Source organism: Meles meles, chromosome 16, assembly GCF_922984935.1.
Source record: "Meles meles chromosome 16, mMelMel3.1 paternal haplotype, whole genome shotgun sequence".
In the NCBI taxonomy this organism is placed as follows: domain Eukaryota; kingdom Metazoa; phylum Chordata; class Mammalia; order Carnivora; family Mustelidae; genus Meles; species Meles meles.
In genome coordinates, this window is record NC_060081.1 from 62,308,284 (window position 1) to 62,378,935 (window position 70,652).

At 47.9% G+C, this 70,652-nt stretch overlaps 2 protein-coding genes across 2 annotated transcripts; both read left to right on the forward strand.

Moving 5' to 3' along the window:
- Positions 1–6,338: 6,338 nt before the first annotated feature.
- Positions 6,339–12,419, forward strand: SLC32A1 (solute carrier family 32 member 1). Its single transcript, XM_045981198.1, has 2 exons — positions 6,339–8,278; positions 10,512–12,419. Exons 1-2 carry the CDS (start codon positions 7,886–7,888, stop codon positions 11,697–11,699), a joined length of 1,581 nt encoding a protein of 526 aa, XP_045837154.1. The 5' UTR covers positions 6,339–7,885; the 3' UTR covers positions 11,700–12,419.
- A 7,253-nt stretch (positions 12,420–19,672) lies between these two features.
- ACTR5 (actin related protein 5) lies at positions 19,673–46,110 on the forward strand. Its single transcript, XM_045981758.1, has 9 exons — positions 19,673–20,227; positions 21,377–21,606; positions 24,085–24,254; positions 29,280–29,497; positions 30,207–30,389; positions 38,082–38,198; positions 38,965–39,104; positions 40,730–40,862; positions 45,311–46,110. Exons 1-9 carry the CDS (start codon positions 19,829–19,831, stop codon positions 45,566–45,568), a joined length of 1,848 nt encoding a protein of 615 aa, XP_045837714.1. The 5' UTR covers positions 19,673–19,828; the 3' UTR covers positions 45,569–46,110.
- Positions 46,111–70,652: the final 24,542 nt, after the last annotated feature.

Here is a 70,652-nt window from a genome sequence, read left to right on the forward strand (position 1 = left end):
AAATCACAGCCCCTTCCCAACAATTGATGAGTTATCTTTATTACAATTTTACTGAAATGTGTACAAACATAAAGGTAGGTAGAAATCCTTATCCTTTTAGCTCTGTACAACAAGAAAAGCTAAGACAATGTGCCAGTGGGATACAAACAAAGCTACCAAATAAAAAGACTCAAAATAACACTATTTAATGTGATGGATGATGTATGCTGAAATTAAATTGCCATTTGCACAATGAGTATGGTTCGGTATGCTTCAGCATTTAGCCCCCCTCTGGTCTTTTGTCATGAGGCCTATGACAATTACAGCAGTTTGGTCATCCAGGAGACTCAGAATCTGCTGGTAGATTTTTTAGATATAAAATAATATAATATAGGGGCAGCTGGCTGGCTCGGTGGGTAGAGTGTGGGACTCTTGATCTTAAGGTGGTAGCTGGAGCTCCATGTTGGGTGTAGAGATTATTTAAAAGTAAAATCTTGGGGCACCTGGTTGGCTCAGTCAATGGGCATCTGCCTTCCTCTCAGGTCATGATCCCAGGGTCCTGGGATGGAGCCCCACATCCGGCTCTGCTCAGCGGGACCTGCTTCTCCCTCTCCCTGCTGCTCTCCCTGCTTGTACTCTCTCTCTCTCTCTCTCTGTCAAATAAATAAAATCTTTAAAAATAAAAGTAACATCTTTAAAAAAATAATAATATAACATAAAACAAACCAATTCTGGGTGAGAGCTCACACATCCCAAGTTAGGAAACAACTGATGTCCCAGAAGACATTATCAACTGTGCTGGGCTAAGGCATCCTGTGGGGGTAACAGTCATGTTCTCCTGAGGCTGGAAAGCCCAGAACACACAGAGTGCAGCCCTATGAGGCCAGAGAGTATCCAGATGTTAATGAAACTCACAAGTTCTTCTGAGCACCCACTATGTGCCTGCTGTGTGCCTCCCCATCTCCCTGTCCCAGAGGAATTGCCTGTATAATTGGGAGGAAGAAGACGGTGGCCAGAGTAGACATATATACCAGTCAATGCCTGGAGAGCTATCCGGCCAGTGGGAGCCAGATCTAGACTGTAGCCCATTCCCAGAGCCCAGGGTCCAAGCCCTACCATGAGGACTCACCTAGAGAGCTGACGGTTTAAGGACAGCTCTGAACCTGGGTTTGAATCCTGGATCCACCACAACCTAGCTGTGAGACCTGGGGCAAGTTATTTAGCTTCTTTGTACTCCGCTGTCCTCATCTTATAAATGGACATGAAACCAATCCAAGCTCACATGGACGCTGTAAAGCAATCACGAAAGAACATGCACGGAATAAACACTTGTTAATAGTAACGTGGACATTTCACCCAGCTCTGACTCTCAGCGCAACCGGAAGCGAGAGAAATTTACAGGTTGGGCTCTTAACTTGGAGACCACGGAGACATCTTGGGCAGGCTATAGAGGATTTGAAACTGTGTGACATGTGTATGCATCTGGAAAGAGGACCTTCAGCTTTCTCAAATGTCCAAAGGCATTGTGACTTAGAGAAACCTTTGCCCACTATCCTAGTGCTGGGAGGGGCTGGCAGAGACACTCAGTGTCTTAGTCAGTTGGAGCGCCTTAACAAAACACCACAGACTGGGTGTTTTTTGGGACATCCACTGTCTCGGAGTTCTAGGGGCTCATTCCAAGGGACATTCACTGTCTCGGAGTTCCAGGGGCTCAAGTCCCAGATCAAGGTCTGGCAGGGTCGGTTTCTGGGGAGCACTCTTCCTGGCCTGCAGATGGTCATCTTGTCACTGTGCTCTCATACAGCAGAGAGAACAAGCTTTGAACTCAAACAAGGTTTGAGTGTCCAGGAGGCCTGATGGCCCCCCAGCCCCTTTGCACCCCTGGAGCCCAGGGTTGTCGACGCAGGGCTCACCCGTCAGAGCCTCCCCTACCGTTATCTCTCCCAGTCGCTAGAACCAGGGACCCACAGATTCCTAAGGGTGCTAAGTGCTCTCAAAAGGAGTCCCTGAATCTGACCGTGCACCCCAAGCCCATTCTGAACAAAGATCACATCTTGCATGTGTACGTATGACTGACTACCTTTTAACCTGGCAGGTGATGTGGTATAAAAGACAAACCTGTTTAGAGAGGCAACAGACTCAAAATTCAGAGCTGGATTTTGCTCATTGTGTATGTGTGTTTCCTCAGCCAGTTATACTAAAAGTTCGGGGAGGGGGGGCAAATGGTTTTGTGATATTGATTTTTTAATTTTTTTAGATTTTGTTTATTTATTTGACTGAGAGACAGTGAGAGAGGGAATGCAACCAGGGTGAGTGGGAGAGGGAGAAGCAGGCTTCCCGTGGAGCAGGGAGCCCAATGCTCGGCTGGATCCCAGGACTCTGGGATCATGACCTGAGTCGAAGGCAGACACTTTAACGACTGAGCCACCCAGGCACGCAGTGTGATAGCGATTTAATTCAACCCCACCCATGTTTTTTTTCGAGTCTACCGTGTGCCAGGGACCCAGTGGGGAGTGAGGTCGCTGTGCCCCCCACCTCCCAGAATAACAGGAGACTGTTCTCAGAAAGGGGTAGAAACTATTGCTCTAACCCACCAAGTCGGTTCCAGCATGTCTTCATCAGTTGTAGGCAGCGTTTTCTGGTTTCCAAGGCTGCTGAGGGCCAGGCCCGGGTCCCTACGTCCCCTGCTCCCTGGCCTTTTCTCAGAGCCATCTGCATAGAAGGCTTGAATCTAGAAGTCCAGAAATTATGAAACGCAGCCGTCTGTACCCTGAGACAGGACTGCCCTGGACATTGTCCCTGATAGACATCCAGCCTCTGCCTGCTTACCTCCAGAGATGGGAGGCTAATTTAGCAAGGAAAGCCACTCCTATTGAGTCATTAATGTATTTTAATGTGGTATACCCTGAGCTATTGGAGGCAGCACGCGCCCCCTCAACCCCCCCCCCCATTTGTAACACCAAAGGAGGGAAGACTCAAGGTCTTTGTTCCAGGCATGGGCTGCCCACTTGGAACCCTCTGCCCTGCTGCCCCCTCTCCTCCCTTGTGCCCACAGATATGGTATCTGGAAATTGAGTTCTGGTTTGGGGCAAGGTAGGCATGGCTTCTTCCAGCTGCAGGACAAACCTCACCATTGCCCCAGCTTGATGGAGGGAGGATGAGGTGTAGAGCCAGCTCTGTCCCCTCAGCAGGAAAAGGCTCACTGACAGAACTTGCTCTGGAAAAGGAAGGGGAGGGGGTCTGTCTGTGATCATTCAGCCCCAAAATGATGCTCATGATGTTGCCTTTCCAGGCCATTAATTCAAGGGCTCCCTGCCCCATCCCCCACGTTGCTGCCTGCTCTGGGAGATAAGCCCAGTTCTATTTAACCCTATTTATTCTCCCCAAAAGTGGCCTCCATCTCCGTTGGCCAGGCGTTTAACCCCTTGGATACTGAAAGCATCAAAACCAGAAAGCAATCTCATGTTGCGAGAGGAGTGCTCATTCCAGCTGGTCCCAGATTGCAGGATTGATCCAGAATACTGTCCTCGTCCTCGCTTCACTTGGCAGGATTCCTGGGATTCCCCCAAACCCCTCAAGACTGTGGGACCTTGTGTGGTCCTGAGAGGAGAGCCCCCCACCCCAGACTCCCAGGGTGGGCAGCAGGGATGGCTCCTGCTTCCTCCCCACACACCCTCCCAAGCTCCCATTTTCTTGGTCCCAGGGCTGGGTTCTGGCATGGGCCAAGAAGAAGGCCGTGGAACCTCTCTCTCTTTCATGCCCTGCAGGCTGGTGCCTCTGCCAGGCATGTCCTTCTCTGGCTTCCTCTTCCCTCTTCTAGCATGTTTCTTTTTATGTTTCCTCTGCCCCTTTTCCTCCCTTTGTTCTCCCCTCTTTTCCCCTTCAGTAATCCTATAGGGGTATTCTTGCACTCCGGGTTGCCTGACTATGGGTCTGGGTGGGAATGTGTATGTGTGGTCCGTGTCGGGGTGTCTGTCAGTGCGTGTACAACTCTCCATGTACATGCCTGTCCTGTGCTGCTGGGTGTCTGTCATCTGGGTGACGGTACCCTGTAACCACGGGGCTCAGTCTAGAGGTTGTCTGTGTGTCGGCCAGTCTCAGTTCAGATCTTCTGTATGTCCATGTGCTGGCCCGTCCTTGACCTGTGTGCACTGCCCAGTGTAAACCTGCCAATGTCCTTGAATCTGGGCGCCAGCCCTCGCTTCTTTGTCCACCTGCCAGTTATCTTGTCATTCACTGTTTGTGTGTGCACATGTGTTTGTGTGCGGTGTGTTTCAGCGCAGGGGGCCATGCTGCTGCAAATTCCTCTCGAGAGGGTGCCCCTAGAGGAGCTTATCAGGAGAATCTGGAGGCTGATGGCTCCTCTAGAGCACGCCCAGCTCATTACCAGCTAAGCGGGTTGTCCTGTTTGCCTCCTGGGGCTGCCTGCCAGGTCCCCTGCCCTCTGCCCAATTCCTGACCTCCATTCCTTTCCCTGGAAGGGGTGAGGAGGGGAGGCGAGGCAAAGACAGAAGAGCGCACATACCAACTCACCCTGGCTTTCACATACATCACGGGCTTTTTCTTGCACACTCACTTTCCCTGAACAATGAGACATGGCCATTCGATATGGCAGCAGCAACAATGACAGAATAATTGCTACAATGTACCAGGCACTGAGCATTCCCCGGTAGGCATTTTACATACAAGACTCACCGATCCTTCCAAGAACCGAACAAGGCTGTTATTATTATTATTACTTTCATGTTTCAGTGATGAGGAAGTAGAAGCTAAGAGAAGTTAAATAAGTAGTCCAATGTCACACAGCTGGTACATGAGGGAGCAGAATTTTCCAGTAAGGGAAGGCTGCTTGGGAGCTTGCCACCCTGGCCTGGGAAGAGGTATTTGTGGCAATTAGCAGGAAAAGAGCGATACAGAGGCTTTTCTCCTCCAACTGCTGACATCTGATGACTGCTAGAGGGATGCGTGTCTGTTTCAAATGTCATCTCTTGACAGTGTGGTGACCAAACCCTGAACAGCCAGGGAGAGGAGATGAAAGGACAGACAAGGTCATGGAAGGGAAGGCGCAGGAGGAGCATCAGGATTCCTGGGGCCTATCCTGGCTCTACCCTGGACTCTGGGTGACCTTGAGCAGGACATCTCACTGGGTGTGCTTATCTGTGAAAGAAGGGGTGTTTCAGGGATGGCTTAAGCATTGCAGAAACGATGATTGGACTGAATGCTCTCCAATGTCCCCAAGGACCCAAGAATTGTGGTGGGTGACCTAGACAAGGACCATCCTCACATTGTCCTGGTGGTTCTCACAATAGTGGGAAGACAGTCATGTGCACGGTAGGGCAGGGAAAAGTTTTGCTGAATGAATGAATGAATGAATGACCCCATTTCTCACTAACGAAAGACCTTCACAGCCCCCCCCCCTTGGGTCTTAAACAGCAGCAAACATCATAAGGGGAAAGGAAAGAGAGGGTAAGCATTTTGGACCCTTATAAAATCCACACATAAATCAACAATGACCAACTGATACATATACAGCATTGTTTCACTTGTCAAAGAAGGCATCAGTGTCTGTCTTCAGGTCTGGGTGTGTATGGGCTGGAGGTAGGCAATAGGGACCCCTAGTTTCTGCCCAGATCACCTAGTGTGGAACTAAAGAATTCTGCCAGGAACAGAAAAGGTGGCTTGAGACAAAGGTAGAGAACTTTGTCTGTAGGAGTCTAGGGAAAGGGATCTCTCCCCCATCCTCTGGGGATGGGGATGGAGGAGGGTCTCTGTATAGGGCAAATCTCTGGGATGGGAGATCAGTTCTATTTCAAGCCTCTCTAGAGGAGACAATCTGTGTTGGGGGAGGAAGGTTTTCCATTCTCTTTGTTCTGAGTCCTCTCACGACTTGCAGGGTCTGTGTTTGGGGTCAGGCTCTATGGAAAGGTTTTCTTGTCATAGCAGCTGGCATAGGGGGATGGATTCTTCGGGTTATTTACAGGGGTGGGTTTCTACCTTGGTTTCTGGCAAGCAGGCTCTTGGAATTTAAGGGGGTACCTAGGGAGAGATCAACAGCATCTCAGCCCAATGTGGCTGAGGTTTCCTATCTGGAGAAGAGCTTGCGGATGACTGTGAGGCGCTGAGAGGGGGTGGGGGGACAAGAAACAGGGGCCGGTCCTGGCAGCTCCAACTGGCTGGTCAAAGCCCTCAGGCCGCCCTACTTGTGCGCTGACGTGAACTAATCTAAAAATATTACAGGGGAGGGGGAGACTAGGGTTCTCACAGAGACAGAGCCTTGAGAGAGGGAGATAGGGGACCCCTTTCTTTTCGTTTACTTCAATTTCTCCCTACTCCCACGCCCACCCTAGTCACAGTCGCCAGTCCTCCTCCATCTAGGCCAGGTCGCAAAGCTCCTGTTAACTGCTCAGGTTCAAGAGGAGTGCCTGCGGGAGCCCAGCTGGGAACAGTCAGGGACCCATACCGATCGGTGGACCCTCAGAGAGACACAACCACAAAAGGGCTTACACAGGCAAAAGCGCAAGCAACCCATACGGGAACACTTATCCACACAATCCAACACACACAAGCTCGGCGCACGCACAGGCTAAAACGCGCACGAAACCACACATTTACAGAATAAACACGGTTACCAAATCTCACCCTCCGAGTCCACTCAGATTCGGCCCGTAGCCGTATCTGATACAATATCGGTCTTTGTCTCGGGCTCGCTCTTACTAGGCGCGCACACACGCACCCCACTCAACAGAAAGGTCTAGGTTTTCACCACCGCGGCGAGCGCACCGCGCACCTCCGCGTCCGGGGCTGGTGGCGAGCCCGGCTTTTCCCCGGGCGGGACTCCGGGTGCGCCCCTCTGCTGCGTGGACATTCGCAGACCCTCCACGAAGCTGTCGAGAGATGCCCGCACGAAGTCCTGCCTCCTTCCAGACTCCCAAACGAAAAGAAAGTGAAAGGCCAACCTTTCGTCTCCATTCTGCACACGTTTGGAGAGCGGTCGGTGGCGAGCGAGCCGCAGAATCGCTTCCATCGCGGCGTCCCTGGACGAGTTGAGACAGCCCAATGACCGAGGCCGGGCTGAGCATTCTTGAGAGAGGTCCAGGACGGACACTTCTGCCTCCGAGGGCCAGGTCTCAGTGTGAGTAATGGGTACAGATCGACGCCCAGACGGCCCGCGCCACCTGAAACAGGTAACTGTCCTGCTGCCTTTCCGGACGTCCAGACCAGTCCTTGGCCAGAGGCTCCTGGACCGGAAGGCTCCCGGCCTCTGGAGGGGGTAGTCTCGGACGCCAGACCGCGACAATCTGCAGGCTCCGGCCCCCTCCCTCCCTGTGGCGTCGAGGTGGGAAGGGCTAGGATCAGAGCTTAGCGCCTCCCCCAGAAATGCAGCACTGCAGCCCCCACGGCGCCCTCCGAGCCCCCTCCCGTGTGCGCTCCCTCTCGGTGCCATCCGGCAGGCGCCTTTCCCCGGCCCCCATCTCAATTCTCCCGAGTCCCTTCGCGCCTCCGGTCTCTTCTCGCTGCCCTCCTCCCCCTAGCCCCCTCCGCCTCCGGGTGTTTCCCCTTCCCCAACGCCCGCCCCCCGCCTGATTTCGAGGGGCGGGAGCGCCTCGCGTAGCAGCTCTGACGCCGCCGCCGCCGCCGCCGCCCTCCGCAGCCCAGCGCGCGCCCCGCGGCAGCTCCGCAGTGCACTCGCAGCCGCCGCTCCGCCAGCCCCGCTGCCCGCCCGCAGGGTGGGCTCTGAGCGAGTCTCAGACGCCAGCCGAGGGGGTCATGAGCCAGAGCGCCCTGGGGAGCCGCGGGGAAAGCGAGCGAAGATAGCGGCCTCGCGCCCCCCTGGCCCTCGCCGCCTTGCCGCGCGTCCCCCGCGTCCCCAGCCCCTTCTGTCCTTTCCACGGACCCCGCCGCCGCCATGGCCACCCTTCTTCGCAGCAAGCTGTCCAACGTGGCCACATCCGTGTCCAACAAGTCCCAGGCCAAGGTGAGCGGCATGTTCGCCAGGATGGGTTTTCAAGCGGCCACCGACGAGGAAGCAGTGGGATTTGCTCACTGTGACGACCTCGACTTTGAGCACCGTCAGGGCCTGCAGATGGACATCCTGAAAACCGAGGGTGAGCCCTGCGGGGACGAGGGCGCAGAACCGCCCGTCGAGGGAGACATCCATTACCAGCGCGGCGGTGGCGCGCCCCTGCCGCCCTCCGGCTCCAAAGACCAGAATCTGGGGGCTGGTGGAGAATTCGGGGGCCACGACAAACCCAAGATCACCGCGTGGGAGGCGGGCTGGAACGTGACCAACGCTATCCAGGTGAGCTCGGGATTCCCTGCTCTGTCTGCCCCCCCCCCCCCCCCCCCCCCGGGCATCAGGCTCTACCCCCGTCTAGGCCCCCCCCCCCCCCGCTATCTCTGCTGAGAGATCCCCTCCCGTACCCAGGATCTCACCTTCCCCCATCCCTCCCAGCCCTGCAGAAGGGTGTTGGGGGGAGGGGGGCGGGCGTCTACAACACTACAAGCAGTGTCTCCCGCCCTGATCTGTACTCCCTCCAGCGGCCCTAGGCGCAGGACTGCTAGGCTGAGGTTTGGTCCCGGGCACTTGCCCTAAGACCCTGCAAACGGGAGGGAACCGGAAGGAGGGGAGCGGGGAGGGGAGAGGGAGAAAGAAAATCAGGATTGGAGGGAGCGATGTCTCCTGGGACTCCGGAATGGATTTACAGCTGCATGTTCAGGAGGAAGGGAGAGAGGGAAATTGCTGAGCTGGGAGTCCTCTCCCTTGACACAGGCACAGACGCACTTGCTCATACCCCCCGCCCCACCAACAAATGCCCGTCCAGGTGCACACGACGTGCATCTATATACAGACCACAGGATTATCCTCAAGCGTACCTTCACACCCCCACACACAAGCGCATACCTGTACATACCAGACACACACACGAACCTTGAACATACAGCTGCACACAAGCACAGATTCATGCAAACAGGATCTGGCCCACATTCCCAAGTGCAGCCCTACTAGAGACATGCAGGTGTACGCAAACATAAGCACATACGTATGTACCAATTACCACAAATAGTTTGTGGTGCCTCCGTGCTCCCTGTGCACAGACTCACCCCTTTCGCCCGAAATCCCGGCTACGCCGCAAAGAGGCGACCGGCTTCTCCGCGTGTGACCCTGGAGAAGCCGCTCCCGGTTGCTCGGAACAGCCCCTGGTCTCCAGGCCAGCCACCCCTTCACCCTACTCGCCACGCCCCACTCCCCACCAGGCGGCGCCGGACTCCGCCGGGAGCGGGTTTGGAGTCTGCACAACGACCTCAGGAGCCGGCGAAGGCGGGCAGGCGGCGACAAGAGGGGAGGAGGAGAACCCAGCTCAAGGAGCCCCCGGGCCCTCTGGCTTGGTCCCTCAGGCGTTCCCGGAGCGCACCGTCGTTGGGGCGCACAACAGGAATCTCCCGGGAGCGGAAGGCCTAGGAGGGTTTGCTTTGGGGACCCAGGCCGCGCACGGCACTGCGCACTAAGGAATCCGACCCGAGGCGCCTCCTGCTCCCGGGCCCTGCGAGGCGGCTGTGCGGAACCACGGGCAAGTGACCGCGGCCACCTCCTTGCCACCCGCTCCTTCGCCAGGGGCGTCTTTGAAGACCCCCGTTCCGTAGGCCCAGAGGGAGGTCAGGGAGGGAACCTGGAGGCCTGGAGGCCGCGGGAACCCTGGATTTCGTTAGCTTTTCTTCCCTTTGTAGAGTCTAAACCCTCCTTCCACCGTCCGCCCGCCGGAGTCGGCAGCTTGACTCCTTGATTTCGATTCTCAGAGACTTGTGTCTCCCCCCCGCCCACCCCGGGGCCCCTTATCCTGCTTGACTCTACCACTCTCAGCCCCTTCCTTAGGCCCCAGGCTCTCCCACCCTACCGAGGTCTCGCCCTAGGACTCCCACTCCGAAGCCTTGGGGAGCATCCTCACAAGCATCCTTACATACCCGCCGCTCTTGCCTCCCTCTGCTTCTCGTTCGCGCACCCCCAACCCCTCTTCCGTCCTACCCTAGCTCTCTCCCCTCCCACTGCCGCTTTCGTGTTCCCTTCTCCAGTCGGCCACAGGCCCTCATTAGCTTCCCCGCACCTCATTCCATCCCCACCTTAAATCCCGTGCCCCTTCTTTCTAATGGCTCAGGCCCAGCTCTCTACCTTCCTCGGTGCCCTTTTCTGACCACGACCACTCTAGCCCCTTCTCCATATACCAGGCCCTCTTTGTGGCTTGACCCCACTCTCAGCCTCCTCCGCACCTCCCAGCCGCAGGCGCCCCTTTCCTTTTCAGTTGAACTGAACTGAACACCTCCCTCTCCATCTCTGACTCGACTCCCAAAGCCTCTCCTATTAGGCCTCGGTGTACCCCCATTCCAGCCTACTCTTAACCTCTCCCCGCGGCTTAAGCCCAGATGTCGCTCCCCTTAGCGCCCCCTTGCGGCTACAGACTTAAGCCACGCCCCCAGGTCCCCTCCGGCGAGGCTGCGGTCGCTGAGCACCCCGGTTTCGCCGCCTTTTCGCTCCGCAGGGCATGTTCGTGCTGGGCCTGCCCTACGCCATCCTGCACGGCGGCTACCTGGGGTTGTTCCTCATCATCTTCGCCGCCGTGGTGTGCTGCTACACCGGCAAGATCCTCATCGCCTGCCTGTACGAGGAGAACGAGGACGGCGAGGTGGTGCGGGTGCGGGACTCGTACGTAGCCATAGCCAACGCGTGCTGCGCCCCGCGCTTCCCCACGCTGGGGGGCCGCGTGGTGAACGTAGCGCAGATCATCGAGCTGGTGATGACTTGCATCCTGTACGTTGTGGTCAGCGGCAACCTCATGTACAACAGCTTCCCAGGGTTGCCCGTGTCGCAGAAGTCCTGGTCCATCATCGCCACCGCCGTGCTGCTGCCCTGCGCCTTCCTTAAGAACCTCAAGGCGGTGTCCAAGTTCAGCCTGCTGTGCACGTTGGCTCACTTCGTCATCAACATCCTGGTCATCGCCTACTGCCTCTCGCGGGCACGCGACTGGGCCTGGGAGAAGGTCAAATTCTACATCGATGTCAAGAAGTTTCCCATCTCCATCGGCATCATCGTGTTCAGCTACACGTCCCAGATCTTCCTGCCTTCGCTGGAGGGCAACATGCAGCAGCCCAGCGAGTTCCACTGCATGATGAACTGGACGCACATCGCCGCCTGCGTGCTCAAAGGCCTCTTCGCGCTGGTCGCCTACCTCACCTGGGCCGACGAGACCAAGGAAGTCATCACGGATAACCTGCCTGGCTCCATCCGTGCCGTGGTAAACATCTTCCTGGTGGCCAAAGCGCTGTTGTCCTACCCGCTGCCCTTCTTCGCTGCTGTCGAGGTGCTGGAGAAGTCGCTCTTCCAGGAAGGCAGCCGAGCCTTCTTCCCCGCCTGCTACGGCGGCGACGGGCGCCTCAAATCATGGGGGCTGACGCTGCGCTGTGCGCTCGTCGTCTTCACGCTGCTCATGGCCATCTACGTGCCGCACTTCGCGCTGCTCATGGGCCTCACCGGCAGTCTCACGGGCGCCGGGCTCTGCTTCCTGCTGCCCAGCCTCTTCCACCTGCGCCTGCTCTGGCGCAAGCTGCTGTGGCACCAAGTCTTCTTCGATGTCGCCATCTTCGTCATCGGTGGCATCTGCAGTGTGTCCGGCTTCGTGCACTCGCTGGAGGGCCTCATCGAGGCCTACCGAACCAACGCGGAGGACTAGGGCTCCGGGCTCCGGTTCTCCCGCGCTCTTCCCATCCTCCCCTCCCACCCCCACCAGCCCTGTGCGCCCTGCCGCCGCGCTTGGGAAGCCGAGCTTTAAACATCTCTGGTTCCTAGTTTCTGATTATCGGGGATGGGGGGTGGGTGGGAGGGGATAGGAATCCACAACCCATCGCGTCTGCGTTTCTGTTCTCCTTTCCTTTCCACAACACCCTAGTTTCTGGGGGAGGCCGGGGCGAATTTGTGGGCCAGGCTCTCTGTCCTTCCCGCAGGGACCCCGACTCTTCGGTCCCAGACACCGAAGTGGGTAGGGAGGGGAGAGAGAGGGGTCGCAGCTCGCAGGCGCAGAAACTTGACCTTGGGGGGACATTTCACAGCCATCCAGTGCTCGGAATCTGCAGCGTCCAGCCATTTCCAGCAAGAGCGCTTCCCATTCCAGAGACATTTCAACCGTGCGGAGGGAAAGGCTGGCCGGGAAATCCATTTCGGGTGGGCAATTTCCTTCTGCGAAGCAGGGAGGCGAGAAGCCGAGGCAGGGCCGGCTTGCCTGCTGGTTTTCAGGAATCCAAACTCATCTTGTGCAATTTATCAGGTTGTGGAACTGTTCTACTGTGCGTGTGGTGTGCTCGTGGTGAATAAGATGAAATGTATATCAGAAAAAAAAATCTATCTCTAATTTAGAGTGCGGTACATAATTATATCCGCGAATAAAGAAGAAACAAAGGCGCTCCTGCGTTGCGTCCATTCTGCATTTTTGCCCTGCGGGAGATCGCAAAGCCCTGGACTGCAGGGGAACTGGTTCTAGCCAGGCTGGGTGAAGCTGGTGTGGGTGGAGGAGCACCTGTCATTAAAGGGTTCTGGGAGAGCCTGGCGGAGTGAGGAGGATGGTCTTCACTAAGAGGAAGCTCCCCAGGTGTTTGTGGGAGGCAAGGGAAGGAGCATAAGGTGCTCCCAGCGGTTTCAGTGTGGTCTCAGCGGTGCAGCCACCAGCACAAGATTTGTTCTGAATCCCTCCTGGGGGTTGGATCTGTCTGAGAATTCAGGGGACTCTCTCAACCTCCAATCCCTGGGGTGGGGGAAGAGACAATTAACAAGGGCATGCGGAAATCTACACTTGGCTGTGGACTTTAAAGAGAACTATAAGGGAAATCAGCAGCAGATTGTGTATTTCCTTGGGCTCCCAGGGCCAGGGGCCAACCTGGCCTCCCAGGCATCTCTCACCCGGGAGAACCCTGCTCAAGTCCAACCAAGCTGAGGTTTACACGGCCACAGTGAAGAAATCTGGCTGTTTAGCATCAACAGTCTGAGTAGTTTGGGTCCCAATCTTCCCTCTTCTTGAGCAGCCTGTTTGAGATTTTTTTTTTTTAAACTACCTAGAGAATCCAGTCCTTTTTTTGGTCCCGATCCTGACTTCAGGGCGTCAGTCCCAGACCCATTGGAGAGGGTCATAGTTAGACTTAATAGATGGGGTCAAGGGGGTGCCTAAGCAGCTCAGTGGGTTAAGCCTCTGCCTTCAGCTCAGGTCATGATCTTAGGGTCCTGGGATCCAGCCCCACATCAGGCTTTCGGCTCAGCAGGGAGCCTGCCTCCTCCTCTCTCTCTGCCTGCCTCTCTGCATACTTGTGATCTCTATCTGTCAAATAAACAAATAAATAAAAATCTTTAAAAATATAGATGGGGTCAAGGAATGCAGGAAGGCTGGGTCATTCCTAGGGTCCTCACGGTGAGAGAAGCCATGTGGGAGGTTTTTGGTCCCCACCACCAAGGCAGAGGACTAGTTCGGAATGATTTCTCTAGATGTGATCTGTGCACGAGGAAGAACTGTGAGAATGCCTAAGAACAATGTCCATTCTCTCTACCCCCCTGCAACAGCTGTGTGTGCACATGTGTAGGAGATAGAAATATCAGCGTGTGGGGTGGGGGGAAGGCTACAGCTGTGTCTTGTGAGAGCCTTGATGAATGTGTGTGTGTGTGTGTGTGTGTGTGTGTGTGTGTGTGTGTGTGTGCAGAGCATCTACGTTGGTGTGCCTGCAACAGAAGTGACCTCTCTCCACCTGGTTCTGCAGCCGTGGAGTGAAGAGGGGGTAAGATCTAGTCCTGTCTGCTGTCCGAGGTTCTGACGATTTAATCGGGTCATTTGAGATGTCTGGCTGTCAAATGCCTGATTCCCCATTGTCACTATTGCCTGTTATCCGGGATCCAGACCTGGCCAGAGAATCCTCAGTTTCCAGCCTCCCTAGGCTTTCTGATGTCTCCTAGACCTGGAAGCTGACCCTCCTCCCTGCCCTGCCTGCCACTTCTCCTGGGCCAGTGCACTGACCCTGGGATGTACTGAGTCTCAGGGCAGCCAGTAGTCTTTAGAAAAAGCCACGGCTGCAGTGGAAGGCAAAATGGGAGCGTCACGTGCACCAGCTCCATCCTTCCCGTCTTTAGAAGGGCAAATGAGACAGTAGGAAGGTTCTGGATGCAGTGGCTGCCCCCTCCATGGACTTGCCTAGATCCATGCCCCTGCGTCCTGCTCCCAGCTTTGTGCTCAGCTTGCAGGAGCCCTGGTCACCCTGCGTGAGTCCGAGGCTGGCAGAGCAGGAGAGGCAGCCTCTTAGGTGCACACTCCTGGGTAGTACCTCCATTCCAGACTCACATTCAGGTTGCCAGGAGAAATAGGGAGCAAGTAGCTGGGACCGATCTCCACACCCCTGCCCCCAACACAGCAATGTGCGTGGGTGGAAATTGAAATGAAGGACTCCAGTTGTGCTTCGGGTCCTCAGGGAGGGCACTGTCTCAGTCTGAGGGAGCCCCAGTCTGAGTCTGAGTCTGAGTCTGAGGCTTGGCCTAATGAATCCTTAGTAGGGGGTCCAATTGAGAAGGGGGGTGAGGGGAATCCCCCTCTGCCCAACCCCCCCACCCACAGGGTGCCCATCAGTACCCACCAGTTCTTAGCATGGATCCTGATGAACAGCCCCCCGCCCCCCCAACCCTGCCCAGTTGTGGAAGCTGAGCGTCGGTGTACCTGGCTAAAGGAAGGCCTTGGGCGCCTGGCCTGGAACCAAGACCCTTGTCCCCAGAGGAACCCAGGAGTCGCTACCACCCTGTCCAGAGATGGCCTGTCTCGCCCCCCAGTGGTGAGAATGCAAGCTGCCAGCCCTCAAAGAAGTCTCTCCACTTTTAGAATTTGGGTAAGCTCTTGCCTGCAGAGGCCAGTTTTCTAAATGTTTCTCCCCTCTCCACTATTCCCACTCCCCCACACCCAGTTGATAATCACTCTTTATCTCTAGTGCTTTATTTTCATGTCCTCTGTCCTTCAAAATGGGCTTTTGATCATTTCCCCCTCAAATATAGAAGGATGCTCTGTTATGGAACATGTTTCATTAAATGATATATCTTATCCCAGGGACTGATCTGTTCCTGCCTAAGGGACTTGGGAGGGAGGGAGTCAACCAGGCTCATAGGGACTAGTCAAGAATTTGAGAGGATCCTTGATTTTCTATTGGTGAGAATGAAGGATCTCAAGGGTAAGGGCCAGAGAGAGACTTCAGTCAAAGACAGGGCAGACCAGCTAGAGGGCTTAGCCCTCACTGCCAGGGAGGATGTGATTGGAAACGCAGACCTGGACATCCAGGGATTCAGGAGAAGGAGCTAGTTTGACCCCAGAGAGCCAACCTTGTGTGTCCTTCTCCCTGCTTTTATTTTTTTCCTTTTCAACATTGTGAAAAATTTCAAGCATACAGAAAAGGTAAAAGAATTCTACACCGACAGCCCACATGCCCACCACCTAGACTGAACAATTAACACCTTTACAATGCTGAAATAGCCGTCCCAAACTTATCCGTTTATCCATCTAGCAATCTACCTTTAAAAAAAACACACATTTCAAAGTTGCAGACATCAGTGTGTGTCCCTATTGCTGAAGCAGGCAGGATCAGTAACAGTGACGTTCAGAGAGCACAGGACCAGTAGAGGTACAGCGCTCAGCCATGCTGAGTCTGAAGCAAAAGATAGTATCGGCAATGATCCAATCTTGAGTTCAAGATTTTATTATTTTGTTCATGTCATTTTGAACATTATAGTTCAGTTTTGAATTTTGATCTTGAAAAGTTTAGTTTAAAAGTTAAAAAGTTTAGTTTTAGTTTAGTTTAAACTTTGAGTTTAAAAGTTAAGATAGTTTATTAACTATCTTACTGAATTTTTTTTTTTTTGCACCTTCTTAAATTTTGCTCTCTGAGCAAATGCTAATCTCAGTGAGGTAGGGGCTTGGGAGATGAGCTCTACTTCCAGAGCTTTGGATTGAGTCTGTTCAAGGGCCTGGCTGCAACTGATCCCACAGTGATGTTGTGGTTGCCGTCTCTGCCAATCGTGAGGGCCAGGAAGGACGAGGACAGAAGAGGCCTCTAGCCAGAAACACCCAGCAGGATGGTCTAGCAGTCGCTGAGGGCCAAGCTCAAGGTAGGTGGTGGTGGCAGGCAGTGGTGGGGGGAGATTTACACTTCCAGCAACTCCCAACAAAACTCTGTGGGTGGGATGGAAACAAAGTATACAGATATTATTAGTTATGATAAGGTCATACCGAAGTGGGATGGGCCCTTAATCCAATATGACTGCTGTCCTTGTAAGATGAGGGAAAGAGATACATACACGGGGAGAATGTCATGTGGCAGTGGGGGCAAAGAGGGGAGTGATGTGTGTACCAGTCGAGGACTACAAGCAGCACCAAAATATAAGATAAAGGCATGGAACAGATTCTCTCTTGGAGTCTTCAGAGAGTGCATGGCTCTGCCAACACCTTGAATTGGGACTTCTGGCATCCAGAACTACGAGAGAACAGATTTCTGTTGTTTACAGCCATTCCAGCTCGTGGTACCTTATTGCGCCAGTCCTAGGAAACTAACACAGCAGGCTTCTGATCATTTTCTTCTAGTCATTGCCATGGGCAAATAATACAGCCATAGATTTTTTTTTAATTAGACATTCTTGTTTTTTTTTAATTTTTTAAATTTTTAATTTTTTTATTAACATATAATGTATTGTTAGCCCCAGGGGTACAGGTCTGTGACTCGCCAGGTTTACACACTTCATAGCACTCACCATAGCACATACCTTCCCCAATGCTCATAACCCAGCCACCCTCTCCCACCCCCCTCCCCCAGCAACCCTCAGTATGTTTTGTGGGATTAAGAGTCTTTTATGGTTTATCTCTCTCCCAATCCCATCTTGTTTCATTTATTCCTTCCCTACCCCCCAAACCTCCCACATTGCTTTTCAACTTCCTCATATCAGGGAGATCATATGATAATTCTCTTTCTCTGATTGAATTATTTCACTAAGCATAATACCCTCTAGTTCTAGCCACGTTGTCGCAAATGGCAAGATTTCATTTCTTTTGGTGGTTGCATAGTATTCCGTTGTATATATATACCACATCTTCTTTATCCATTCATCTGTTGATAGACATCTAGGTTCTTTCCATAGTTTGGCTACTGTGGACCTTACAGCCACAGAGTTTTGACTAGTGCTATGTTGTGCAACAGAGTAGTCCCTAACTACATACGGCTATTTAAATTTAAATGTAAGTTAAAATTAAGTCAAAGAAAAAATCAGCTCCTCACAGTTGCACCACTCACAAGTGGCTCATGCATTAGACATTGGAGACTGTAGGACATTTCCATCATGGCCAAAGTAGTATTGGACAGCATGAGTCTAATGTAGCTGTCAGTGTTCTCTTGCAATAATGCTGCATGGTGACCCAGAATTTCAACGGATTATAAGGACATTTTTGTTGTTGCTGTTCATGGGTCCACAGAGCAGTTCAGAGCTGGACTTGGCTCCAGGTTGCAGTTTGATTTCCGGTCTGTTCCAGGGGTCTTCCATCTTCTTTAGACTCAGGGCGTGTTCTTCTCATGACTGACAGCAAGAGTGCAAGAGGGAGGCTAAACCACAAAGAACATTTAAAGTCTCTGCTCAGATGATATTTGATTATCCTTGGCTAAGTGCAAGCCACATGACCAAGCCCAGTACCAACACATAGTGAGGCCCTACAAAGTTACATGGCAGATGGTATGGATTCTAATCCTATTTTAATATGGGCGAAAAGAACTGGGATCAAGAATCCAGTCTACCTTACTTATACGTAGTTTGTTGTTTTTTTTTTCCTGAAAAAATAATACATTCACATGGCTAAAAATGTGTTAAAGTATGCAGTGAAAAGGTTTCCCACACCAGATCCTCCCACTTTGGCTCCTCCCTTTATGAGTTAACTCATATTAGTTTCCTCTCTATCTGTGTGAAAACACAAGCAAAACCATAAGTATTTGTCCCCTCTCATAAAGGGAGTTCACTATATACTGTACTGCCTTCACTTACTTCTTTTTTTAATTTTTAAAAAATATTTTATTTATTTATTTGACACACAAAGAGAGATCACACGTAGACAGAGAGGCAGGCAGAGGGAGAGGGGGAAGCAAGCTCCCTGCTGAGCACAGAGCCTGATGGAGGGCTGGATCCCAGGACCCTGAGATCATGACCTGAGCTGAAGGCAGAGGCTTAACCCACTGAGCCACACAGGTGCCCCCACTTCTTTCTTTTAAAAATAAATCTTGACTATGTGTCCATGTTAGCATACATAGATGTAACTCTTAAACTTACGTTCACTTATATTTGTTGTTCTCTGTGTTCTGCTTATTCCTGCTTTCGCAGGTCAAGGATGGGTATTTTCAGATACCTGAGACAATGGGTTTGTGTTGGAAAGCAACACCCTTAATCTGATTTTGCCACTAGGCTCTAGGTTCTCAATGTGGCCTAGAGGTGTTCCAGAGATTTTGAGAAAGGTTTAAGGTCTTAGCTTTTGCTACAAGTGTTTATTCAGAGCCATTTTTATAATTAACTTGCTTTTTTCTGTCAAAGTTACATGTTCCAGAACTGGAAGCGTGGAGTCAGGGTAGCTGCTCTAAACCTGTGTATCCCTCTCTCTGGGGGAAACTGGGTAGAGGAGAGCTTGCCATTACTTTCAGAGCTAAAATTGGGAGGAGTGTGTTACATTATCGCCGCTCCCACCCTCATTGGCCAGAATGTAGTCAAAGAGTCGTACTAGACCTTGCATGAGAGTTACACCACTAAACGGAAGAGAGAATTTTCCATATCGAGAATCATTTAGTCCTTTTCTTTTCTTTTTTTTTTTTAAGATTTATTTATTTATTTGACAGAGAGAGAGATCACAAGTAGGCAGAGAGGCAGGCAGAGAGAGGGGAGGAAGCAGGCTCCCTGCGGAGCAGAGAGCCCGATGCGGGGGCTCGATGCGGGGGCTCGATGCGGGGGCTCGATGCGGGGGCTCGATCCCAGGACCCTGAGATCATGACCTGAGCCGAAGGCAGCGGCTTAATCCACTGAGCCACCCAGGCGCTCCTCATTTAGTCCTTTTCTCAGTCTTTGAGGTCTCAGTGAGAGAGCACCATATGTGGGAGTTAATAAATAAATAACAAATAATTTATTTAATAATAATAAAGCTATGAAGATACTCTTTATTGTATTGCAAAACATTACCCACAGGAAAGTGCGCTAAGTCTAAGCGGGCAGTCTGATGACTTTTCACAAAGTGAGAGCACGTAGCAATATCTCTGATTAAGAAATGGGAACACTGTCAATACCCCAGTCAGCCAGGCTAAGAGCATCAAAACCCGGTGGAGGAGGAGCCAAGGGCGGTTGAAGGTGAGTTACCCGAAAAACGGGGTGTGGCTAGGCGAAAAGGCGGGCCTGGCGTGGTTTAGCGCTCAGTTCTGAAGGTCTGGAAGGGGCGGAGCCTGGTGGTGTTACGCATATGGGGCGGGGCTTACGAGCCGGCGTCCCGGCTAGAGCGAAGGGGCTTGGCCAGGTCGGAGGGTGGGGCGAAGTTAAGCGAAGGCGGGACTTTGAGGCCAGGCCGGGCGGGGCTTAGCGATCTCAAAGGCGGCCTGGGTTGCGAGGGACGGATCACGCGAAAAGGCTCGCCAGGCCTAGGGAGGGGAGGAGGCTTTGGGAGGTTCTCTGCACGCACCCGGCAGAGTCTAGAGCCGTCGTTGCGGGTGCTACGGTTGGGGCGGGGCTTCGAGCCGTCTGGGCGGACGCTACGGCGAGGGGCGGGCACAGCGTGCGCGCTCCAAAATGGCGGCCGCCGGTGCGGTTGGGCCGGTGGCGAACGTCTTCCCGTTCCGCGATGCCCGCGCCGCTCCAGACCCTGTGCTGGAGGCCGGCCCGGGCGCTCTCGGCCCACTGCCGGTGCCACTCGTGCTGGACAACGGGTCGTTCCAGGCCCGCGCCGGCTGGGCATGCCCCGGACCGGACCCGGGCCCCGAGCCGCGCCTGCAGTTCCGCTCCGTGTGCGCCCGCGGGCGTGGCGGGGCTCGGGGCGGGGCGGGCCCGCAGGTGGGCAACGCGCTGGGCAGCCTGGAGCCGCTTCGCTGGATGCTGCGCTCACCCTTCGACCGCAATGTACCGGTCAACCTGGAGCTGCAGGAGCTGCTGCTGGACTACAGCTTCCAGCACCTGGGTGTCTCCTCACAGGTGAAGCGGGGGGTGGGAGGGGGCAGGTCGCAGCTCCCCTCACTCTGCTTTGGGAAAGGATGTGGTCACTATGGTAGTTGTTATTGTCATTTAGTCATTCAGCCAGCCAGTCGAGTAAATCTTAAGTGCCCAACGTGTGTAAGCCCTGAGCTAGGGTCTTGGAGTACAGCAGTGAACAATAAACAATGCTCCTCCTCTCTTGCCGGGTACATTCGGGCAGAGGTGCTCGTTTGTTATCAAATTCATTTATTAACTAAACTGTATTGAGCACCTTCTCTGTGTCAGGCACTTTTCTAGACTACATCCGTGAAATGTACCAAAATCTCCTGTGCTGTGGACCTAGAAAGGAGAGACATTCTAGTATGAAAAGGCAGACTAATAAGCAGTAGAATTAGGTAGTAGATTCTAAGGCATGGTAGGAGAGGAGAGGATTGCATTTTTTCAGATGGTCAGGGTAGGACTCAGGGAAAGGGTGAGGTTTCAGCAAGGATTGAAGGAGGTGTTTGAGGGAGTAAGCCATGTGAATGTCTGAATAGTATTCCAGAGGGAACAGCCAGTTTAAAGGCCCTGAGGCAGGAGTGTGCCCTAATCCTAACAGCAGCCAGAGTGAGAGGAGAGTAGTAATTGGAGGAGGAAGTCAAAGAGGTGATGGAGCAAATGCCATTTGGCTTTTAATTTTGTGAAAGAGGAATGATTAGCAAAGGAAGGACGTGACTTCTGTTCCAAAAGGATCACTATAGCTGCTATGAAGATTGGACTGACATGGGTCATGGGGTAGAACCAGAAGACCAGTAAGGTGGTATTGTAATAACCCAAGTGAGAAGTGGTAGTGACTTAGGTGAAGGAGGTCGGGGAGGGGGATGTGGTAGAAGCAGATGGATTCTGGAGGTAAAGTGAAGATAGAGCCAACATGATTTGCTGACAGTTTGGATGGGGCTTGACTTAATAACCTTAAATTGACCCTACTTTCATATTTTCTAAAACAGCTTCCAATAAAGATGAAATGAGTGTTTTATAGTTGCTTCCGGTCAGGTTTTTGTTTGGAGACCAAAAGCAAATTCAGTCCTTACAGTAGGACTTTGGTTTCTTTTATGCCTTAAAAAGAGTATTCTTTTGTTACTCTTTGTTCTCTCTTTTCTTTCAAAGTAGGGCTGTGTCAATCATCCCATAGTTTTGACAGAAGCTGTGTGCAACCCTCTGTATTCTCGACAAATGATGTCTGAGCTTCTTTTTGAGTGCTATGGGATTCCTAAGGTTGCATATGGAATAGACAGCCTCTTCAGCTTCTACCACAATAAGCCAAAGAACTTGATTTCCAGTGGGCTGATCATTTCCTCTGGATACCAGTGCACACATATTTTACCCATCTTGGAAGGGAGGTGAGTAACACTGACAGCATTTGAGTGCTGTTTTGAGAAGCATTCAGGAAACATTTATTGGGTGCCCCCTTGAAAGGTGAAGTGGAAAGAACAAGTTTTGACCTGTGAACTGGCCTCCGGACTTGGTTCAGCTGAGTCAATTCACCTTCCATCCTTTGTGACCTCGTGGAGGGAGTTGCGGTAGATGGTCTTTGAGGTCCAAATCCATAATTCTAGAATTTTTGCTATTTTGGATTATGGCAAAAATAGCTAACATATAGTAGGTGCTTCATAAAATGTTTTGAATTAATTATTTGAATAATTTAGGGGTGCGTGGGTGGCTCAGTTGGTTAAGTGTCTGCCGTCGGCTCAGGTCATGATCTCAGGGTCCTGGGATTGAGCCCTGCACCGGGCTCTCTGCTCAACGGGGAGTCTCTTTTCCCTCTGCATCTCCCACTCACTCATGCTCACTCTCTCAAATAAATAAATCTTTTAAAAAAAATTCTTTGAATAGTTTAAACAGTCTTTGTGTTCTGGAGTCACTTTTTTATTAAGAGGTTATTCTTTTGTTTAAAGCACTTTAATCATGATTGTTTAGGCTTTTTTTTTTTCAGGTATAGTGCCTGGCACATACTAGAGGTACTTATTAAGTATTTCCAAGATGGATAAAAGGTGAGAGTAGTTTCTGTCATTTGTTTTTAAGATTTTACTTATTTATTTGACAGACAGAGATCACAAGTAGGCAGAGAGGCAGGCAGAGAGAGAGGAGGAAGCAGGCTCCCTGCTGAGCAGAGATCCCAGGACCCTGGGATCATGACCTGAGCCAAGGGCAGAGGTTTAACCCACTGGGCCACCCAGGTGCACCAATTTCTGTCATTTTTAAACTTTTTTTTTTTTTTTTTTTTTTTAGATTTTATTTATTTGACAAAGAGAGCAGGGGGAGTGGGAGAGGGAGAATCAGGCTCCCCACTGAGCAGGGAGCCTGATGCAGGGTTCAGTCTCAGGACCCGGGGATTGTGACCCCCGGCTGAGGGTAGACGCTTAGCTGACTGAACCTCCCAGGTGCCTCTAAACATGTTTTCATTTAATAGTTGGACTTTTATTGTCTGAGAAGAGACTTGGCCAGTATCATACTCTCCTGAGATGATTTCTTATTGCATAAAGAGGGCGTGTAAGTAGGGAGCGGAGCCTCGGCTTTGGAATCCAATGCCTGGGTTTGCAGCCCTGCTGAGGAAGAGGTTATTTGCCCTCTTCACTTAGCTTCTTAACATGTAAAATGGGGGGAAAACTGATTTTTCAGGCTTACCCTGAGCATGAAATGAGATAATGTAGGTGATGGCATTTTGTGAACTATGAAAGAGTCTGAATGTTTAAGTCAAAATAAATGTTGAATTCATTGAGACTAAAGGTGGTCATTTCTCTTAAAGTTTTTACAGAAATTTATGAAGAGAATACTTTTTTTTTTTAAAGATTTTATTTATTTATTTGACAGAGAGAGATCACAAGTAGGCAGAGAGGCAGGCAGAGAGAGAGAGAGGGAAGCAGGCTCCCCGCTGAGCAGAGAGCCCGATGTGGGACTCGATCCCAGGACCCTGAGATCATGACCTGAGCCGAAGGCAGCGGCTTAACCCACTGAGCCACCCAGGTGCCCGATAATACTTCTTTTATACCTTACTGAATACTCTTGGTATATGGAATTTTTATGTAAGCAGAGTATGTGGAAATTAAAAATAACATTATGTTAGTTTTATAGCATATTGAGAGAAAAGTATTTTACCTGAAAGCTAAGAAATGAGCACAGTGGAGCCTATCCTGTTCTGTACTGGCATCTGCTGGTGAGCCGTGGTATCACAGCAGCATGTCAATGCAGCAAGATCCTCCTGCTCCACTCCTCTCAGTTTCTCACTCTAAGAAGAATGTCATCATTCTGGTTCTCTTCCCCTTCACATCATGTGAAAGGAACCTGGTCCTTTTAGGAGATCACAGTAAGCCAGTGTGTGCTTGCTTACTTAATGTGGATACATCAGAAGAAGCGGAGTGTCTAGGGGAGGGGTTCTCCAACTCCAGCCTGTGCTACGTTTACTTGGGAAGCTCGTTAAAATGTGTATTCCCAGGCCTACCCCAAAGGAAATGAGTCCTGAGAATTTGGCATGTTTAACATTTCCCCCAGCTAATTCTACAAGGACCACAGTTAGGAGAAATGCCTGACAGGTGACATAAGAGCCTGAATTCAGAGTACACAATCTTCCCATCGAACCTTGTTTCCTTCTGAGACTCTTTCCGGAAGTTAGATGCCAACATGGACTAGGACTTCCTGCATTGTCTAAGAGGACCCTTTTATCATCCCTTCATCTGTAGTTTTCTGTTCTCTTAGTGGGTCTGTTTCTTCTTTGTTCATCTGGATTGTTACCCTTCCCCCCGAACTCCCCACAAAATGTTTCCTGTTCTTTCTTCCCCATTGCCAAAATGTCAGGGCTGTTTTCCATTCCTTGATTGTAGGTTAGATGCTAAAAACTGCAAACGCATCAATCTGGGAGGAAGCCAAGCAGCTGGCTACCTCCAGCGCCTCCTGCAGCTGAAGTATCCTGGGCATCTGGCAGCCATCACTCTGAGCCGCATGGAGGAGATCCTGCACGAGCACAGCTATGTTGCTGAAGATTATGTGGAAGGTAACAAAGAGGGCATTTGCCTGCGGCTTGTAGATATTGTACATGGAGGGTGTTGCTTAAATTCTTCCCACGATGACTCTTCTGCCTTTTAGTATCCCCTCTTTTCAGATTTGCTTAAACTATTCAGTAAACTGATAACTACGTATGTGGGTTCTTTTTCAAAAGGGCTTTGGCTGTTTTACTTCCTTTGCCTTTCCATATAAATGTTAGGATTAGCTTGTTCGTATCTACAAAAATGTTCTGTCGGGATTTTGATTGAAAGTATATGAAACCTGTGGGTTAGATTGGATATGAAACAACATTTTAATTAAAAATCCAAAAACAATATTAAATCAAGATCTAAAATTAGATATAGACTGGGGAGAATTGACATTTTGTACTATATGGAATCTTCTAATCCATGAATGTAGTAGGTCTTTCCATTTACTTAGGTCTTTATTGATTTCTTTCTTCAGCATTTTGTAGTTTTCGACATATTAATTCTGTACACGTTCTGTTAGATTTATACCTAAGCCTTTCCTTGCTTGTTTCATTTCAGTTTCCACTCGCTTATTGTTCATGTATAGAAATGCAGTGAATTTTTATGTGTTGACCTTATATCCTTTGCCCTTGCTAAATTTATTTTAGTTTTTTGTAGATTCCTTGGGAAGTTTTGTATAGATGTATCATCCGTGTTTGGGACAGTTTTATTTCTACCTTCCCAATCTGTTTGCCTTTTTTTTTTTTCCCTTGGTTTTGCCTTATTTTACTGGATGGGACTTGGAGTACAGTGTTGAATAGAGTGGTGATAGTGGGCATCCTTGTCTTGTGCCCAGATCCTGTTTTTGAGGTAGTGGGAGCATGTAGTCTTTCACTATTAAGTATATGATGTTAATGAGAAGTTTTTTTGCTGATGTCCTTTATCAAGCTGTGGAGATTCCCTTCTGTTTCTAGTTTTACTAAGTATTTTTATCATGAATGGATTTAGAATTTTGTGAAATGCATTTTCTACACCAACTGATAAGATCCTATGGTGTTTCTGCTTTGGACTATTCATATGGAAGATTATAATGGTTGATTTTTGGATGTTGAACCCACTTACTTAAAAAGGTATATTCTTGTTATATGTTGCTTTATTTGAGTTGGTAATATTTTATGGGGTTTTATGTCTGTAGTTTTCTTATGTGATCTTTGTCTGGTCTTGGTATCATGGTGATGCTGGCCTTGTTAAATTAGCTGGAAAGTGTTCCCTCTTCTTTTTAAAAAATTTTTAATTAATTTTGGTGGGAAAGGGGCAGCAGGAGAGAGAATCTTAAGGAGGTTCTGTGCTCAGCTCTTGAGCCCGACACGACCCTGAGATCATGATCTGAGTTGAAACCAAGAGTCAGATGCTTAACTGACTGTGCCACCCAGGCACCTTCCCCCACCACCACTTTTTCTACTTTCTGAAGAAGATTGTGTAGGTAATTGATTTTTTTTTTTTTTTCTTTAAATGTTTGATAGAATTCTCCAGTGGAACCATTTGAGCCTGAGGATTTCTTTTTCTGAAGACTTAACTATGGGTTCAGTTTAATAGATGTAGGACTATTTAGGTAATCTCATTGATGTCTTTTTATTACTTCCTTCCTTCTACTTGCTTTAGGTTTAGTTTGCTCTCTTTTTTTCTAGTTTCTTAAGGTAGAAGTTCAGATTATCATGAGATCATTCTTCTTTGAAATATAAACATTTAATGCTGCAAATTTCTCCTTCAGCATTGCTTTGTCAACATTTGAGAGATTTTGATATATTTTCATTTTTATTGAATTCAGATATTTTCTAATTTCCTTCAAGACTTCTTTTCATGAGCCATTGATTATTTAGAAATGTGTTGTTTTATTGGGACTACATCAAAATAAAAAGCTTCTGCACAGTGAAGGATACAGTCAACAAAACTGGACGACAACTTATGGAATGGGAGAAGGTATTTGTAAATGACACATCCAGTGAAGGGTTAGTATCCAAAATATATAAAGAACTGATACAACTCAACACCCAAAAATAAATGATCTGATTAAAAATGGGCAGAAGGCATGAGGAAGCATTTCTCCAAAGAAGACATATAGATGGTCAAGAGACACGTGAAAAGATGCTCAACATCACCATCAAGGAAATGCAGATCAAAACCACAAGGAGATACCATCTCATGCCTCTCAGAATGGCTAAAATAAAAAACATAAGAAACAAGTGTTGGCTAGGATATGGAGAAGAAGGAACCCTCCTACACTGCTGGTGGGAATGCATACTGGTACAGCCACTCTGCAAAACAGCATGGAGGTTCCTCAAAAAGTTAATAGAACCACCAGTGATTCAGTAATCACACTACTAGGTATTTATCCCAAGAATACAAACACACTAATTCAAAGGGATATGTGTACCCTATGTTTATAGCAGCATTATTTACAATAGCCAAATTATGGAAGCAGCCCAAGTGTCCACTGATAGATGAATGGATAAAGAAGATGTGTGTGTGTGTGTATACACACACACATAGACACACACACACTAAAATATTATCAGCCATAAAAGTGAATGAAATCATGTCATTTGCAATGACATACATTGAGCTAGAGTATTATGCTAAGTGAAATAAGTCAGAGAAAGATAAATCATGTTATTTCATTCATATGTAGAATTTAAGAAAACTAAATGAGCAAAGGGGAAAAAAAAGAGGGATGCAAACCAAGAAACAGACTCTTAACTATAAAGAACAAATGGATGGTTACCAGAGGGCAGGAATGTGGGGGGATGGGTGAAATAGGTGATGGGGATTAAGGAGCACACTTGCATGAGCACCGGATGTTGTATAGAACTGTTGAATCACTATATTGTACACCTGAAACTAACGCTATATGTTAACTATACTGGAATTAAACCGGATGTTTGATAGAACTGTTTAATCACTATACTGTACACCTGAAACTAATGCTATATGTTAACTATACTGGAATTAAAATAAAAAATTTAATTAAAAAAATAACACCTTCAGGTTTTAAGGGTTAAATCCAACTTGATATTTTAATAAATAGTTGACGTAGAAAGCTAAAAGGTAAAATAAGGTGTTGTTTTATTTTTTAAAGATTCCATCCATTTATTTGAGAGAGAGAGCAAGCGCACATGAACAGGGGGAACACAGAAGGAGAGGGAGAAACAGACTCCAAGCTGAGCAGGGAGTCCCATGTAGGACTCTATCCCAGCACCCGGGATCATGAATCATGACCTAAACCCAAGGCAGATGCCCAACCGCCTGAGCCACCCAGTTGCCCTTAGAAAGGTGTTGTTTTATAGCCAAGTATTTGGAGATACTTCTATTTTATTTCTGTGACTTATGTCTAGTTTAATTTCATTATGTCGTATCAGTGGAACTTGTGAAGGTTTGTTTTATGACCGTGGCATGGTCTCCTTTGGCAAATGTTCCATTTATCCTTGAAAAGAACATGGACTCTGCTGTTGAGTGGAATATTCTGTGATGTTGTTTAGGTTCACTGGTTGATGGTGGTGGTCAGTTCTTCTATGTCCCTGTTCCTTTTACATGCTATAGCTCTCTGTTAAACAGAGTTTTAAAATCTCAAGGGGTAATTGTAAATTTTTTATTTCTCCTTTCTTTTTTTGTTTTTTTACCCGACAGAGATCACAAGTAGGCAGAGAGGCAGGCAGAGAAAGAGGGGGAAGCAGGCTTCCTGCTGAGCAGAGAGCCCAATGCGGGGCTCTATCCCAGTACCCTGAGATCATGACCTGAGCCAAAGGCAGAGGCTTTAACCCACGAGCCACCCAGGCGCCCCTATTTCTCCTTTCATATCTGCAGTTTTTGCTTTTAAGTATCTAAAACACTTTCATTAGGTAATTTAATCTAATATTTAGAATTCTTAGGTTATCTTGATGAGTTGACCTTTTATCATTATACAGTGTCATTATACAGTGTTTCTTTTTATCCCTTGTAGTTTTCTTGGCTTTGATGTCTACTTGGACATTAATACAGCCACTCCAACTTTATTTTGCTGAGTGCTTGCATGGAATGGTCTTTCCATCTTTTTCATCTACTTATATCATTATATTCAGAATGAGTTGCTTAAGAGTTGGGTTTTTTTTTTTTTTTTAAACTCATTGTGTCAGACTTTATCTTTTACCTAGTCTGGTATGGCCATTTAAAAAGAATTTTTCATATGTTGGATTTAGTTCTTTTGGGTTATTTGAATATTTAAAAATTTTGTTTTGGTATTGGTATTTTAATTTACCTATTGTGTTTTTACTGTGTTTTATCTTTCTGTGTAATTTTTTAGTGGTTGCCCTGAGATTATAATCAGTAGACTTTTTGCACTGTTTTTATTTTTATTTATGTATTTATTTATTTTAAAAGATTATTTATTTATTTATTTGATGGAGAGAGAGAGATCACAAGTAGGCAGAGAGCTAGGGAGAAAGAGAGGGGGGAAGCAGGCTCCCTGCTGAGCAGAGAGCCTGATGTGGGGCTTGATCCCAGGACCCTGAGATCATGACCTGGGCCGAAGGCAGAGGCTTAACCCACTGAGCCACCCAGGTGCCCCCTCAATGTTTTTAGAATCTCTCGTTTATTACTTCAAGTGGCATGTGGCAGTGTTTGCACCCCAGAGGCTCCTTTCTCCTTTATGCTGGGTTGTCTTATGTATCACATGTACAAATGTTGGAAACCCAACAGCCATTGTGATGATTTTTTACTTTGAATTGTCAAACATATTTTAAAGAACTCAAGAGGAGGTTAGTCGATCACGTTGAACAAGATTTTCATCTTTTCTCTTGCTCTTCTTTCCTGATGTCTGAGATTCCTTCTGCTATCGTGGCTGTTCTTTGAGAACAGGTCTGTGGGCATCATGTCCAGGTGGCGCAGCTGCATTTTGTCGACGGGGTGGAGTCAGAGATTCGGTGGCTCCGGCTTTCTCCACCTTACCTGTGTCCAGAACCCTGGTATTGACTTTCTAATTTCTGTGCTAACAGTGTTTCCATTCCGTAACTTGCAAAATTATTTCTTTGAAGAACTGCAGAAATGGCGCTGCCCTGATTATTACGAAAACAACGTCCACAAGATGCAGCTCCCGTTTTCCAGCAAGCTCCTTGGTAGCACTCTGAGCTCAGAGGAGAAGCAGGAAAGGCGGCAGCAGCAGCTGCGGCGCCTGCAGGAGCTCAACGCCCGCCGGCGGGAGGAGAAGCTGCAGCTGGACCAGGAACGGCTGGACAGACTGCTCTATGTGCAGGTACGTGCGTGTCCCGGCAGGGGACTCAGACTCTTGCATGAGGCAGCCCCAGAAAGGTGTCTTCCTGGATCTTCTTCCTCCACCAGGAAATGTGGTGATGACTCCCCCTTGGGGTCAAGAAGGAGCTGAGGGTTCTCAGTGTGGAGCTCCTCAGCACAGAGGACCCAGACTGGGCACTGAGCCGCGGGTGTCTCTGAGACAGTTGTGGCCTTAGGCTTCACTGATTAACTTTGGCCTCATCATCTCCTTTGTTTTATAACTTTTTAATTGAAGTGTGGCACACGTGCTACAAAGTGCACCGATCTCAAGTCTGTAGCTTGGTGGATTTTCACAACATGAAACACCCCATGTGTCTGCCGTCCAGAGTGCTCGCAGCATCCCAGAAACCTCCCGCATATCCCCTCTTAGCCAGTAATCTTCCCACGTCTCCCCCCTCAAAAGGTAATGACTGACACCTGTCACCGTAGATGAGTTTTGCCTGCTCAGCGGGTGCTAAGACTGTGCTCCAGTGCAGCCTAGAGACAGCTGGCGAGGAGGGCGGCATGTGAACTTGGGGTGGGAGGTGAGATTTTGTGGCGGGAAAGGCTAGGGGAGTTCTGGGAGCCGCCTCCTGCTGCAGTATTTCCGTGTGGCTTCCAAGCTACTTCTCTTTCCTTCCCGTTGATGATTGTGCTGTCTTGAAGATGAGTTGCGACTGCTCGGGTTTCAGGAACTTCTAGAGGACGGCCAGATGGATCAGTTTCACAAAGCACTGGTGGAGCTGAACATGGACTCCCCAGAAGAGCTGCAGTCCTACATCCAGAAGCTTAGCTCGGCGGTGGAGCAGGCGAAGCAGAAGATGCTCCAGGCAGAAGTCACCCTCGAGGTGGATGTGGTGGACAGCAAGCCAGAGGTGCCAAGGGGCTTTGGGAGGAAGGTTCCATAGGCTCATTTAGCCTGAGGGTGGGAGGGGTGCCTGGAGAAGGCTGACATCAGAGACGTGACCACACTTGGGAAGGCAGCGCAGTGAGGAGCGCAGGGAGGAGATGGCACCGACTTCATCCTGACCTGAGGGCTTTTACCCTGTAGACCTCTGCCCCACCTTGGGACGGAGAGCTGTGCGTGTAGAGTAGAAAGAACAGTCCCGCACCTGCCATGCGCTGCCATCTTGAATCTGAACGTTCTCCTTCGATGGTTAGTTATGGTCAGTCACACACTCCCTTCTACTTTTTTCTGATATCTGCTTAAATATATGTGGTTGATGTTTCACTTACTTCTTTTCCATCTTGATGTCCCCAAGGACAGGGATCATGCTTCGTGTAATAGTTGATGGATTTTTTACAGCAACTTGGAGACGAGCTTAATAAAATATCCGTGGGTTGATTTAAGATCAGCCTTTTAGGACTAAAAGTAACTGTTGGATAAGCTCTTTGGTGTTCTCTGTGTCTCCTTCTCATTTCCCCGCCAGTGGCCTGTTAATAAGTGCCCATGTGGTGTAAAGGCAGGTGGCAGGGCCAAGTTAGGGCCCTAGGTGATGCACTCTTTCACACTGGGCCGTACACATCCATACTCACGAGTTGGGTCGCCTGGCTTTAGAACTGGAAGAAAGTGTTAACAAGTGTGTGCATGGTTCCTGAATCTGTCCCCTCTGGAGTTCTAAGATGAAGGACTTTTTCATTGTCTTCTGACACTTCTGGGCCAGGATTAACCAGTTTGGCTAGGTGGCTTTTTGTTTTTCAGTCAACTTTCTTTAAATTCTAAAATCTATACTTTAGAAGCAGTCCCATGGAAAAACCCAGTTTGGTGCTGGGCGTGGCGTGGCTGCTTGCTGCTGACTTCAGACGAGCCTTAGGCTCAGCAGGAAGCGTGTTCTTGCTCTGGCTCGCAGCTGGAGCCTCACTTATACCCTTGCCGCCGTCCCCGTCCATCTCCAGCTCTCCCACAGTTGAGACTCCCGGAGGCCAGCAGCCGTCCAGGGCATATGTGTCAGAGCAGACCCTGAGTCAGGCTTCCTGGACTTGGCTTCCGAGATGGCTGATGTGGGGGCGAGGGGCCTTGACTGCTGGCTTACTTGTGTATGCCACCCCAGGTTAGCCTCGCAGAGCCGGCGTGCCTGGCCTCGCTCGCCTCTCCCAGTTTCCTGCTTGTGCTTTGGATCTCAGCTGTTTTCTGGGATCCAGACCCATGTTGCCTTTATTGTCTATTCATCTGTGTTCAGTTCTCGTCATGCTTAACATGCCAGTTGGACATCAGCATCTTTATGCCAGATATGTGCTGCTAAGCCACGGGCAGGCAAGGGATTTCAGATTTAAAAAGAAAAGCCTGAAGGGCTGTAAAATGTGATTCCCGAGGAGCTGAGGAGCTAGTTTTCCCTTTGTTCACTTTTCTGCGTTTGTTACAGGCTGTGATTTAGCTACTCCTTCATACATTTAACAGGTAATGATTAAATCCCTGCTTCATTCTGTGCTCTGGGAATATGTATTCTCTCCAGGCTTGGGGAGGTTTGGAAATATTGGACTTTCAGTAGTTTTTCTATGTACAGTGAATTGGATGAGTTGATCTGTCCCTAAAGCGTTGAGGGTCAGTCAGCATTGACTGAGAGTGATTGTTATTGATCAGGGTTGGTTACAGTAATTTTCGTGGGATAAATGTGACCACAACACTAGCCAGCTAGTTCTGCCTTTCCAAAAGTATTTATAGTGTTTTCCAACAGTGTAGTCCATTTAGAATGGAGGGAATGGATTTATGTGGCTCAAAGTTAATATTGAAATGCCATCCAAGCGGTAATGGCTAAATTGGATTAATCTGGCAAAATTTTTAACTTACAGTGTTTTTAAAAATCCATTTTTATCCCCCACAGAGTAGGCCGATCCAGTCCTTGCTATTCTGTAAGTATTGTGGTGAGGATGTTGTAAAGGAATAGGCTTTGTCAGCATTCCTAAGGAAGTACTTGGACTAGAGGATGTTGGCCTTCGTCACTGTAAGCATAGGGGCACAGTTTTAGAGCGCCATCACTTGTTGGAGAACACAATGAGCCTAACGTAGAAAGTTCTCTTGCCTGATTAGCCAAGATCAGAGCTGGCCTCTGCTTGTTCTTTTTTTTTTAAGATTTTATTTATTTATTTGACAGAATGAGCAAAGGAGTGACAGAGGGAGAAGTCGGAGAAGCAGACTCCCTACTAGGCAGGGAGCCCAATATGGAGCTTGATCCCAGGACCCCGGGATCATGACCTGAGCTGAAGGCAGATGCTTGACCGCCTGAGCCACGCAGGCGCCCCTGGCCTCTGCTTGTTCTTAGGCTGCTCAGTCAAGATTGTTCCAGGGAACCATGCTGCATCTTCTCTGATGTGCTTTGGCAAACTATCATTCTGTTCAGTTCCAAAAGAATGCCGGTTTGTTTTCCTGAACGCCACACAGAGCATGTGGAAACTCTGGCAAACCGTAGAGGGAGAGAAGCCAGCTTGTAGAGGACTCTCTTCTCTGTAGAATCTCTGTAGCCCATTGTCGGCTTTGAAGGTATTAGCTTCGTTTCTCTGTGAATTGCATGAATTAGGATAGGTAAAATATTTTTCTGTCATTTTTAGTGGTGCTTAGAAGTTACGTTTAAGGGGGCACGCTTCTGAGCACAGCTAGGTGAAGGTGAATGATGCTGCTGTTGCTGTAGCTGAGGAAGCCTGTTGAAACTCGAGCATTTTACAATCCTCTGGTCCAGGGAAATTGGAGGGTGTGTCCCAGGGCTCAACACTCAGTGGTAGGCATGGTATGCTAGGGACTATCATGCCATTAAGGTACGTTCCTGCACTTCTTGGTACCTAACAAAATAAGGCTATCGAATTCTACTTAGCTGCCAATGAAGCTTGTCTGGTGGGATGGTAGATATGTGTGGGAATTTAGGTGAAGTTTTGAGAAAGGATTGGGATATGTGAGTTGGGCCCTGAAGGGTGATATGATTTCAGTAGGTAGCAAGCGAGGAGGAGGAGGGACGGACATTATGGGTGGAGATGTTTGGATGCAAAGCAGCGCTGGTGCAGGGATTACCGTAGGTTGGGTGTGCAGTATGGGGGATGGGACAGGGCAGGGAGGCAGGGCCAGCGGGCGGAGGTCTTTGTCAGTCCACCGGGGTATTGGCCTTCAGACAGCACCTTCAAAGGCTTTCTGGCAAGGAAAGAATCCAGGGAGACTTGATACTAGGAGAAGAGCCAGTGGCAGTTAGGATGATGGGTTTAGGCAGGGGTGAGGCTGGGCGTGGGAAGGCGGGGTATAGATGTGTGGCAGCAATCGGGGGGAGAGCTGAGGGAAGGGGTGGGAGAGGAGCCAGGGGGATGGGGTGGAGGAGACGCTTCGGAGGGGGCAGCTAAGGATTTGGATGCCACTTAGGGTCAGTGGTGACAGGAGTGGCAGTGGCTGTTAATAGAACATGTGACACGTGCCAGACCCTGTGCTAAGCATTTCCGTAAGCGTCATCTTGATGAATTTTCAGAGTTCTGTAAGTACGATATTTCCATGGGGCAGATAAGGAAACTGAGGTTTAGGAGCGTGAAGATTTGCCCAGGGTTGCACAGCTAGAGGTAGTGCGCTGAGGATCAGACCCAAGCGACCCAGTTACAGGTTCACTGTGGTCCTGCTGAGGTCCCACCGAGGTGCTCCTGAAGGAGCTGGAGGAGTGCCTTTGGTTTCAGCACCTTATCTCCAAAGTCTCTGTGGGACTTCAGGTGGAATTTGCCGTGACTCAGCTATGGAAGGAGCTAGAATCGCATGGGGAGTGAGAAAAGAAAGATGATTGGGGAGGCCACTGCTTAGGGGTCCAGGGGCCGAGGAAGAAGAGAGATGAAAGAGCAGTAGGGTCGATGGGAGTGTTGTAAGAGAGGGGTGGCAGGCTTAGCCTCGGATGGGCGATGGCACAGGAGTGTGGAAGGACAGAAGGATGGGTAAAGAGGTGGGACAGAGGAGAAATAGAAGCACCTGAGACGAGCTGCTGAGAACTGTCAGCGGTGACTAGAAGGAGGGCTGAGAAGTGCTGAGAGGGGTTGCAGACACCTGCTCTAGGGCATGCACAGGGAAGCAGAAGAGGACCACAGGCCCGCCAGCGGCAGCTGGGACTTTCTCCACTCTTGCTCATGCCCATGAGAAGCCTAGTTCACTTACCCATTGCCATGTGGAAAAGCACTCCAAACTTAGCATAAAACAATGATCATTCTGTTGGTGCTCATGGATTTGACGGGTCAGGAATTCAGACAGAGTGTGGCAGGGATCTCCGCTCTGTGCTGCCCGGGGCCTCAGCTGGCAAGTCTTGGACACCTGGGGACTGGGAGCCTTGGAGGGCTTTTCACTTTGCTGGCTCCTGGGCTGGGATGACTCCCAGGCCATGCTTAGTGAGATGGTGGACCCGAGCGCCGACACGTGGCCTGTCCATGTGCCATGGGCTTCTCAGCTTGGCAACTTGTTTCCAGGAGGGAGCTCCCAAGGGAGAGGAGCCAGAGAGCCAGTGTTTCAAGAGGTCACGGTGAAGGGAGCTGTGTGGCCTTGTATGACCTTACGTTGGAAGTCTCACGACACTGCTTGTACCATACTCTATCGGTTGGAGTTTCACAGGTCTCTGCTAAGATTCAAGGGGAGGAACTAAACCCTACCTCTTTATGGAGGAATGCCAAAGTCCCCTTGAGGAAGAGCACGTTGGATGGAAGATATCACTGTGACTGTTCTTGAAAAATACAATCTACTCCAGAGCAGTAGTGGAAAGAGCATTGGGTGGTGCCCTGTAGGATTTGAGAGTGGCTGTTGGAGCAGCAAAGCCGGTAGAGTAGAGGTGGAGGGTGGCGGTTGTGATTGGGCTCCCAGGAAGAGGAAGGTGTGTGTGCACAAGGGAGGTCAGAGAGGTCAGAGCAGTGGAGGTTGGGATGAGGATGAGTAAGATGGAGGTTTGGGGAGTAGAGCAGAAGGTAGGTGAGAATTCTGTGGAGCCCAGGTCTTGCCTTTACTTGTTACTATTTGGGGGAAGGACCCACAAGTTTTGCCTATAGTTATTTTAAATACACAGGTGACATTCTTATGCAACCAGCCTGATATTATAAAAATTACTTAAGGGGCCAAGATGAATGCCTGGTTAGAAGAAGAGTTCGGTTCTCACCCCACCACTGCCCTAGGGGTGCGTCCTGCTCACAGAGGAGGAAGTGGGCTCAGACTGTGCCACTGTGACCCTCTGGTTGCCATTCAGCGCTGGACTGATGTGACCCTAAAGCCTTGCCTCTTTCTGTAACATTGCACCGCTCCTGGTTGCTTGTCATGGAGGACAAGCCACCAAATGAGACAGAGTTTTCATAATTTGTTTCTGCCTCTCTTGGAACCCCGGAGTTCAGTGCCAAGCCAGAACAGGCACAGGTTCTCCGAGGGTTGGGGCTTCTTTCTGGGAGATGAGAATCTTCCAGATTAGAGACCACAGACCTCCTGGGGAGCACTCTTTCCCATGTGCTCTGCGGCCCCTGCCAGGGCAGAGAAGCCTGTCATTTCTCTCAGTTGGCTTTGTTGCCGCTTGCACATCTTCTGTTCTCTTCTTGTTCACCCTGACCTCGGGTGGCTCTTCCATCCCCGCAGAGCCCCATTGTCCTGCTGCACTCAGACTCAGTGATGTGTAGAATTCGGCTTGAGGCAGTGCAAAGACTTCGGAGCTAAGCCATCTGTCTTGTGCTGAGTTTCTACCACTTACTAGTGTGACATGATCTTGGGCAAGTCTCAATCCTCTGATGAGCCCCTTTCCTCCTCCGTGAAGTGCAGAAGTCGTCTGTGCGGGGAGGATCGTGAAGTAGCAGGTTGCCTGCTCCTGAATTGGATTCAGTATTCAGATGGCTCTCGCCTCTTCTTTGAGAGCAGGGTCCATGGATTCTTGCTTCCCAGCCCACCTCCTTTCCTCCTTAAATTACCTGTGTCCAAAACAGTCCCTTTCTTCCTGCTCTCTAGTCTCAGATGAAGGAGTGTTCCTCGTCCTTTCCAGGGTTTACTCTCTCCTTAAATACAGTAGAATCCTCTATGTTGAACAGAATTTAGGATACATTATCCCCCATTCTTTTTTTTTTTTAAGATTTTTATATTTATTTATTTGACAGGGAGAGATAGTGAGAGAGGGAACACAAGCAGGGGGAGTGGGAGAGGGAGAGGGAGAAGCAGGCTTCCCCACCGAGCAGGGAGCCTGACACGGGGCCCAATCCCAGGACCCCGGGATCATGACCTGAGCCGAAGGCAGATGCTTAACTACTGAGCCACCCAGGCACCCCCATTTTCCCCCATTCTATAAGCCATATATGCATATGACTGTTGTGTGTGTGTGCTGAAGGAGTGTTGAAGGGGACTGCTGAGTTTAAGAATGAGTTTGCAGGCCATCTGGGTGGCTCAGTCTGTTGATGTCAGGATCCTGAGATTGAACCCTGCATCAGGCTCCACACAGAACGTGGAGTTTCCTCAGGATTCTTTCTGTCTTCCTCCAAATCTGCCCCGCCCCACTCATGTGCACTCTCTTTCTCTCTCTCTAAAAATAAAAACAAAAAACCTTTAAAAAAAGAGGGAGTTTGAGTGCTAATTTACATTGGCAATATATTATGTTATTATGTTCTAGAGAATTGTATTTAAGTGCTCCAAATTATCTGGGTAATTTATATACATCACAGACTCCGAGGGTAAGGCCAGACTCAGAGGATACATACTCTACACAGGGACCTCCCCTCGGGCATGCCAGGTCGATAGTCCCGAGTCAGCTTGTGTCCTCCCAAGACACTGTCTCCTAAGACAGTCCTTTCTGCGACAGCTGTCATTGCTAGAGCGTTCTTGCATAGAATTTCTTCCTGTAACTTCTCCCCCTTGAGTCCAGAAGGTAAAACTCCTCTGCCTTTCACATGGCAGAACGACAGATGGCTAGAGGTGTGACCTGGAACCACACCATCCCCCACCCAAATTCTTTCGTCCAGGACAAAATTACAGTATACCCTAAGCCCTCTACTGGAAGTGATGTCAGCATGTGTAGGCTCCACCCAGGTTGGCTGTGGCTGAAGAGGAAAGCCTGTTCTGTGGGGCACCGTAGTCCCAAAGCCCTCTGCCATCTCAGCAGCTCTTAGTCATGCCCCCCCCCCGGCAGTGGACTGGCCGATAAGGGACTACTTATTAAAGTCCATCAGTGTTGGCACTTGAATTGATTGAACGTTAAGAGATTTATTTGATTTTGCTGGCGGCTGGGCCACTCTGTAGGATACCAGCTCTTGCTCTGTCTCCCCCAGAGTTGCATGTGTGGTCTTGTGCCTAACACAGGCAGCATATGGCCGCTACCCCCCCCACCCCCACCCTGGGCCCACCAGAGGGCTCCAGGGAGAAGGTGGGAGTTGAGGTTTATGGGCCGTGGGGGACCGGAGCAAAAAACCCGTGTCTGGCTTTTTAGGCTTTTAATCCTTATGTTCACATGTCTTCTTCTTCTTTTTAATAGTTTAGAAAATTTTTTATAGTTCTTATATAAACTTCTGGGACATGGATTGAAGCACCAGTTCTTGTTCATGACTGTGAGCTGTTAGAGTGAAGACCTCCTGAACTTACAGGTGCTGTTCTGTTCTGTTTCTTCTGTTCTTAGACCCCTGACCTGGAGCAGCTGGAACCGTCTCTGGAAGATGTGGAAAGCATCAATGATTTTGAACCCTTGTTTTCAGAGGAAACCCCAGAAGTGGAGAAGCCAGTCACCACTGTCCAGGTCAGGCCCCTGGAGGCCGCACCATGCTTCTGCTTTGAAACTGTTGGCATAAATGACCAGTCTGGCCTAGTCTGCTTCTTCAGGAATATTTTTGCAAAAAAAAAAAAAAAAAAAAAAAAAAAAATTCCAGCTGTATTTTCTAGAAAGGTGGGGGGTTGGGGTACTAATACTAAAACATCTGAAGTCAGGGCTTTTCCTATTGATGGACTGGGGTTCCAGCACTAAGATTGTGAACTGTGGGGAACAGTCCGCCTTGGTAGACATATTTAGGCAAGTAATTGAGGAGTTTAGACCCGAAGCCTAGCTTTACTGGTTTCATTTAAATTTAAACATTGTAATTGTGCTTAATCCTCTTTTGGGCCTGCGTTTCTGTCACGGCAAATGGCAGCCAGACAGACTGAGATGAGTCTGGGACTCACTTGGGAGAGCGCTTTTCCAGCTGTGCAGGGCCCAGGCTGCTGAGCTGGGTGCTGCGGGAGGCTTGGTCTGGCAGTGCTGGGCCTTCCCGCTGCTGCTCTTCACCAGCTGTCTTTCCCTGCAACATGGGGACCATTTCCTGATGCAAAGTTGAAGGTATCTGTAATGCAGAGGTGGGAGAAAGGCAGGAAATGGAATTCTCCTATCAGGAGAATTGGGGAGAGATTATTCTAGAAGGAACGAAGGACAGAAGCTCTGCTGGCATAAGAAATACAGTTTGAGGGAACTGGCAACTGGAATGTTTGTCACTGTGGCCTAAAAATATCTTCTAAACCTTGGGTTTTTAAAGCCCGTGTTTAACTTGGCAGCCTATCATCAGCTGTTTGTCGGGACAGAAAGAATTCGAGCTCCAGAGATTATCTTCCAGCCGTCCCTCATAGGGGAGGAGCAGGCTGGGATAGCTGAGACCCTTCAGTACATCCTGGACAGGTGAGGCTGAGCCTTCTTTTCCTTTGGATTTTCCAGAACCGTTTCCTCAGATTTTGCAATGAATGGTAGATGAGATGGTCAGTTATTTGAAAATCTGCCCCACACCCTCTTTTCCTTGACTTGCTGCACTCAGATTGTATTCTTTATCTCTCCCCAGCCCTGGCACATCACGGAGGCTCTGTAATTCTTTCCTTTTCTTTTTAAAAAGATTTTATTTATTTATTTGAGAGAGAGAGAGCACACGTGTGCATGCAAGCCGGGGGCGGGGGAGGTTAGAGGGAGAAGCATACTCCCTAGTGAGCAAGGAGCCCGATGTGGGACTTGGTCCGAGGGCTCCAGGATCATGACCTGAGCCAAAGGCAGACACTTAACTGACTAAGCCACCCAGGCGCCCTGTAATTCTTATCTAAAAATGTAAATGCTCAGTTGATTTGAGGAGCTTTAAGAAATTCTTTGATGTTTAAGCAGCACAACAAGATATGCATGGTGGCTTTCATATAAACCTTGACATTATTGAAGACTGGTGATACTTAAATATCCTAAAAGTATGCAGAGCTTATAAAAGTTTCTTTCCTCCTTGCAGACATTTTAGTTAAGAGTTTGCACTTCCATAAACTACTCCTCCCCCACCCCATTTATACAGGCGTTTTCCTGCGGTGTGGGTTTTCATAATTCAAGCTGGACAAGTGGAGAGCCTGATTTGTAGTGCTCTGGCTGCTCTCGGTTGAAATTGGTTGAAAACTGGCACTTCGCAAGGAAGATAAACTATTGCGGCCAGTGTTTGAGTGGCTTTAAGCTTTGTTTTAATGGAAAAGTGCTCAAACATGCATAAGATAAAGCTGTTATTTAAGAAAAAAAAGGAAAAGAAAAGCACGCAGCTGGAAAGGCGGGCTGGCAAAAGGGAAGCAGGACTTTTTGGGGTGATGGAAATGTTGTTTCTTGATTGTGGTGATGGTTGCTGGGGGGCATTCATTTATCAGACCTCATCAAAATGTTTGGAAATCAGTCCTCCATAAAGTTAGGGTTTTTTTTTAAGTTTGTTAAGAGACACAAGACTTCTGATCCTGCTAAGGAAATGAATCCTATGAAGTCATAAATGAAAAATGGAAGGTTTTGTTTTTGTTTTTGTTTTTGTTTTAAGATTGTTTATTTTAGAGCGGGGGCGGAGAGAGAATCTCAAGCAGGCTCCACGCCTAGTATGGAGCCCAACATGGGGCTGGGTCTCATGACCCTGAGGTTATGACCTGAGTTGAAATCAGGAGTTAGACGCTTAGCTGACTGAGCCACCCAGGTACCCCTGAAAGTTCTTTTAAAGACACTCTGTGCAGATGTTTTCTGTTTTGTGCCAAAACCTTAGGTTTGTTTGTTTGTTTCTTTTTATTTATTTATTTATTTGAGAAAGAGACGGTGAGAGAGAGCATGAGCGAGAAGGTCAAAAGGAGAAGCTGACTCCCTGTGGAGCTGGGAGCCTGGTGCAGGACTCCAGCATCATGACCTGAGCTGAAGGCAGTCGTTTAACCAACTGGGCCACTCAGGTGCCCAAAAAACCTTAGGTTTCTACATCGTCATTCTCCTCTGATCCTATGTTGGTAGGACTATGCAAAAAGGAATCTTCTCTGTCCTAGGTACTCAAAGGACATTCAGGACCTGCTTGTTCAGAACGTTTTCCTCACTGGTGGAAACATGATGTACCCTGGGATGAAAGGTAGAATCGAGAAGGAGCTGTTGGAGATGAGGCCCTTCCAGTCTGCTTTTAAGGTACTGCTTGTTCACGTAACCAGCTGATGTGTAAAGAGCATTAAGTATTCGTTTTCTGATTGCAGAAGTCATAAATACAGCATAGAGGAGGGCAATTACTTTCTATTCCAACATCCAGAAATATCCACTGTAAACATTTCTGGGGCTTTTCTTCTGGTCTTTGATACATGTTGAATTTTTGAAGCAGAATGGGAATCATGTTTTATGTATTTCTCTGTGTGTGTGTTTTTTTTTTTTTTACTGAAAAAGACACAAATCTAGTAAAATTCAGGGCCTGCAAGGAGTACACACTGAGAGTATACTGTCATTCTCTTCACCCCTCATTCTAAGGGCGAAGCTTCTCTTGCACAGATGCTCTGTATGTGAATGTAACCTGCCTTGTAACCTGCATTTCTTAACCCGCCATGAGTGTTTTCCCATGTCATTGTTCTTTCAAAACACATTTTTTTCTTCTGTATGGTATGGGTGCCCCATAGTGTGTCTGCTGAATCCCTGATCTCTAAGAAATGTGGTCTCAGCCCCCATCGAGGACCAGACACCTCGCAGATGCCGAGATGTCCTAGACCCAGCCTCTAGCTGTAAGGAACTTGCTACCTGAGGGGCAGCAGCCAATTAAATAGGCCATGATAGCCCAGAATGTGATGGGCGTCCAGGCATGGGCACCTGTCCATCTCGGAGTTTAGGAAGGTCTCCACGGAACTGAGTCTTCCTAGAACGAGGAGGTGTGTGCCATCCAGACACTGTGGCGTGGGGTGGGTTGGAGGGAGCATTGCAGAGAGGGATTAGCTTAAGCAAAGGCCCAGGGGCCAGAAGCCTGTTGAGGGAGTGAGCTGCCGTTGAGTGTGGCTGGAGCAAAGGGTTGCTAAAGAGGAGTGGAGGGGGTTGTGGTGGAGAGATAAGCAGGCCCCGCACGTCCTGCTGAGAGGCTGACCTTGGTCCCCTGTGCTGCATGATGTATTACACACCCACGGCATGGTCTCTGGGCTCTGGTCCTTACTCCACCACCACCATTACAGGATTTTGCCAGCCTTCGTTTTGTCAGTGGTACAGAGGGGTATTCAGAACTGCGCTGGCTCACTGTGCTGGTGCAGGTCAAGTGCTCAGCATAGGGCCTGCACAGAATGAACACTTATATATTAGCTGTTATATGGGGGGAGGGTCCCTGGGACCAGCCCGGGTTCCATGATTTCACAGGACTCATGTATATACAATATAATCACATATCATACTCACTTGTAATCCTACTCATGGCTACAGTTTGAAAGGAAAGAAAGCAAAATGAGTACAGAGAAAAAAAGCATGGTGTGACGTCCAGGGGAAAGCAGGTACAAGCACCCAGAGTCCTCACCCAGCAGAGTCACACAGGACAAATTTAATTCTCCCAGCAGTGGGCTGTGACAATACATGTGAAATGTCACCAACCAGGGAAGCTCATTAGAGACTCAGTGCTGAGGGTTTTTATTGGGAGCCGATCCCGATCATGTAGGCACCCCCTGCCTGGCACATACCCAAATTCTAGACTCCCGGAAGGAAGCAGGTGTTCAGCATAAGCTACATGATTTATGCAGACATCAGGAACAGTGAGCTGCTTTTGCCAGTCGGTGGTAGAGGCCTGCCGGATGTCCAGGTTCGCAGGTGCCAGCCAAGGACAGCCTTATAAGCCGTCAGGCCTGTGGGTTAACTCTTTCCTGCACAGCTGTTCTTTTAGGCCCCACGGGACCGTGAAGGAGTCTAATCATGGGAATTGTTTCATTCAGTTTGAATATTAGGAAGCTATTTGACTGTTGTGGAAAATGGCGTATCGGGAGAAATACCGGAAGCAGGAGGCCAGTTAGGAAGCTCCCAAGCTTTAGGATTGAGTCCTCACTCTACCAGTGTGCAGTGTCTCCTGTGATCTGACCTTGAATTACTCCAGCATTACTTCTCATCACTTCCCCTTCCACCCTAAACTTTGTTCCCCAATATGTCATGTTTTCTCACCTCAGGGCATTTGCACCTGCTTGTTCTTTTTGTCTGGAATATCCTTTCCAGCTCGATACTCATGTTTCCCTTGGCTGGCTTAGATGTCACATCTGCCAGAAGCCTTCCCTCTCCTTACCTGTATTCCTTACTAGACCCACCTCCATTAGGGAAGGATGGACTGTCTTGTGAATTGTCGGGCCCTAGGTCTTGGCTCAGTGTCTATGCAGGAAGTAAGCTGTACGCATTGGGAGAAGGCAGGAGGGAGTTCGTGTGCCAGAGCTTAAGGGAGTGAAGTTGTGAGAACTGAGTAGTAGGCTGGATTGGGGAGAAAAGTGTGGGACCCAAAACAATTCCCAGGTCCTAGGTTGGGCAGTTGGTGGGACAAATATGACATTCCCTGGACTAGGAATTGGGAGAGGAAGAGCAGAGGGTGCAGAATGAGTTCCACTTCAGGGACGGGTTGAGTTGGGTTTCCAGTGGGATGTCCAAAAAGCAGTGACTCATAGCCTGCCACTGAGCGCCCCAGAGAAAGGCAGAGGGTGGACTCAGATCCTCTAGTGTAATGGTGTTGTTAGTGGGACCGTTAGGAGGGTAGGTGATGTCCATGATTAGGCCTTACATAACATTAGCATTTAAGGGCCTTGGGAGGCTGGGTGTGCCCTTGAAGGAGGGTGAGAAAGAGGTGGTGGGTGAGAGAGGCAGGAGGAGGGGCAGATTGGGCAGAGTGGAGCAGGGGCGTGACAGTACGGAAGGGGAGCGCAGGTGCATGCTGGCGGGCTTGACTTGTGATGACACATCGTATTATTGGATGTTTAAGATCTGTTTCTTGATCATCGCAAAAGCCTATCCTGTGAATTACTTTGTGACCAGGAGCTGTAGGAGTGCTGCCAGATCACTCTTCCCAGCTGTCTTTTAGCTGGTTCGGCCTCATGGTACAGTCTCAGCCTCTGTCCCTTCCACCCTTGCGGCTCCTTTTCAGCTGCAGGTGTGGTAAGTGCATGTCAGGCCAGAATTAACCTGATACTCAGCATTTAGGTTATGTATTCAGCAATTCAGATGTGAACGATTTAAGACCCTGAGATGTGTACACGTACATATTTTCCTTAAGTTTCTGTTGGTTTATTTAAACAGAGCATTTTAATATTCAATTATAGTAGTGTTTTAAAAGTGAAATGAAGAATAAACTCAATATAAGTCCAAAAAACCCCAGCAAAACATTTAAAAACATTACTGAAATCTCAGACAATTTAAACAAGCCAAAATGAGGATAGAAAAAAAATCAGAACACTTGTGGTTCAGCCACTGTGAGTTATATATATACATTTGGTTCATTTTCTTGTGTTTGATTTTAGAAAAAAAAAAGAAAAAGAAAGAAAGAAAGATTTTGATAGCTTGTTTTGTGACCTGTGTTTTTCTTTTCTTCCTTCTTCTTTTTTTTTTTTTTTTTTTTTTTAACTTTTCATACTGTTTCTCTGTGCGAGGAGGTTCATGCCCAGGCCTCCTTCCATGTGGGTGTGTGGTGTTCCATTGTAGTCCTTGCATCTTACTGCTTTTTCAATGTGAATGATGCTAGCTCCCATTTACTGAATATCTGAGTATCCCACTGCCTTACCCTCATTCTCTCTGGCTCCAGCCAGAGCTTAAGGGCTCTTGTCCTAATTTATTGACAGTTCCCTTCTTACAAGTCCCTCCCACGTCAGCCCCGTCAGTGGGTCTCCCGAGGTCCGTGCGGGTTTCTCTGCTTCATCTGCCTCTCTCTGTGCTTGCTAACTCTACTTTACGTCACCTGCCCTTTTCTTCAGAAAGTTCTGAAATCCCTGCTCCAGCCTGGAGCTCCTGTGGTTGGGGAAGGGAGGTGGGAAGGGGCTGGGAAGGCAGGTGGCGACTCTGGGAAACAGGAAGCCTGGTTTGAGCTACAGAGGATGTTCCCCACTCTGGTCAGGTCAGCTGAGGTGAGGGGCTCCCACGGGGCTGCTGACCATGGCCTTGCTCTGATAATAAGCAAAGGAAACAGCCCTGGCAGCATCCTGGACAACGCCCCAGGCCCTCCTCTCTGCTCCCTGCTCCTGAGGCTCATTGGTCACCATGGCCAGACCCACCTCGTGTCAACCCCTGCTTCTCTCTGCTCACAGAGTGGGCATCGGGGCGGGAAGGCCTTTCCTCCAGGTGGAGCGCCCGCTCCGCTTCCTCTCTCCAGCTGGCTGCTTTTGGTCCACCCAGTTGGCCCATAGTGCAGGTCTGGTGTTTGGGAAGTGACTGGCAGTCATTGGTGCTGTGAGGTCGAGTCCGGCGTGCCCGGCATTCTGCCGTGTTCCGCAGCATCCCAGCTCAGCGGTACTTGGAGGGTGCAGTTACTCACCAGGGCCCTCCCGTGTGTGTATTTCTAGGGATACCATGCAGGGGACTTCGGCGGGGCCTGCTTGGCACTCACTCCTGGAGCCCCGGGTGGGGAGACGGCCCTCGGCTGAGTGCTCTTTATGTTTCAGGTTCGGCTTGCTTCCAACCCCGTGCTAGACGCCTGGTATGGTGCTCGGGACTGGGCTTTGGACCACCTGGACGATGATGAAGTCTGGATCACCAGGAAAGAGTATGAAGAGAAGGGAGGAGAGTACCTCAAGGAACACTGTGCGTCCAACATCTACGTCCCCATCCGCCTGCCCAAGCAGGCCTCACGCTTCTCAGACACACAGGCCCCCGGCAAAGGCTCTGGGGCCAGTGGGGGTAGTGCTGGCGAGCAGGCGTAGTCGGCACCCCCTAGGACCCGGGGCCGCAGTGGCCAGTATGGAGGACGGTGGCTGTGCTAGCTGGGTCTGCCCTGAGCCTGCTGGCAGAGCTGGGCTGCGAGGTGGATTTCTCCTGGGGAGAACAGTAAGGGACCCTGGAAGTTACCCTCCTGAACTGCATTCACTGCTCCTGCCGTGAAGAGACTTTCTGGTCTTTGCTGAACCAAGGATGAGCTGTGGCTTCAGCTTCCCGCAGCAGTAAATGAAGACGGAATGGAGGACAGGGATGTACAAAATGTAAAAAGTTTATTTCTTCATTTAAAAAATCCTTCAAAATTTATATTGTCCGTGTAGCTATTTTTCTGACTTTTTATTCAGAAATTGTGTGAACGCCCAGCAGGTGGAGACCTTTCACATGTGAATAAGGAAAAGGTAATGTTGGTATAACAAAGCAATCACCCACAAGATCTCAGGAGCTGGAAGTGTTTTCCTTCTATTATTTCCTCTTTAAATAAGTAAAAAGGGCCCAAAGAGGGTAACCAAACTGCACAAAGTTTCTCCATCAGGTATATGCTTCGTGCCCATTTCTGAATGGGCAGAAATGAGGCCTTAGCCTGATGTTTGTTCATACTTTCTGTGCTGAAAACTCTTGTACCCTATGAGGCCTTCCTGCAGATTTTTTCTATACCCACAAGTTTGTTGGCTACTTAACTTCTTCGACCTTTCAGAAGAAAGAGCCTGGAAAAAGCGAATCCTTTAGCTGCCTCGGTTTTGCCATAACCTTCCATTCCCTGTACCCGTGCAGCTTCATCTTAAATGGACAGATGACCCCTCTCTTTTGTAGAGATTGCTCGGGGTGAACTGTAACTCTGGAACATCTCTGGTCATTGAGCCCAGAGGCCCCTGAGACGCTAGTGACCTGTCACAGAATCTATCCACTTACATGCCATGGAGCCTCTAGCCGACCCCTCTTGTGAGGCCGCCTCAGAAGCTGGTGGCTCGTGCAGCTTTCCAGGGGTGATCTCGTGGATCTGCAGCCCTCGGGGGTTAGGAACGAAAGACCCAGTGGTAGTGGTGGTGGTGGAGACGGAAGAAGACTCGGGCCAACCCAGGGTCTCCAGAGCCTGAGGACCGAGGAGACGGTGATAGGCGTGAGCTGTGAAGAAAGGCTAGTTGCCGCGAAGGTGAGGGAGGTTTTCCTGTCCTGTCACCAGGAAGAGGAAGCACGCTAACTGCTCGTAGGCCGGGGTGTCTCTCTCCCACGGTCAGCAGTTTCAACAGCCTGAGCAATGGTGGTGAAGTCAGCACGACCGCAGAGGCCAAACCCTACCGGGGGGGCGCCTAAGATGGGCAAGGAAGCCCCGACAGTTATGTAGCTGGGCCTACTCAGGGTTCCTATAGACCAGAACACAGGAAGTGTGGGGCTGTGGAGAAGGGCGGGCCGAGGGGCTGAGCCTCGGGCTCTCCAGTTTCATCTCTCTCCCCTCACATTAAGCATGCCATGACCTTCCACGTTGCCTTAGGGGTTACGGGTCTCCTCACGGTCGCCGCTCCTTCCTCCCCAGCACACCGGACAGGCCTGTGTTACCTGTGCGTTCCCTCAGCCTTGCGCAGACCACCTGCAGAGCGCTTGCCACGTGCCTTGGGCTTTGTCTCTCCCCCAGGACGGTCTCCTCTGAAGTAAAGTGTTTCCAAGAGCCGGAAGCGTTCCCTTCGGTGTGGGGTATCCACAGCGGAGTGCTGGACCTGGAGGGTGCTGAGGGCTCACCGGATTTCTAAAGGACGACGAGATCTGTGACCAGAGAACATTGGAGAGTAGCCTGTCCACTCTGTTGAGAGGGACAGATCAAGAGTCCGCACTGAGGACTTCCTCTCAGCCGTCCTGAGGCATCTGATGTTCCCCTCCAACCCCGCTGTGGTTGTTCCTGGAGAAGTGGGCATGACTACAGCTAAAGGTTCTTGGGGGTCTGTGAAGAAACAGACTCCTATAGCCCAGCTTAGGGCTCTTGTGCTCCTGTGGCAGGAGGAAACAGCCTGGGCAAGGGGTTGTCCTGGGTCTCTAGGACCACCCAGCTCTGGATTTGAGTTACGGCAGCTCTCAAGGTTGGGCAGCCACAAAGAGGGATGGGGGGGCCTCCCCTTTCTAGCCAAGATGGTGGGAGTACTCTGACTGCCGCCTGCTTGCGCTGCCTCTGCCTCCTGGTGGCATCTCTGGAAACGAGCAGTTTTTCCAAAGGAACCAGCAAAGAAGGGAAAAAGATAAAGTGAAACAAGAGTCAGTGTTCAAAGACGAGGCTTTGAGACAAGTCAGTGCAGACGAGGCTAAACCAAGAAACGGAGAAACCAGATTCATACAAATATAATACGCAAAGATCATTTTATGCCTACCTAATGGATTAAGTGAATAAAATGACATCTTTCATTAGAGAACTTTGCCATTAAATCGTTCCAAGGAAATTAGAAAATGCTAGGATGCCAGAGGATTCAGAGTTGTAAGCAGAGATCCTGGCTGTGTACGAAGTATAGTCTCCCTTCTTCCTGGGCCTACGGCTGCACATTCCCCAGCCTCCCTGTGATCGTTCTTGTGGCCATCTGAGTTCTGGCTGTGGAATATGGGCAGAAGGGCACCCATTATTTCCAGGGCTGGCTTCTATAAATATCTTTCCTCCTTCCCTGACTACTGGCTGAATGGGGAGCCATCTAAGTCTCATGTGGAGTGCAGAGCCACGAAGTGGAAGGAACCGGGTCCCTAAATGACTTCCTACAGTAGAGACCCTATAAATTCTATCCCCTGTGAGGAAGTAGGCTCTCAATGTGTTAAGCTGCAGAGTTCTTAGGCCTCATCTGTTACAGCAACGAGCATTTTTCCAGTGAAAATTTCAGGTTACAAATAATGTCATTAACTTTGTATTAAACAGGGATTTGGTAGGAAAAATGAAAAACAGTATGAAATGAGAATAGCACGACACTTACTCCTTCATTTAGGAAATGGGAATGATCATTTCTTTCATCCTGTAAGAGGAGTAAATGAGATAATAAATGAAATCACCTAAGGATTTCCGCCAACACGGCAGACCTCTGATTCAGAAGAACCCCTGCCCCCAACCTGCTACAGAGTTAGGCAAAAAGTTAGAAGTATAACTAGACAAAAAGTTGTAATGCTGAGCCTGAAAGGGAAAATCATAGCTGTCTTAGAAAATCACTGACATCAGAAATGAATAAAAAAAATCAAGGCCAGAATGGTAACCACAAGAAGGCACGGAGGCAAACTAGAGCTTTCAGACTGAGATGAGCCCTGGGAAATCCCACAGGTAGACTAACCTCCCTGCTTTCCCTTTCTGTTTCTTCTTTCCATAACATCCTCTACTTTATTCTCCCAATGCTGCTTATGTCTGCGAGCAGCCACCAAGACCCAAGCACTCTTTCCTCTGCCCCTCGCCCATCAGTGCTCCTCTCTCTTTCCTAGGCCCAGGGGCTCAGGAGGCATTTCCCAAAGCACACATTCTCACTGACCAAAGTCACCATGAGGTCAAGATGACTCTGTCTATAGGAAAATTCAAGGTGATGCAGTTGTGGGTTGAATTGTGTCCCCCCAGATGACAGGTCCATGTCATAATCCAGAGTCTGTGAATGTGACCTTATTTGGAAATAGGTTCTTTGCAGATGGAATTAAGGATCTGGACAGGAGATCAACCTGGATTTAGGGTGGGCCTTCCGTCCAATGACTGGTGTCCTTATGAAAGAAGTGACCCAGGGAAGAAGGCCATGTGAAGACAGAGGCAGGGACTGGAGTAAGGCAGCCACAAGCCAGGGAACACCAGGAGCCAACAGAAGCTGAAAGAGGGCCAGGAAGGATTCTCCCCAGAGCCGTCATAGGGAGTATGGCCCGATGACACCTTGATTTGGTATCCAGAACTTGGAGAGAATACATTTCTGTTGCATTAGGTACCATGTTTGTGGTCATTTGTTACAGACACCGATACCCAGGTTAAATCTGGGAAGGAATCTGGGTATGAGTGAGAAGCTTTTAAGCCACTAGGAAGCAGATAACTTGCCCACAAGATCAAGGAGTCCTAGCCTTAGCAGGACCCAGATAAAGGCTTATTCCTGGATAAGGTGGCGCTGGCAATGAAGGAGAAGGGAGGAGGGGTTTGGAAAGTGCACAGGACCAGAGCTGACAGTCCTGTAAAGGCTCCCCTTCTGGCAATGAGGGAGGCCCCCAGGCAGCCCGAGGTGGTGCAGAGGAAGCGTGGAAGGCGCTGGCACCTGGCTCATTATAGCAACAGAGGACGGAGGAAGCTTGATGTGCCAGGTTGCCAAATACTGGAGAATCGGCCTCACAGCAGCACCAGGAGGGGGAGACCCTGAGAGACTTGGAGACGCACCGAAACCCTCTCCCTGCTCTTCTCACACTTACCCTCCTGCTAACAGTTGCTCAGGTAAATCTAAGTGCCCAAATATGAACATTAATAAAACCAGCGCCCAAATAGGGATACTGCAAGAAAAGACCAAAACCAGAAAATTCAAAATCAAACTTGTGAGCAGAGAAAACACAGGGGAGAAAGAGCCAGAAGAAAACTGTAATGCAGCATTCCAACAGGAATTAAAATAATTAGACAAGCAAATGCAGTTGTCACGACACCACAAAGGTACAAAGGACCAAGCGGATGTGAAATGGGCACTGATAGGACCCAGGAAAGAAACTGAATGCAAAAGAAAAATGATCTCAGAAACCTAAATCCAAGATGCACAAAGGGGAGAGATATTCCACTGGAAAGAAAAAAAGGAAGAATCAAATGAAAGAAAATAAGAGAAAGTTACAGATAAGGAAAAGAGGCAAAAGAAATCTAATCAAGTTGAATGTAGTTGAAGAAAATGGACATACTGAATTTTATATTGGAAAGAAAGAAGAAAAACAAGCAAAAATTCATATTTAAAATGGTAATTGTGTAATACATTCCTCTAAAGAGAAAGTGCTAGAATACAAGTACCATAAAGACACACTGTGTGTGCATTTGGTAAGGACTCAGAAGAGTCAACTCTAAGAAAATCCTAGGCAAATAAATCCTCTGGGCCTCAAGGCAAGAAGACACAATGGCTTGCACTATCAAAGAAAATTAGATGTCATCAGACTTTCTGACAACACTCTTTATTCTGATAACTTTATTATCAGAAAGTTGACCAAAGATATTGAATAACCGAAAACCAAAAATGATAAAATAAGCTTATTTGAAAAAAAATTTAGAAAGAAATACTAGAAAGCCTGCTAGAAAAAGACCAACAACAATTTAAAACTACAGGAGGGCGCCTTGGTGGCTCAGTGGGTTGAGCCTCTGCCTTCGGCTCGGGTCATGATCTCAGGGTCCTGGGATCAAGTCCTGCAACGGACTCTCTGCTTGGCAGGGAGCCTGCTTCCCTCTCTCTCTCTCTGCCTGCCTCTCTACCTACTTGTGATCTCTGTCAAATAAATAAATAAAATCTTAAAAAAAAACGACTGGAAAGCAGGATAGAGAAAGAATACACTAAATAATAAATCATTATTAAAACAAGAAAAATCATAGCTACCCTGTAGAACTCTTTGCAAATACATTTGAAAATATAGGTAAAAATTGTCATTTTTTTAGGAAAATGGAATTTACCAGAACTGACCCTAATAGGGATATATAAAGTCTGAACAGACCCATTTCCATACAGAAACTAAAGACAATTGTCACAGAGCTGCCCCCTCAAAGAAACTCCAGGTCCCATTAAGTGCACAGAATTCTATTAGCCTTTAAAGACTGGGTACTTCATGGACACCTGAGTGGCTCAGCCATTAAGTGTCTGCATTCGGCTCTGGTCATGATCCCAAGGTCATGGGATTGAGCCCTGCATTGGTCTCCCTGCTCAGCAGGAAGCCTGCTTCTTCCTCTCCCACGCCCCCTGCTTGTATTCCCTCTCTTGTTGTCTCTCTCTGTCAAATAAATAAATGAAGATCTTAAAAAAAATAAAGACCGGATACTTCCAATGTCCCTTAAACTTTTTCAGAGCACAGAAAACAAAAGAAATCTTCTAAATTATTTTTATGCATAACTGCTATCAAAATCTGATCGACTGCGCATAGGCACACAAAACTATAGCTAGCCCACTCTTACTTAAAAATATCAGTAAAGTAAACACAAGTCAATTATTTACAAAGAGAACCCACTAGGGGTGTCTGGGTGGCTCAGTCTGTTGGGCGGCTGCTTTCTGCTCAGGTCATGATCTCGGGGTCCTGGGATAAGCCCCGCCTTGGGTTTCCTGGTCAGGGGGTCTGCTTCTCCTTTGCCTCCTCCCACTTGTGCGCGCTCTCTCTCTAATAAATAAATAAAATTTTTATTGTTTTTTAAGATTTTATTTATTTATTTGAGAGAGATGGGGAGAGAGGCAGAGAGAGAGGGACACGCAGACTCCCCACGGACTACTTAGTACTCTTTGGAGAAATCTAAAAAGATCATCTTTTACCTACATGTTGACTCTTTCCGGTCAAGAAGGTGGGGGTGGGAGGACATTTTCTTGGCATTAGTGCTTGCACATTCTTCTCAGGAATGCTAACAGGATGGGGGAGGGCCTTCCCTCTGGCTGGTGCCTAGCTAAACAGCCCTTTGGACACCTTCCAAAGGAAATGCAGTGGGATTCTCCCTGCAGCCATTCTTCAACCTGGACAACAAGAATTGTCTGGAGGATGAATTCACCTGCTTGGCTCTTTCCAGCCTGCGTCACATTTTGATGACCACCATTTGATGATGACCATTTTGATGATGGCTGGGAGTGGGCAGTATTGGATCCTACCTGCCCTTTCCCAGCCTGGGCAACCATCTGGGGATTGCCTGGGAGTCAAGCTGATGGGCATTCCTTAGTCTAGATGAACTTCTTGAAACTCTTGAACTTTGGCTGTAGGAAGAGGAGTTGACCTGCTAATCATTCCCCAGCTTGGGACACCAGCAATACTTTGGACTGGGTTTCATATAAATATTGTTGAATCTAGAAGGCTTTATAATTGGGCCAGCAATATCCATGCCCTGGTCACTATTCATAGTAGAGGACATTCATAGTAGAGGAACTAAGGAAGTCCTTTTGTTGATAGTGATTCTGTCTGCCTTTAGCCATTGTGAGGAGATATACCTGATTGCTAAAATACACAAATAAGAATCTGAATAAAATTGACCCGAATATATACAAAGGCCCCCAAGGAGGAGGAAGATCTGTTCTCTTCTTGACAGCTTTTCCCACATTCTGGGTCTGACAATAGGGGAGCTCTTACAGGATTATCGAGGTACACTGGGAAATTTGGGGCCCTGCCAACTATACCCAGTAAATCCTGGCATCCCCTCTGTGTGTGCCGAGCATGAGTTCTGGAAACAGGATGAGCGAATAGACCCTTTGGTGCCTCAAAGTCGTGCCCTCCCCGCTTTGGAGGTGCATCAAAGAAGACATGAATGCAAAACACTCCACAGTTTCTTTTCTGAATTCAGGGCCGACTTTGGAGAAGGACCAAAATCAAAAGAGCTTCCAAAGACGCCTGCTTGGGTGAAGAAGATAAGAGCAGGGCGGTTAGCTGGGGAAGGTGAAGTACCCTGGCCTTGGCCCCTCGGAAGCTCTGGGAGCAGAATCGGAAAAGTTCTCAATCCTCTTTTCCTGTCCACATTTTGAGTTGGCATTCCCAGGCCTGCTGTTCTCACTCTCTGCTGTCTGATGGGATTCCAGGGCTTGGCCTTGAGCATGGAGAGCCTCCTTACTGACAATTTCTAGTGAAGAGAATCTCAGAAAAGAAGGTGTTCCCTCTTGCCCTGAAAGTTTGGAAAAGCAGACAGTCTCCTGAGAACAGCAGAAGCCCTTTCCAAGAGCCTGTTCGGAGAAAATGTGTGACTCCTCCTGCTCTGATTTTGGCTGCGAATGTTACTTGAAACAAAGGACTCTTTAAAGGCGTCTGGGTTTCAGAGAGAGATAATCATATGCTGTAAAAAAACAAATCTTTAAAAAAGGTGGCATCTCTAAAATAAAAATAATCCGTAGCTTTGCTTAATTGTGTATCGCCTAAGTAATAACATTTCATTTGACATTTCTGTTTTAAAAATGAAGGTACAACTCACTCTTTGTTGTCTGTATTGGCCAGAGGAGCTTTGCAATTTCCCTCTTCTTCTTTCTCCTATGACTGTGACTTTAAATGAACAGTATACAATGCAATGTACAAATATTGTATTTTGGGCTTTGGAATTGTATATATGTTATATGCAATTATAAAACAAGATTTTATTCAAAATAAGAGCACAGTCCTTAAAAATCAAAGGCAAAGTGAAACAAGTGAACCTAATTATCAGTTTGGTAGCTTACTTGCACAGAGGTCTTATTTTACATCTTGAATGAGTTGACTTTAATTAGGTGATTTTATTTCAAGTGACTTTTTTCATAGTAGTGAGGAAAGAAACCAGTAGTTGAATGTACATCTTTCGTGGGATATAGTCTAAGAACAAAAAAGGACTATAAAGAAATCCTGCTGTTTTCGGCAATTATGTTGTCAGTAATGGCATTGGTATGGCTATTCTGAAGACATAAATATATATGTATAATTATGCAAGCAATTATGTTACTGTTGTTAGAAACCAGGATTTCCAGCAAAAAAGACAAAATCTAAAAATATAAAATCAGGGGCACCTGGGTGGCTCAGTCGGTTTCACATCCAAGTCTTGATTTTGGCTCAGGTCATGATCTCAGGGTTGCAAGATCGAGCCCTGCATCAGGCTCTGTGCTGGGGCGTGGAGCCTACTTAAGATTCCCTCTCTCTGCTTAAGATCCCCTTCCCCACTGTGCGTATGCTCTCTCTCTAAGTAAAAAAAAAAAAAAAAAAAAAAAAAATATATATATATATATATATACATATATAAAAAATATATATATATAATTAAAAGTCCTATAATTCTAAATTTGGGTCATAGGTATCAGTATGAACACATGATATATTTTCTCTCGAAAAGTATTAATTTTTTTTTTAGCAGAAATATGATCTGGAAATAAGGAAAAGCCCAGTATCAAGGGATGCCCCTAGTGTGGCTTCTCATTTAAAGGAACCAGGGCTCCTTAAAAGGAACAGTTTCTCATTCAAAGGAACCAGGGCTCCTTGGAGAAATGGCTGCGTCAGTTCTGGGGCAGGAAATAGACAAAATGAACCTGAATTATCTTGTTGCATCAGAAAGCAAGGAAATCAGCAAAGACTCCCAAACACTCCTAGGATCATATTGAAAGAACTCTGGAGCCGACTTGAAGTGGATCCCACTGGCTGAGAAGTGAGATCATTAGAGCATCAGAAATAATAAAAATGAAGGGTTCAAGCACATCAGATATTAAAATCCACAAAATCTTCATTGGTTACCTTTGGAGGAACCAGCCCATAATTCTGCAAATGATATAAAGTGAAAGAAGCAGGCATCCATCCAGCCTTTCCTGTACCAACTGTATCCTGTGGTAAACAAGTAGATGATAAGGAAATTTTTCTTTATAGAGGATTTCCAGCTAATATATGTCTAACTCCTGATAACCGCAACGGGCCATGATCATCAACCCCTGCTAGAAACCATCAGGTGAAAAGCTGAAGGTGTCTTTATAATGGACGGATATTATGTGTTCTGATGCAATGCAATGTAACATATTGAACACCATTTGTGAAATACTCTTACAAAAAACTTTTAATCTGAATCTGATCAGGCCTCCAGATTTAACTGCCAGTTTCCTGGAAATACTGGGAGCAGAGAAACATTGTATAAATTAGGGTCCCAGCAGGAAGCAGATGGTGAACTCCGATTAGGAAAATTCCAAGAGAGGTTATTTATCCAGGGGAAGGCAGCATAGAAAGAATTAGTGGGATGAGGGGCAGAGAAACCTTCACCAGTAGAAAGAAAAATTGCCAGAGCCCAGAACCGGGGGAGCTAGATCTTGAGAGGAACACTTACCTTCAGTCAAGAAGCACCGCCAACCTAAAGCGGCCTTGCAGGGAGGGGACAAAGGAAATGAACACTCCGACCTCACTCTTCTCCTTCCTTCCCATTCCCACCAGGGCTCCCTATTGGCCAAACCCTGGAGCCAGAGGGGGAGTGAACCTGGTGGATGTCCTCCGTGAAAGTCAGCCCTCAGGGGCAAAGACCAGCGTGGAGAAGGGTGGAAGGAGGACCTGAGTGGGGCAGGTGAATATAATCTGTCACAAACATGCTAACACCGTGGGGAGGCAATCAGCAAAATTCAGAATGCAGAGAACTCTTCAGGACAAACTATCATCATCATCTTCTTCTCCTTCTCCTTCTTTTTTTTCCTTCCAACAAATAAATTGCAAAGAGGGGAAAAAAAAAGAGACACAGTGCGGAAACATATAAATTAACCTCCCCCCCCCGCCCCCAACAAATAAACTGCAAAGGGGATAAAAGGAAGGAGGAAGGCCTGTAAATTAAAAGACACGTGAAACCAAACACAAATACGAAGTTTGGATCTTGTTGGGATCCTGACTATAATGAATCAACTGTTGAAACAAAATAAACTTCTGGAAAAAAATCTGGGAAATGTGCACACTGGATAGTCGATGATATGAAAGAATTATTGTGATGTTTTTATTTTCCAATATGCTTGTTATGCTGCGGGAGGGGTGGGGAGGCTTACTGTAAGGGAGACCTACTGAAATATTTGCAGGTGACATGATGTGTCTGGGATTTGCTCCAGAGTAATCAAGTGGGGTAGGGGGCGTGGCGGGTGGGTACAGAGGAAAAATGGCCATCTGTTGGCGAGGGGCAGGCACACCCCAGCTCATTATCGCTCTGTCTCTACTTTTGCATGTGTTTGAAGTTTCCCATTTAAAGAAGTAAAGTACTCGTGCTCCCCTTTGGCCTGACTGTGTTTGTCGTGCAGCAGTAGTATCGGATACGACACAGCATCACGGCATATGGGACGGCTTCTCTCCCATCTTTGGAAAGCATACGTGCGTGTGTATGTGCCACAGACGTGATCAACAACTCCACGAGACTGTGATCTGCATATCCAAGCCATAGATAGACGCTTTTCCTACAAGTAGAGCAGATGATACACTGCACAGTGGTGTATCTTGGCGGTCACAGTGGACCAATACAAAGAGGGTGTCCACATTCTCTTTTTTCCCTTTGTTCTTATGTTTAACAGAAAGTGCGTTCACAAGATTCTGAAAAACCACCTTCCAGTGCCTTGCTCTTTCATACTGAGAAATGTGGTAACAATTGCAACCAGTTCCTGTCATGGGTGTTTGTCACTGGACTTTGTTGGCTGTTTTTCCGTGCAGAGTTCCTTAAGGTCTCAAATCAAGCAGTCTTTAAAAATTGCTTTTGGGTTTTATCTCCTACTTAACAAAGCCTTACTCTGAGATAATGAAAAAGAAAATCTTACGTTTTTCTTTCCACATATTTAATTCTTTTAATCCTTTAAAAAAAGATTTAGTTATTTGAGAAAGAGTGTGAGTGGGAGGGAAAGGGAGAGAGAATCTGAAGCAGACCTCACTGAGTGCAGAGCCCGACGGGCTGTATTCAGGGTTCAGTCCCACGACAGCGAGATCACGACCTGAGCTGAAACAAGAGTCCGATGCTTAACCCACTGAGCCACCAGGTGCCTCTTTAAAAGCTTTTTATGTAAAATAATAATAATAATAATAATAATAATAATAATAATAATAAGGGGCACCTGGGTGGCTCAGTGGGTTAAAGCCTCTGCCTTCGGCTCAGGTCACGATCCCAGGATTCTAGGATCGAGCCCCACATGGGGCTCTCTGCTTGGCAGGGAGCCTGCTTCCTCCTCTTTCTCTGCCTGCCTCTGGGCCTACTTGTGATCTCTGTCTGTCAAATAAATAAATAAAATCTTAAAAAAAATAACATCATGGCCTAAAATAGAAGTGCACAGTGTAACATTTTATAAAATGAGTACCTGCGACATCATGGTGGTTGAGAAACTGAACGTTGCTACCCTGAGCCCCCTCCCCGGGAACCCCCAGCCTAATCTTCCCTGATCGAAATCTGCTCCTTTCCCCTGGTAAGAAACCACTGTACCAACTTCTAGGGTATTCCTTCCAGTGCTCGTCATAGTTTTATTGCAGAAATCTACATCCCTAAACAGGGTCTCTAAGCTCCGTCCCTGTTACGTGTGGATTTGTATTCATGCCTGTTGCTCCGTAGTATTTTACTGCCGCGTGTGCCGTGATTGTTTATCTAGTTGGGATTTATGTTGGTGTAGGTTTATGGTAGAGCTCCAGCTGAATTACTTTTCAGACAACTAGCCCATTGTACCAGCAGTATTTATTAAATAATCCATCTCTTCTCCACTGATTTAAACGCCACCTTTATTATTTATTAAATGACCGTGTATTTTTTGGCGTAGTTCCAGACTCACTCATCTGCTCTATTCATCTCTCTGTCTATTCCTGAATTCATAATGAACTGTTACTCTCACTTTGTTGCACACTTTAAAATGCAGCAGAGTCTGTCTCCCCAGGATTCGGTCTCTCTCTCTTTTTTAAGGGCTTGTTTCTATATTCCTGCATGATCCTTGGAATCAGGGAAGTTCCGGAATAATCCTGTCGGGATATTTGTTTGCATCCCATTAAAGCTATGGATTAAACGATGAAAGATGGGATATTTTCTTTATTGAATCTTCTATCCCCGCATGGAGAAGTACCCTTTTCCTTTATTCAGGTCTTCACATCACACGGTAGACTTCAAAAGTTTTATTCAGGTATTTTCTGCCCATTTTTTTTGAAGTAAACTCATTCATTCAAACATTTGGGTAGTATCCCATGATGTTCCATGTCACGATTTATTTAATTATTCCACTCCTGATAGCATTTGGATAGATCTGTTTCTAAATTCATTCTGTTACAAATAATGTTGCAGGGCGCCTGGATGGCTCAGTGGGTTAAATCCTCTGCCTTCAGCTCGGGTCATGATCCCGGGGTCCTGGGATCGAGCCCCACATCGGGCTCTCTGCTTGTGGGGAGCCTGCTTCCTCCTCTCTCTGTCTCTGCCTGTCTCTCTGCCTGCTTGTCTGTCAAATAAATAAGTAAAATCTTAAAAAAAAAACCCACAACAAATAATGTTGCAGTTAATATCCCTACACACACACACACACATATTTGGAAAGGATTCACTCTGCAAATGAAACTGCTAGACCAAAGGATGTTTTAAATGTTGACAGATGTTGTCAAGTTACTGTCCAAAACGATACCAATTTATACTCTTTCTGTAGTTACCCACCCATTTTCCACACTTTGATAGATCCTGCATATTTACAACTTCAAAATCCTTTCCTAATGCTCAGTAAATTATATCTCCCTGTGGTTTTAGTGAATACTTCTTTGGTTTCTGGTCATTTGTGTTTCTTCTGAGCCTTTCCCACTCATATCCTTTACCTAGTTTGATGTGGGATGTGCATCTTTTTCATATAGATTTTGTATATGCTCTTTATTTCGTGTGCATACCTTTTACTTTATTAAAGTATGAAATATTTAGTTCTTCAGCATCTGGCATTCTAGTTTTCTAATTTTCTCCATAAAGATCTTATGCAGGTTTATTGTTCTGAGAAGGCTCTTAGCTTTTATTGCTGTTGTAAACGGCATCTTTTTTTTTTTTAAAGAGGATATTTTCTACTTGTTGCTGGTATAAAGTGACAGCACTGATTTGTATCAATGATGTTTGTTCAGCAATGCTAGCTAGATGTCACAGCCCCAAAGAGCTCTCTTATTAGTGCTCATGACCCGAATGAGGATCTGTTGGATTTTTAAAAATTTTTAAATTTTTTAATAAACATATAATGTATTATTATCCCCAGGGGTACAGGTCTGTGAATCGCCAGGTTTACACACTTCACAGCACTCACCATAGGACATACCCTCCCCAATGTCCATAACCCCACCACCCTCTCCCGACCGCCCTCACCCCAGCAACCCCCAGTTTGTTTTGTGAGATTAAGAGTCTCTTATGGTGTGTCTCCCTCCCAGTCCCATCTTGTTTCATTTATTCTTTTCCTCCCCCCCCCCAAGCCCCCACGTTGCATCTCTACTTCCTCATATCAGAGAGATCATATGATAGTTGTCTTTCTCCGATTGATTTATTTCGCTAAGCATAATACTCTCTAGTTCCATCCACGTCATCGCAAATGGCAAGATTTCATTTCTTTTGATGGCTGCATAGTATTCCATTGTGTATATATACCACATCTTCTTTATCCATTCATCTGTTGATGGACATCTAGGTTCTTTCCATAGTTTGGCTATTGTAGACATTGCTGCTATAAACATTCGGGTGCACGTGCCCCTTCGGATCACTATGTTTGTATCTTTAGGGTACAAATACCCAGTAGTGCAATTGCTGGGTCATAGGGTAGTTCTATTTTCCACTTTTTGAGGCACCTCCATGCTGTTTTCCAGAGTGGTTGCACCAGCTTGCATTCCCACCAGGATCTGTTGGATTTTTAAATGCAGAAAATCATAAACCTTTTTTAGGGTCATGTGGTCAACAGGTAATTAAGCAGATGTAGAATCCAGAAAGTGGGGAGAGGGAGACAGCCCTGCAGAGGCTGGAAGTGAGTGAGGAAGCAGGACAGGAAAGAGACAGTCGAGAGAGACTGAAGAGCTGGGCAGACCGGGAAGCCTGACGGTGTGTGTGTGTGTGTGTGTGTGTGTGTGTGTGTGTGTGTGCAGGAAGCAGCCAGCGGAGAAACCAGGGTTTGAGTAGGTGTTCATGTGAACTGTGTACCTGTATCCCCTTCATGGTGTTTGAAAAATAAGAGTGGGATTCTGTGTAACGTTCTTGGTGGACCGTACTGTGCTTGCACGGCTACAGCAGTGTGATGGGACTGGACGCCTGGGATCCTGGCTCGTTGCTGCTGCAGCCATGCGCAGACAAGCACGAGACCGCGTGCTGGCAGCGAAGGGACTAAAGAAGAAAGAAAACAGGAAAACTCTATTAATATAATAGAATAAACAACAGGACCACAAAGAAGCAGCATCACTAATTAAAGAATAGTGTTCTGTCCTGAAAAAATAATGACTATGGCGATAAATGTACATCAAATAAAGTTAAAATCTATAAGGTCCTTGATATTAAGTAGAGGATTATAGCCAAAAAAGTAAAATAAAATAATATATTTATTTTTTATTTTGTGTTTTATTATTATATTTATTTATTAATTATTATTGTGGTGCTGCTGTTGTAGCTTTCTAGATGGACAGGCCTGGGCTGGGATTCTGAGTCCTGCACTCAAGCTGTGTGAACTTGGGCAAGAAAGGCAGTCCCTGAGATTGAGAGGTCAGCGAAGAAGGCAAATGTGGGACACAAACGTGCACATTGGCTTATGACCACGGGGAACCCACGCCCCAGCTGGGACCTCCGAGACAAGTCTGGTGGCCGGGTCCTTCTCTGCCCCTGGTCTCTCATCCTCGGGTCGGCTCCGGTTTTGTGCACCAGGTGGCAGTGTTCCAAGAGAGCCAGGCTTGCGCACACTGCCTTTGGAGCCCTTGCTTGCATCACGTTTGCTGATGTCCCACTGGCAACAGCAAGTCACTCAGATGAGTGGCAATTCCGTGTGGGAGGGGGCCGCACAAAGGCAGGGATATCGAGAGGTGTGGTTCATGGGGGACCCTTAATGTGATAACATTACAATGGTCCCCAAGAAGGGACAACGTCAAGTGCAAGACATGCTTGGTCCTCAGCCCCTTCTCACAAGCTCAACTGAGACCCTCCTGGAGCCACCAGAGCACAAGAAGGTGGGACCAGCAGATGGGGCCACCGCTGGTGCAGCCCGAATTATTGCAGGGGACCGTTGCTTTGATAGGAGGGTTGAACCAGGAGGAGGGCAGCCCAGAGGAGGCCATCAGAGGCCCAGTAGGGCAAGAGGTGACAAACACAGGCTCTGGAACAGGCTGACCTGAGCTCAGGTCTTGACTTTGCCATTTACTTGTTCACAGCTCTGGGTTAGGAACTTTCCTACCTTGACCTCTTCATCTGTAAAACTTACCTCACAGGTTGTTATAAGGTATAAATGAGATCAGTAGGACTTGACTTGGCATGAAGGAGTGGTCCATGAACAGGAGTGATTTGTGGTCAGTGTGGAAAGAGTGGCTGTGAATAGAACGATGGTCAGTGATGACTGGGGACAGAGGTCAGGAATGGTCTGGATGAGCAGTGGGCTCTGGACAGGTGAATGAGAGTGGCCTGCTAGAGCAGGGCAGGTGAGGGCATGCCAGGCAGATGAAACAGCATGTTCAAAGTCATGCAGGTAGGGTGAGCCTGATGGACTTAACAAACTGGGATGCTGTTGGAGCAACTGGAGGCGGGGAACATGCAGACTCTGTTTTCCCAAGATGGCCATAGGACTCTCTCCCATCCCACATGCTCTTCTGACAGTGTGGCTGTTACGGGCTGAATTGAGGTCCCACCCCCTTCCCTGTTCATATGCCGAAGCCCTAACCCTAGTACTTCGGAATGTGGAGAGAAGGTCTTTAAAAAGCTGGTTAGGGACGCCTGGGTGGCTCAGTGGGTTAAGCTTCTGCCTTTGGCTTAGGTCATGATCTTGGGGTCCTGGAATCGAGCCCCACATCCGGCTCTCTGCTCTGCAGGGAGCCTGCTTCCCCCTCTCTCTGCCTGCCTCTCTGCCTACTTGTGATCTCTTTGTCAATTAATAAATAAAATCTTTTAAAAAAGTGATTAAATTAAAATGAGGCTGTTAGCATGGACCTTAATCCAGTCTGACTGGTGTGCTGATAAGAGGAAATTTGGACACACAGAGACCAGGGGTGGGCACACAGAGGGGAGACCAGGTGAGAACAGAGCAAAAGGGCCACCATCTACAAACTAAAAGTAGAAGCCCCAGGAGAAACCAAACTTTCTGACACCTTGACCTTGGACTTTTAGTCTCCAGAACCATAGGAAATACATTTTTATTGTTTAAGCCACTCAGTCTGTGGTATATTATTGTGACAGCCTTAGCCAGTTACTACAATGACCTTGACATTCCTCCCATAGTGGAGGTCCATGTTCTCTCCCCTTGAAGCTGGGTGGGAACATTTACACTTGAGCCAAGCTGCCATGCTGGCAGGAAGCCCACAGATGTTCTGTTGACGACCGCACTGAGGTCCCAGCTGACAGCCAGCGCCAGTCAGCACACGTGTGAGTGAAGACACTTCCAGATGATCCCAGCTCCCAGCTGTTGAGTCACTCCAACCCCGAGTCTTCCCAGCTGATGCACCAGATAGGTGGAACAGAGACAAGCTGTCCCTATTGTGCTCTTTCTAAATTTGGGACCTACAGAATATAAGAGCATAATAAAATGGTTGTTTACCTCATTAAGTCTTTAGGTAGTTTGTTACACAGCACCATGAGTTCCCAAAGGCTCTTCTAGATCAGCTACCACGGGCCTCACTCTCTCCCATGAAGGCAAGGACCCCCTCTCTCCATCCAGTGCACTCCCCAGCCTTGATGCAGAGCTGTTGCTGCCACCTGGTGGCCAATGGAAAGAACGCAAGACCCACTGTTCCCTTTTTGTTTGTATGTATGTACGTATATATGTATGTATTTTAAATTTTACTTAATTAACATACAGTGCAATATTGGTTTCTGGAGTAGAATTCAGTGATTCATCACTTACATAGAGCACCCAGCGCTCATCACAACAAATGTCCTCTTTAATACCCATCCGCCATCTAGCCCATCTCCCACCCATCTCCCGCCAACACCCTCAGTTTGTTCTCTGTCATTAAGAGTCTCTTGGGCACCTGGGTGGCTCAGTTGGTTAAGTGTCTGACTCTTGATTTCAACGCAGGTCTTAGTCTCGGGTGGTGAGTTCAGGCCCCACATTGGGCTCCATGCTGGGTGTGGAGCCTACTTATAAAAAAAGTCTTTTATGGCTTATTTCCCTCTTTCCTTTATTTCTTTTTCCTTCCCTTATGTTCATCTGTTTTCTTTATTAAATTCCACGTATGAGTGAGATCATATGGTATTTGTCTTTCTCTGACTGACTTATTTCACTCTAGTCTCAGCCACGTCATTGCAAATGACAAGATTTCACTTTTTTTTTTTAAGATTTCATTTATTTATTTGACAGACAGAGATCACAAGTAGGCAGAGAGACAGGCAGAGAGAGAGAGGAAGGGAAGCAGGCTCACTGCTGAGCAGAGAGCCCGATACGGGGCTCGATTCCAGGACCATGACCTGAGCCGAAGGCAGAGGCTCTAACCCACTGAGCCACCCAAGTGTCCCAGGATTTCATTCTTTTTGATGGCTGAGTAATATTCCATTGTGTATATGTAACACGACTTCTGTATGCATTCATCAGTCAATGGATATTTGGGTTCTGTCTAGAGTTTGGCTATTGTTCATAATGCTCCCTTTCTTTTTAAGAGACACTTATTCTCACAAGTTCTCTAGTTCCACAGACATTCACAATCCCTGATGGTGCTGGATAAAGTATAGGGTTTTTTTTGTTATTTATTTATTTATTTATTTATTTGACAGAGAGAGAGAGAGAGAGAGATCACAAGTAGAGCAGCAGGCAGAGAGAGAGGGGGAAGCAGGCTCCCCGCGGAGCAGAGAGCCCGATGCGGGGCTCGATCCCAGGACCCTGAGACCATGACCTGAGCCGAAGGCAGCGGCTTAATCCACTGAGCCACCCAGGCGCCCCTGGATAAAGTATAGTTTTAATAAAAAGCAAAATCTAACATTACTGCTTCTTGTATGCTTTTGTCTTTGGTCATGAGATTTCATTTCCAGGTCCTCAATCCCTTAAACTTTCTTCTAAAATCCCAAAGTCTCTGAAAACTGAAAGGTTTTCATCGTATAAAACTTGCTCAGTAACTAGGCCTAATCTGAACTAACATGAGGCTATGTCTCCTCTCACATTTCACAGCAGAAATATTCATGTTTGAATATGGACTGATACCCTAGACTCCTCTAGGGATGTTATATAATAGAGAGCACTGGTTCTCAAAGTGTGGTCCCCAGACTAGCAGCGTCAATGTCCACCGGGAATTTGTTAAACATGGAAGTTCTCAGGCCCCATCCCAAACCTACTGAAACAAAAACTGTGGCGTGGGGTCTAACCATCTGTGCTTTAATGACCTCTAATGGTGATTCTGGTTCTTGTTTAAGTTTGAGAATCACTGATCTAAAGTCTGTGCATCACACTGCATTTATAAAACCCAAAAGCCTGAATTCCAAAGCGCATTTCGTCCCCATGGTTTCAGATAAGAGATTCCTTGCAGACCCATATTTTGAAATTTGAAGTCATGTTAGAAGAAGACATGAGATTTCTATGTTTAAGAGGGCATCGGGGACGCCTGGGTGGGCTCAGTCAGTGAAGGTTGAGTGTCTGCCCTCAGTTCAGGTCATGATCTCCGGGTCCGGGGATTAAGCGGCGTGTCAGTCTCCCTGCTCAGTGGGGAGTCTGCTTCTTCCTCCCCCTCTGCTCCTCCCGCCTCGCTTGTACTCTCTCTTTCTCTCAAATAAATAAATAAATAAATAAAATCTTAAAAAAAAGAAAAAAGAAAGAGGGCAGAGGTTCCTTGTAGGCATTGAGAAAGGGTGAGTAATAATGATAAAAGCTAGCTTCTCCTCAGTGTTTTTTAAAAATTTTTTTTAAAAAAGATTTTCTTTATTTATTTGTCAGAAAGAGAGAGAGCACAGGCAGGGAGAGCAGCAGGCAAAGGGAGAAGCAGGCTCCCTGCTGAGCAGGGAGCCCAATGCGGGACTCCGTCCTGGGACTCTGGGATCATGACCTGAGCCGAAGGCAGATGCTTAACTGACTGAGCCACCCAGGAGTCCCTTCTCCTGAGTGTTTATAACCTACCAGGCATGTGCCAAATACCTATGTTCACCAAGTCCACATAGTGAACTTGAAAAGTGGACATTTTTACCATCCCCATCTTATGAATGGGAAAACTGAGGCCAGGGGAGTGAGCAATTACCAAAGCATGGAGAGGGCCACCAACAGGAGCTGTGGCCTCCAGTAGAGGGACACAGCCAACCCACATGGCCTTGTTTCTTCAGCACTCTGAATCCTGCTGGTACCTCCCTTTGGCTAAACTCTACAAGAAGCCAGAGGACAAGGGAATCCCTATAGCTTAACCTGCAGTGGTGCAGAGCAGGGCAAAAGATGGAGAATAGGGGCCACGGTTCATATTTCTATCACATGGGTCTGTATCCTAACCGGATGCTACTGTGTTTTTCAATACGAAAGTGTCATATTGCAAGTATCCATTTGCAACTTGCTTTTTTTTTTCCCCTCACTCCCATTTTGTTTTCCAGATTTATCTATATTGATACAGGTAGCTTTATTTTAGTTCATTTTCTCAGCTGTTTAGCATTCCATCATATTCAAGTAGCCTTTCACTTATTGGTATCGATTCCCCTCTTGGCGCAGAGTTAGAATGTCGCCCGTCTTTTGCTATTACAAATAAAACTACAATAAATAGTCTTAGACTTCTTTTTCCTACACAGATGGGAGTCTGTCTGCAGGCCAGGTGCTCCTAAAAGTGGAGTTGCTGGGGCCCAGGACGTGGACATGCACATCCAACTTTTCCAAACGATGCTAAAGTTTGAAGAGTTTGTGCCAGTGTTTGGTTCTGCCCACTCCAAGGGGTTCCTGTCACATTGGCCTGTCCTTCATTTGAAGGGACTTTCTTTGCCTTTGTTAAACTTTTCTCTCCTGGGTGTTTTACTTGCATTTCCCCAAGAATTCCGAAGCTGAGCACCTCTCCAGCCAATCTCCTTTTTTTTTTTTTTTAAAGATTTTACTTATTTGTCCGAGAGAGAGCGTGAGTACAGGCAGACAGAGTAGCAGGCAGAGGCCGAGGGAGAAGCAGGCTTCCTGCTGAGCAAGGAGCCCGATGTGGGACTCGATCCCAGGATGCTGGGATCATGACCTGAGCCTAAGGCAGTGGCTTAACCCACTGAGCCACCCAGGCATCCCTCCAGCCAATCTCTTATATGGGGATAAGCATTTTGCCTTCTCACTCAGGTTGTGCCTCTTCATCTTCCAAGCCTGGGTTTCTAGAGTTCCAAAAGCCCTTTCCTCTCTTGTCCAAGGCAGTAACAGATGAAAAGTGCGACCCGGGCTGTGGGTGTCACCACTCGGGAGAACCACTTTGTTTGCTCTGCGCGGTATCTGTCCTTCCCCAGAGGCAAAGAGCGACAGCAGCCAGATGGGCACAGAGCTGAGCACACCAACGATAGCAACAACAAAACAAAAATCACGGGGAAGAAAACCTAAACCTGCTCGCTTTCCAAAATACTGCTGTATTTCTCAGAGCTGTTTATGGAACCCTAGGGCATGGTGGGACCGGTGATATGGTCTCCGTAAACCCCTCCAACATCTTGTAAAGCAGGGTTACTTCCTCCGTGCCACAGATCCTCCCTGCGCTCCCTCTACTCCCAACAAAGCTCCTGGGCTCTGTCAGGCCCTGGGAATTCGGCGGCGGCAGACTGAACAGACCTGGACCCTGCACTGTTGTACTCACCGTCTAGGTCACTTGTCAGGCCTGCCATGACGGAAGGTGGGGGGAGCTCCTGAAACAGCAGAAGCTCTTTTTCTCACGGTTCTGGGGGATGGAAGTTCAAGATCAAGGTTCTTCTGAGGCCTCTTGGACTTGTAGCTGGCTGTCTTCTCCCGTTGTCTTTTTTTTTTTTCCTTTTAAAAAATCTTTATTTATTTATTTATTTGAGAAAGAGAGAGAGGGAATGCAGGAACCAAGGGAGAGGGAGAAGTAGGCTCCTGACTGAGCAGGGAGCCTGACCTGGGCTCGATCCCAGGACCCTGGGATCATGACCTGAGCCAAGGGCAGATGCTTAACTGACTGAGCCAACCTGGCACCCCTTGCTGTGTCTTCACAGTGTTTTCTCTGTCCTTAATGTCTAAGTCCTTAGACATATGGGAGGAGGGGCCGCCCATATGACCTCATTTACCTTCATCGCCTTTTTCTTTCCTTTTTTTTTTCTTTTTTAAGATTTTATTTATTCATTTGACAGACAGAGATCACAAGCAGGCAGAGAGACAGGCAGAGAGAGGAAGGGAAGCAGGCTCCCTGCTGAGCAGAGAGCCTGATGCGGGGCTTGATCCCAGGACACTGGGATCATGACCCGAGCCAAAGGCAGAGGTCTTAACCCACTGAGTCACCCAGGTGCCCCCATTGCCTTTTTCAAGGTCCTATCTGCAAATGTAGTCACAATCTGAGATCCTGAGAGTGAGAACAGCAACATATAAATGCAGGTGGGATGGGAACACAATTCAGCCCATAATATTCTCTCATGGGAGAAGCAGACATTAATCCAGTGGCTACAAAGATAGGTCAAATTATAGCTGTGTTCCCCGGGGGGTTTGACTGAGAGGCTTCTAGGAAGCCTTCACGGAGGAAGTGACATTTGGGCTGAGATGGGACAGAAGGGTGGGAGTTCAGCAGGGAATGAGGGAACCACAGGTCAAGCAGAGGGAAGAGAATGTGTCAAGAGACCCAGGCAGTTCCCTGTAGGGCACTGGAGAAACTGAAAGGCAGCCGGGTTGTTGGAGAGGGTGCCCCCAGGGACAGTGTAGCCTGGTTTCAGGTAAAAGTCACCAGGGCACCCCTTAAAAACACAGATCCTAGGCCTCTCTCCAGGCCCCCTGAATCGGATCTCTAAGAGAGGGGGCTCAGGAAACTGCGTTCCTTCCCACTGTCCAGATTTTGTGATTTTCAAAAATATCAAACTTGCAGAGAAATGGAAAGCAAATTACACGGAACACTTGGATAGCCTTCGCCTATCAAGCGTTCAACGGTGACCATTTTGGCACATTTCTGCTTTCCTTTCTTCCTCATTCACCCTCTCCTCGGCAGGCATCCCCTAAGAATGAGCGAAGGACCTTTCCTTCATAACCACAATACTGTAATCATAGCTCAGAGTATTAACGTGGATTCAGTAATGGCATCTAATACAAAAACCAGAGTTAAATTCTCAACGGTCTGCAGAATTTCTTTTTTTTTTTTTTTTTTTTTTTTCAGAATTTCTTTTATACCTCTTTACTTTTCCGATCCAGGATCCAATCAACATCCACACTATATATATACACATTTATTTATTTAGTTAGTTATGTCCCTTTAATCTCTTTTAATATAGAATAACTCCCCATCTTTTAAAAAAAAACGAACTTTTCAAAAGAGAGTCTAGGCTTGTGGAATGCCCCACATTCTAGATTTGTCTAAATTGTCCTCATGCTTAAAATGAGGTTAAGTATTTTTGGCAAGAATATGACATAGCCGATGTCGCGTACATCACATTACATCACATCAGGGCACACCACAATGTCACGTTGTCCCATTCTTGGCGATGTTGGGTTCGATCATGTGGCTCGGGTGGGGACTTCTGGATCTCTCTGTTGTAAAGGTACATTTCCCTCTCTGGGACGGTGATCATTTGAACCATGTGAATATTCTGTTATCCAGCAACTTTTTACTCAGTGCCTCTAGTGTCTGTTGATGACCCTTGCCTCCTCAATTGTTATGACTTGGGTGGCTGCACAGTACCCCAGGTGATTCTGTTACTCAGGAAATTTGGGAAACTCCGCTTAAGTCAAGGTAAGAGATAGAGGAGAATGAGAGGTCACTGTTCTGGCAACTGGAGGCATTAACTAAGACCCATGGTTCCCTAGAATCGGTTATAATGTATATCCTGAGGCCCCATACCACACCTAAGAATGAGGAAGGAGTGCAAAGGACAGGTCTGGGAAGCAGCATTTTAACACTCTCTTCCTCCCCTTCCCTTGGGTAATTCAGTGCTTCCCAAACATGGACTTAGGTAGCCATGCTTAGCCTGGCTGCACATTGCATTTTCAACTTAGCTGGGGAGTTTTTGTGATCTGTGTGTACATGCATGTGTCTAAAGGTAGGAGTCCCACCTCCAGAATCTGATTCAAAGGGCCTGGGGTAGGGCCTGAGCATCAGTCTTTGCCAAAGCCCCCTCCGTGATTCCAACGTTCTGCCCAGCTTGACAGCCACTCAGTGGATTCCGAGGGTTCTCTGTAAACTGAATATAAATTTGAAAACCCATCTGTCCCCTCTCCTAGTCACACTGAAACTCCCAGTGTCGCAGGACTGAGCTCACCTGCTAGCTGAAAACATCCGGGGCTCCCTCCACACCTCTGTGGGGCTCCCACTGTGTGCAAATATTTCTGACTGTGCTCTTTGGGAAGCTTACCAAAGAGGTCAAAGAAAGGTCACTTCCCTCCAAAGCACGAGGACGTGGGAAAAAACACACACACACAAACACATGCAAGTCTTGTACAAAGGAGTTTCGCAGACCAGGAAACTGACCCTCTGAAAGGGGAAATGACCGCCCAGCAAGTTCACCGTGGAGCCAGGACCCTTACCCAGCATGCCCTTCTACCACTCCGGCTCATTTTCGCCTGAGCCCATGCTGTACTTGCTGTCCTTCTGTTGGTTGGGCCTGGCCCGCTGCCAACATGTTCCCCAGCCACCTAGCCAGGCTTGCCGGGGGCCAGGCATTGGACTCAGTATTTGTTGAATGAATGAATGTAGTCAGCCCAGCACCTGCCCACTGGCTGGCGTTAAGAACCTGTGGCTCAGATAACCTTAAAAATGAATCCTATTAAGCTGGATTAACTCATGTTCCCACAGACTCAGGAGTCTCTGAGTCTTTCTTCTTCCGGAGTCCTCGCTTTACATCAGAACAACCGTAAGGTGCACCCCAGTCCTCAAATGACACCCTCAGTGTCATTTGTATGCAGCGATGAGTTCACATGAGCTGCACTTGACCAGTTAAGTGGAAGTTATTGTAGATATTTAATTCTATATTCGTAGACACTGACATTTTGGATTTTATGTATTGGGGCCAATCCATTTATTTTTGGGTCCTTGGACATTTCCAGTCATCTGTTAGAATACTCCTTGGCCTTGGGCTGTACTCTGATGTCTCACAGACCATCGCTGAACTCAAAATAAAGGGCAGGCCTGTCCTGCTTGGGGGCAGAGGCTTGAAGGACACCGTCAGTGTTGCCATCAAAGGACCAGTTAGCTTCTTTCGGGGAAAACTTCACTGCGATACAATTCATA

What these genes read in the sequence shown, in the direction of transcription:
- SLC32A1 (XM_045981198.1), top strand. Translation starts at nt 7,886, where the DNA reads ATGGCCACCCTTCTTCGCAGCAAGCTGTCCAACGTGGCCACATCCGTG. An exon ending in ACGTGACCAACGCTATCCAG is followed by an intron (nt 8,279 to 10,511) that starts GTGAGCTCGGGA and finishes TTCGCTCCGCAG; the next exon opens with GGCATGTTCGTGCTGGGCCT.
- ACTR5 (XM_045981758.1), top strand. Translation starts at nt 19,829, where the DNA reads ATGGCGGCCGCCGGTGCGGTTGGGCCGGTGGCGAACGTCTTCCCGTTC. An exon ending in TTACCCATCTTGGAAGGGAG is followed by an intron (nt 21,607 to 24,084) that starts GTGAGTAACACT and finishes CCTTGATTGTAG; the next exon opens with GTTAGATGCTAAAAACTGCA. An exon ending in CTTCAGTACATCCTGGACAG is followed by an intron (nt 39,105 to 40,729) that starts GTGAGGCTGAGC and finishes TCTCTGTCCTAG; the next exon opens with GTACTCAAAGGACATTCAGG.